Source organism: Bombina bombina, chromosome 2 (genome assembly GCF_027579735.1).
Source record: "Bombina bombina isolate aBomBom1 chromosome 2, aBomBom1.pri, whole genome shotgun sequence".
In the NCBI taxonomy this organism is placed as follows: Eukaryota; Metazoa; Chordata; class Amphibia; order Anura; family Bombinatoridae; genus Bombina; species Bombina bombina.
In genome coordinates this window covers 1,109,953,232-1,110,025,320 of record NC_069500.1, presented here as the reverse complement: position 1 = coordinate 1,110,025,320, position 72,089 = coordinate 1,109,953,232, and the positions used below count along the sequence as shown (strand labels likewise).

At 36.0% G+C, this 72,089-nt stretch overlaps 1 protein-coding gene across 1 annotated transcript; it reads left to right on the top strand.

Annotated features, from left to right (window-relative positions):
- Positions 1 to 48,404: 48,404 nt before the first annotated feature.
- Positions 48,405 to 69,415, top strand: LOC128647437 (lecithin retinol acyltransferase-like). The gene is made up of 3 exons (XM_053700225.1): positions 48,405 to 48,938; positions 58,935 to 59,100; positions 69,306 to 69,415. Exons 1-3 carry the CDS (start codon positions 48,405 to 48,407, stop codon positions 69,413 to 69,415), a joined length of 810 nt encoding a protein of 269 aa, XP_053556200.1.
- The last annotated feature ends 2,674 nt before the right edge of the window (positions 69,416 to 72,089 follow it).

Below are 72,089 nucleotides of genomic sequence, written 5' to 3'. Positions count from 1 at the left end.
GATTAGGGGTTAATAAGGTGTCTGCAATAGCGGGGGCGGCAGATTAGGGGTTAATAAGTGTAAGGTTAGAGGTGTTTAGACTCGGGGTACATGTTAGAGTGTTAGGTGCAGACTTAGGAAGTGTTTCCCCATAGAAAACAATGGGGCTGCGTTAGGAGTTGAACGCTGCTTTTTTGCAGGTGTTAGGTTTTCTTTCAGCTCAAACTGCCCCATTGTTTTCTATGGGGGAATCGTGTACGAGCACGTTTTTGAAGCTGGCCGCGTCCGTAAGCACCGCTGGTATCGAGAGTTGCAGTGGCGTTAAATTATGCTCTATGCTCCCTTTTTGGAGCCTAACGCACTGAAAACCCAGCCATTCTGTGAACTTTAAATACCAGCGGTATTTAAAAGGTGCGGGGGGGGAAATCACGCGTAGCTAACGCACCCCTTTGGCCGCAGAACTCTAAATCTAGCCGTTCAGCTTTTGGCAGTCATGCTCTGTAAGTTTGTGTGGTTTACCACTTTGTGGCTGGGCTGTTGTTGCCATTTCAGAAATATTAGCACATACAGTTGAAGGGAAACATCCTGTTGGGCAGTAATTTCAAAAACTAACTTGTGGCAAAGGTGAGAAATGCATGGGCAAGAGTGAGGCAATTAATGGAAAAAGGGATTACAAATAGGAATATCATGCTATGAGTGATCAATATATTAGATTTGTATTTGCTGTTAACAGTAATAGGCCAAAGGACAAAAAGACAAACACAACATATTAGCAAAAGAAAAAAGAAAACCAACTCAGATTGTCAGCCAAATAGTATATAAAAGATCTTAGGCACCATACATTACAATATTACAATATATGAGAGCAAAATTGGTATTTCTGGCATTGTATATAAGTTATCATCAAACAGTACTGATAAAATAATGAATTAGTGGTTGTTAAAAAACATTTGTCCCATATCTTGATACTGTAGCTGAGTTTTTCAGCTGTGAACTTTTGATCACTTCTTAAAGGGACACTGTACCCAAAATTTTTCTTTCGTGATTCAGATTCAGCATGAAATTTTAAGCCACTTTCTAATTTACTCCTATTATCAAATTTTCTTCATTCTCTTTGTATCTTTATTTGAAATGCAAGAATGTAAGTTTAGATGCCGTCCCATTTCTGGTGAACAACCTGGGTTGTCCTTGCTCATTGGTGGATAAATTCATCCACCAATAAAAAAAAGTGCTGTCCAGAGTACTGAAACAAAAAAAAGCTTAGATGCCTTCTTTTTCAAATAATGATAGCAAGAGAACGAAGAAAAAATGATAATAGGAGTAAATTAGAAATTTGCTTAAAATTGCATGCTCTTTCCGAATTACAAAAGAAAAAATTTGGGTTCAGTGTCCCTTTAAATAAGCTTTTTTGAATCAAGGTGTAGTGTTGGTTCTGGCTTGATTGAAGAGAATATTAAAAACAGGAGCCCGCCTTACCATATAACTGACCCTAAATTGTAATATGAATATCACCAGATCATGTTTATGTAAGTCTGCTGTATAATAAGACTTATAGGGGCCCATTTATCAAGCTCCGAATGGAGCTTGAAGGGCCGTGTTTCTAAAGACCGCTGCTTCATAACCCTGTCCGCCTGCTCTGAGCAGGCAGACAGGAATCGCCGGAATTCAACCCGATCGAGTATGATCGGGTTGATTGACACCCCCTGCTGGCGGCCGATTGACTGAAAGTCTGCAGGGGGCGGCGTTGCACCAGCAGCTCTTGTGAGCTGCTGGTGCAATGCTTAAAGGGACAGTCTACCATAGAATTGTTATTGTTTTAAAAGATAGCTAATCCCTTTATTACCCATTCCCCAGTTTTGCATAACCAACACAGTTATATTATTACACTTTTTACCTCTGTGATTACCTTGTATCTAGGAACCTTCTTCCAGCCCCCTGATCACATGACTGTGACTGTTTATTATCTATGGTCCTAAATTTAGCATTGTATTGTGCTTGATCTTAAATAACCCCCTGTGCCTGAACACAGTGTTATCTATATGGCCCACGTGTACTTTCTGTCTCTTTGTGTTAAAAAGAGATTTAAAAAGCATGTGATAAGAGGCAGCCCTCAAAGGCTTAGAAATTAGCATATGAACCTACCTATGTTTAGTTTAAACTAAGAACACCAAGTGAAAAAAGGAAATTTGATGATAAAAGTAAATTGGAAAGTTGATTAAAATTAAAAGTCCTATCTGAATAAAGAAAGTTTAATTTATACTAGACTGTCCCTTTAATACGGAGAGCGTATTGCTCTCCGCATTCAGTGATGTCTGTCGGACCTGATTCGCACTGTCGGATCAGGTCCGGCAGACATTTGATAAATGGGCCCCATAGAGTTGAAATAATATGCCAGCTCAGTTCACTTGTCTATGGGCATTGATGCACAATAAATACAGTCTGGAATTATGTGACGTTCCTCAATACTCTGTTTTTAAGAACTTTATGTTTAACAAGTTATCTCCAAAAGCAGTTTAAGAAGCTTTCCAAAAGTATTTGATATTTTTCCAGATATATTTTATTAATTGTGTTTAAAAGCGTCTTTTCATTCATGTAAATCCATTTAGAAATTCAAAAAGGAATATATTCTGTTTTGAAGTTTTCAATAAATAGGAACAATTGCTACATAATTTCACTTCTAAATAAAACCCAATAAAGATCTTAAATGAAAATCAAAGACTCCTTTCATAAAGATTTAGGTTTTTAATGAAGAAGAAGAAGATTTTCTAACTGGAACAATAGTGCTAGTGTTACATTTGAAACAAATTGGGAATTGCATAATTTTCCCAAAAAGCAGCTTACATGGTTAGGAATTCACTTAAAAAAACAACAATGAATAAACTGTTTGAATTAAGAATACTCACAGCACATGATTGGGTATTGAAATTGTAGCCATTCTTACAAATCTGTTTTTATTTTTTAGACAGACTTTATTGATATTAGTTTAGTTCTACTCTCAGATAATTAAAAAAAAATCTAGTATAATTCTACTTACTGCAAAAATAACCTGCTGAGCTACATTTATGTTCTCTGCTTTTTGGGCTTGCCGCTGAAGATAAGGTTAAAACATTACAAGAACTCATTTATTTCTTCTTCTCTGTGGTTATCTTCTCCTTTCTCATCTCACCAGTGCATTAGTCTGAAACCTCTATTTCTTATTAAACTCTGTAATAATGTAACTGAATTCTCAGATTCTATGGCTTTCATTTTCATATGATTTGCTAGTCATATTTAGATTTAACTCATATTTCTGTATCAATATATGTTAAAGGGACACTGAACCCAATTTGTTTCTTTTTCTTTCATGATTCAGATAGTGCAGGCAATTTTAAGCAACTTTCTTATTTACTCCTATTATCAAATTTTCTTCATTCTCTTGCTATCTTTATTTGAAAAGCAAGAATGTAAGTTTAGAAGCCGGCCCATTTTTTATTCACAACCTGGGTTGTGCTTGATGATTGGTGGCTAAATGCACCCACCAATAAACAAGTGCTGTCCAGGGTCCTGAACTAAAAATTGTCTGGCTCCTTAGCTTAGATGCCTTCTTTTTCAAATAAAGATAGCAAGAGAATGAAGTAAATTTGATAATAGGAGTAAATTAGAAAGTTGACTAAAATTGCATGCTCTATCTGAATCATGAAAGAAATAAATGTGGGTTTAGTATCCCTTTAAAGGGACATTACACAATGTATTGTAAAATGTTCTACTCACTCATGTTTTCCTAATGAACCAATTTATCATCTGGAGGGTATTACATTGTTTACAAATGCCTTTAACTTTACTTTGTCATTTAAAATAGTTGATTTTGCCTGTTAACACCGCCAACTATTCTGAAAAGTTTGGTACTGCAGTATTGACTTTAGGAAAGCTATGTAAATAAGAGACAGAAGCAGAAATCAGCCTTCCAGTGGGAGTGAGAAAGAAACACTATCTCAGTTTAAACATGTTCCTGCTCCTGCAAGCTTTGAGTACAATGAAACCTTATCAGCTGGTTGACTGAGTATATTGCCTCTTTGGAACCTTAGAATAAATAAAACTTTTATTTGCCTTCAAATGATTCAATGCTACAAGTTTCAATAAATACCTTTAAACAATATTTTATGTTAGGAATCTTTACTTTTGGGAGATGGCTAGGTCAGTCACCAGTAGCTTTATAGTGTGATTGGCACTTATTGCATCCAAGTTTAAACTGGTTTTTGTTTTGTCATTGTGTGATTTTTGATAATCAGGCCCACAACTTCCCCCTGTCAGGGCAAATGTCCTTGTTTCTAGGGACTATCTCAGCTCCACCATGGACTTCTGGAACTCCCTCATTAATCTCAAAGCAGCATGGATGGCAATTATATAGAAGCTACACCAAAGAACTACACCTAATCCTTTAACAACTTGAAATGTCCATTCATGGCTTCATTATGAGTAATATGTGCCCCTCAGCTTCTAAGGGGTTGGTTTAAGTAAACATGGCTTGAAGTAGAAGGACAGGCTCCTATTATGGTAGCAAATAGTCTACATTTTGCCCAACTGTCCGAATTAAACACCAGCAGTCTGATATTTCAGCTAACATGGGATGATGACACAAAGTCCCTGGGCTCAGAGGCCAGGAACAAACATCAGCATCACTAATTCTTGGTCAATGTCAAAAGGCAAACCAAGACATGAACTATCTTAATCCTCATCAGCCCCATTTTTTTTCCTGTCAGTACCAGAATTATCAGAACTTGATTTATAACTAACAGCAAAATCAGATGATATACGTCCTATTGTCCTGGTTTTCCTACAGACCTAAACTTCAGTAGGTTAGCATCCTACTTATATTCTGTTGAGTGATGAAATCAGCTATCTGTTGCTACTTTTGCTTACAGGCAGCACTGTCAGGAACCATCACAGTGTACAACCACAACTTTAGTAAATCTTCCTATTAAAGTCAGTGAGCTTAATACCCAAGTTGATCTAATTGATTGTATTGATGTGGCTATCCTTTACCCACTTGTACCAAACTTACCTTGATCTACTAGGAGTTTCACAGGCAACTAAGATGCATGTTATGTATTAAAACTTATTCAATCACTCTTTATGGCAATAAAGTATTTAATCTGGTAATAGTGGACATTACTAAACCTTTACCAGCAAAGTCACATATAAGAAGAAAAACCTTGTCATGGTGGATGCTGTTGCCCTTTTTACCATTACCACCCCATTCGTAGCTGATTAATTTTTGCAAATCTTTACTATGTAGTTTCCTCAGCAAGGTCCTATTAAATAATTTAGCCCAGTTAATATTGAAGATTATGCAGTAGAAAAGTGGTATACAGTCCACCAAGGCAGCCCCCCTTAAAGGGACAGTCTACACCAGAATTATTGTTTTAAAAGATAGATAACCCCTTTATTACCCATTCCCTAGTTCTGCATAACCAACACAGTTATATTAATACACTTTTTACCTCTGTGATTATCTTGTATCTAAGCCTCAGTGCTGGCTCCTAGGTAACTCCATGTGCGTGTGCACAGTGTTATCGATATGACACACATGAACTAATGCCCTCTAGTGGTGAAATCTGTCAAAATGCATTTAGAAAAAAGGTGTCCTTCAAGGTCTAAGAAATTAGCATATGAACCTCCTAAATTTAGCTTTTAACTAAGAATACCAAGTGAACAAAGCAAAATTGGTGATATAAGTAAATTGGGAAAATTGTTTAAAATGACATGCCCTGGCTGAATCATCAAAGTTCATTTTGGACTAGACTGTCCCTTTAACATAATATAAACATTTTAGTTGGATACTTTAATTCTTGTCTGATGTCTTTAAAGGGACATGAATCCCAATTTTTTTCTTTCATTTTTCAGATAGAGGATACAATTTACTTCTATTTACAAATGTTCTTTGTTCTTATGTTATTATTTGTTGAAGAGATATCTGGATAAGTAGCATGCGCATTTCTTGAGCTCTACATGACAGGAAACAGTGCTGCCATCTAGTACTCATGCTAATCTATAACATTGTTGCACAATTTCTGCCATATAATACTGCAGACACGTGCACACTCATGAAATTATCTTCCTGCTTTACAACAAAGGATAACAATAAGACAAAGAAAATGTGATAATAGAAGTACATTGGAAAGTTGTTTAAAATTGTATGTTCTATCTGAATCGTGAAAGAAATCAAAAATTGGGATTTATGTCCCTTTAACCCCTTAATGACCACAGCACTTTTCCATTTTCTCTGCGTTTGGGACCAAGGCTATTTTTACATTTCTGTGGTGTTTGTGTTTAGCTGTAATTTTCTTCTTACTCTTTTACTGTACCCACACATATTATATACCGTTGTTCTCGCCATTAAATGGACTTTCTAAAGATACCATTATTTTCATCATATCTTATAATTTACTATAAAAAATTGGATCTTTTCCAGATAAGCCCCGCCAAAAGGTTAAGCCCCCCACTGGTGCCTTCTTACTTCCTGTTCCACATTTTATATTACAATCTCTCACAGGTTTTTATCTCCCTTTAAGTTATTTTAAGTGGGATTTTTTTGCCTTTAAATGCAGATAAATTAAGTGATATAAAGGCACATCTAAAAGAATGAAATACATTTGTATCTCAAATACATTAGCATTCATTAATACCATTACTACAGTTCCACACACAGTTGGGTAGTTAAAAAGTGTGAAAAAGGAAGTGTCAGATAATACAGTTTGCTGTTGCAAAACAATTAACATCTAAATTGGTTGCAGCTGAGTTTCTATCTAAAAGAAAAACAATTAGTGGAGGGCATTTGCACGTTAAAGTTTTTCCTTAAAGCAAAGATGTGACTTAAACGGATCCATTACCAGATTGATTACTGTTTGTTTACTAAATTCTAATCTGTTATGCCAATGTATTAATCCAAAAAAACAAAACTCATTAAAGACCCTGTTAAATGAACAGACCTTTGATGGGAGATGATAATTGTCAGTAGCCAACTACAGCTATTAAGGGATTTACTTTCCTAAAGCAGTGTAAATACTTTGCACATTGTAGTAAAGTCCTATTCAAGCAGGTAAATGACACATTCATATGATATTGCAGGTCAGGGGTCAGAAACCTTTCACTGACCCAGCGTACCAGCCACAATTTTAAATTCAGGTTTTGTAAAGAATAACACTTTAAGAAAGTTAATATTTATTTTATTGCTTATAATTAAACATATGAAGAAATTAAAGGGACATGAAACACAAGATAATTAAGCAAATTACATAATAGAACTAAAATGGAAAGTTGTAGAAAATTATATTCTTGTTTGAATCATGAAAATGTTTGGGTTTCATGTCCCTTTAAGGAAATTTTGTCTTTAAATATCAGACCTCTGGCCCTACTGCCTTTCTGTCTACCTCATACCTACAGCAAATCAGCATCCTGGCTTTTCATTAACTCTGTTACCCATATCAGACCTCAGATCTAACCCTGGCGCTCGAGCCCCTTTGTCAGCCTCATATGCACATAAAGTCCCTTGGACTAGCCCAGCTGCTGCTGTTGCTTTGGTTTCTTCTATGAACAGGGTACTGTCTCTCAAACACTGAGTGCAGAGTCTGTGCAACAGAAGAGGACACTGCTGGGCCTGGCCACCACACTGCCTGACAGCTAGGCATAGGTTTTTCTAATGCATAAGATGTGGCATAAACTAATTACCATTACACTATTACTGCTGTCCTCTCTCCCACCTCACTTAGGATGACTTTAAAAGAAAGATAGATATTAACAGCAGATTTTCAGTGGTAGATGGCGCAGATCTTTAGTGTTAAACTCAGGCTGGATGTATAATAATCCTTCTGCTGACAAAGAGAGAAGGGCTTGGTGTGTATGTAAAAGCCAATTAATAAGAGTGCAATATACTCACTCCATAAGTTGCATGATATCCGCTTGTCTGGAGTATGTCACACAAGGTCCAGTAGCAGTGATCCACAGATGTCTTGTAACAATAGTGGTTTAACAAACTAAGAGCAAGAAAAAACTCCAGTGAAAATTATGTCGAGCTAATAAATAATTTTTTATCTATATTGGAATATTATTTTGTTCCTTTGCTGTGGCATCGCCGGACGTCCATTTTTGATGAAGTAAGTTACTATTTATTCAATTTATAACAGATTCTACATCATTTTCACTGGAGTTTTTACTTGATTGAGAGTAACTTTAATGTCCTTTTAAACATTTCATAAGCTTTTAATTAATTAAAAGGTATTTTCCCATCAATGTAAAATGAGCTTTTCTAAAATGCTGAGCGTTTTTGTTTTGGTGCAGCTGCACAGTGCTATGTACTAAACTATAGTGATGTTTAACTGGACCCTAAGATCACTCCCAGATGCATCTGGTAGTTTAACACTGTTTGTGGTTATTTATTCTAACATTAACACCTTATCTAAGTAGAGTTAAATGTCACTCAATATCAATGCATTTTGGAGTCTCCAATAACTATAACCTTTACCTTTCATGGTCCTTTTAGTTACATCTTCTATAAAAAAGAGTCATCCTTCCCCTATACTTGACACTTGTATATAAACCTTTTTCTAAACACACAATCTCCTACAGTCTTTACAGGTACCCGAATACTTTCTACACTCTCATTGGTTTCAATATTGTTATCCACCTTTACATTTTTTTTAATCTATACAGAAACTCCTCTATTTTAGTTTCCTTTGTTAACATAATGTAAACGGATATGAGTATGTCTTAATTATGAGAACCACAATAACATTACTCTGTTACTTGCAGCTACCGAATCCAAATTGTTTCTAGAGATTACAAAGATCAGATTATGGGGCCGATTTATTAAGATGTGGGCAGACAAGATCGGCTGTAGTGGATCATGTCCGCCCAACATCGCTGAATGCAGACAGCATATGCTGTCGACATTTAACATTGCACAAGCATTTCCAGTGAAGTGCTTGTGCAATGCCACCCCCTGTAGATTTGCAGCGAATCGGCCGCTAGCAGGGGGTGTCAATCATCCCGATCATATCTGATCGGGATGAATGCTGTCCACCATCTCAGAGGTTGCGGATAAATTAAGGAGCAGCGGTTTTAAGATTAACGGCTTACGTGGAAACTACTGCATTTGCAGCATGTTAAATCTGCCCTAATGTATTCCCTGAGATGCACAGGTATGCCTTGCATAGATATTATTGTTTCTTGTATTTCTAGACTTTTGAGAGGTTTATACAATGATATATCAGATATGTCAAAAAAATTTTTAAAAATATAAAGTTTATTTGTGTTTTGGTTTGTAATGGTAAAACAATTAAACCAATTCAATCTAGAACAAAACTATGCTTAAAAAAAAATGTATTATTTGAGCAGATTAACACAGATAGGAAAACTATTATTTTCTTGTAGTACAAGTTGTTTGAGAATTTCAGGCACAAAGAAGAACCATAAATCTTGTAGCTACACGGCCCAGGTTGACGTGATAGATTTCATCATAATCTGCAATAACCAAATCTGAAAGAAACTAAACAACACCCAGATACTGGGAGAATATTCCCCCAGGGTTAGTTTATTAAGTACTTTATAATGTCATTGTAGCTGCACCCTAAGGTTAAACAGATGATAAAGAAACATCCAGTGTTTCTCCTAAAAGAAAAGTGGATCCACTGGTTCATCAAAACCAAGAATCCTGAATGAGCCAACTGAGAAGGAATACCCCAAATAAACCTATAGATTGTGGAATCATCTACCCAACTACCTGACCATAGAATCTAAATAACATCACAGTATTACATTTGAAAATGTTCATCAATTTTCATCATGCATGGCATCAAAAGACAGGGCAATCTCTACCATCCAAAATAGGGGTCAATCACAATTTCTACAAAATTCACCATTAAAGTCAATGGTGATTTTTGTTGATAAGTAATTTGATAGGCTTTTCTACAGGATTGTAGTCAACCCCACAATGCTTCAGTAAGAAAAGGATGGTTGAGGGTACTGACTATTAGAAAACAGTTACTTACTATTAAATTTTTTGTCTTATTTTGGATTTTTGAGCTTACTTGAAGTTCTAAACACTTTGAGGGGTAGCGTGCTGTCTTTCAACCCTTCACCCTCTGACTCATTTTCAGTAATTACATAATATCTTTCTTAGGCTCCAGGACTCTTACAAAATAAAAGCTCTTATTTTATAGAGCATATAATTTTTGCATTAGTGTCCTTTCTAAGTAAGGGCCAGATTACAAGTGGAGTACAAAATTGCGCTTATGTGAGCACTCTCCACTCAGTAATACCAGCGCACGCAAATGTTTGCTGGTATTACAAGTTAGGTACAATGCGAACGCGTCCTCCTGTTCGCATTGCAGAGAAGCTTTGCGCTCACAATAGAGCAATTCCATAGGCTCCAGTGGGAACCTCATTCTCATGCCGTCAGACATGGCGCAGCGAAGGGGGTAAGTCCTGCAGCACTGGGCAGCAAAGTGCTAATGTGTATGTATATATGTATATTAATATACATATATATTTATGTGTTAATATGTGTATATACAGATATTAACATATGAATATATGCATATATATTTATATGTTAATATTTGTATTTTACTTTCCTTTCATTGCACCTTTCAACACATACAACCCATCTCTTCTCTCACATTTTCCTCATTCGAAAACCCACATGATTCGCTTATTCTCTCCCCTTTCTATACGTGTTGCAGTCATATACCGACCCCCTGGCTCCCCAGCTCAATTTCTATATTACTTGGCTCCCGTACCGCTGAGAGGCCCTGGAAAAAATCTCGGAGTTCAGCTGATTTTCTTCATTACGAATTCATCTTGAACTCCTACTATTCTGCCCTCAATCTCTATAAGCAACATTACTTATCTACTCTTATCTCTAATCTTTCTTCAAACCCAAAATATCTGTCCTCCACTTTCAATACTCTTCTCCGCCCACCCCCACCTCCTAATACAACTTCTCTGTCAGCTCAAGACTTTGTCAGCCACTTCAATAACAAAATTGACTCCATCAGAAACGAAATCAGCTCTCAACATAATTCTATTCTCTCACCCCCTCAAACGCTCGCAACCAACCACAACCCACAAAGCCATAAACTTAGCTCTTTCTCCCCTGTTACTGAGGAAGAGGTTTCGGCACTTATACTGCGCTCTCACCTCACTACCTGTCCCCTTGATGCTATCCCCTCACAGCTACTCTCTTCCCTCTCTTCTACCCTTACCCCTATACTCACACACATGTTCAACCTCTCCCTCAGCACCGGTATATTTCCCTCATCTCTGAAACATGCACTGGTCACACCTGTCCTTAAAAAACCTTCCCTTGGTCCAACCGCCCCATCCAACTACCGCCCTATTTCCCTCCTCCCTCTTGCCTCAAAGTTTCTCGAAAAACTAGTATATGCATGTCTATTTCCTTACATTAAACTCCCTCCTTGACCCACTGCAATCTGTATTTCATCCCCATCACTCTACAGAGACAGCAGTCGTTAAGGTTACCAACGACCTACTTACAGCAAAATCAAAAGGCCACTTCTCTCTGCTTATCCTCCTTGATCTGTCCGCAGCCTTTGATACTGTTGACCACCCTCTTTTGCTCCAAACCCTCCAATCCTTCGGCATCTGTGACACAGCCCTCTCGTGGTTCTCTTCCTACCTGTCAAACTGTACCTTTAGTGTAGCCTTCTCTGGGGCCTCCTCTGCCCCATCACCACGCAAGACTCTGTCCTCTGTCCCCTACTCTTCTCAATCTACACGTCACCATTAGGTTCCCTAATAAATTCCCACGGTTTCCAATATAATTTGTATGCCGACGACACCCAAATCTACTTCTCTGCACCAGACCTATCTCCTTCCTTGCTAACCCGTGTCACTAACTGTCTTGCTCACATCTCTTCCTGGATGTCCTCTCACTACCGCAAGCTATATCTCTCCAAAACGGAGCTCCTTATTTTCCCCCTTCTTCCAAAATCTCCACCCCCAATCTCTCTATATCTGTCGACAACTCCATCATTACCCCTACCCCACATGCCCAGTGTCTCGGGGTCACATTTGACGCAGATCTTTCTTTCACTCCTCACATTCAGTCCTTGGCTAAAACCTGTCACTTCCACCTTAAAAACATCTCTAAAATTATGCATTTCCTTACACAAGACACAACTAAGATTTTAATCCACTCTCTCATCCTTTCCCGCCTCGACTACTGCAACTCTGTCCTCTCTGGTCTCCCCAGCTGCCACCTATCTCCTTTACAATCCATAATGAATGCCTCTGCCAGGCTCATCTTCCTTACACGTCACTCTTCATCTGCTGCACCTCTCTGCCAATCCCTTCACTGGCTTCCTCTTGCCTCTAGGATTAAAAACAAAATTCTCACTCTGACATAGAAAGCCCTCAACTGCACTGCTCCCCCCTATATCTCAGACCTTGTCTCCAGATACTCTCCCTCCTGTCCCCTTTGTTCTGCTCATGACCTCCTACTCTTCTCCTCTCTTGCTACCTCATCACACTCCCATTTACAGGACTTTTCCAGACTGGCTCCCATCTTGTGGAACTCTCTGCCTCGCTCCACAAGACTCTCCCTTAGTTTTGAAAGTTTCAAGCGCTCCCTAAAGACTCTATTGTTCAGGGATGCACACAACCTACACTAACCTTTCTTTATACCAGTTTCTCTCCTCCATCGCTATCCCCTGAACCCCCTTAGCATGTAAGCCTATGAGCCCAGCTGTTAGCAGATCACCTTCATAAGAGCTGACTACAACAGTGCAACTCTTGGCAGGGCCCTCTACCCATTTGATCCCTATAATTGTTTTGTTGTACTCTTCCTTTGTTTATAGTGCTGTGGAATCTGTTGGTACTCTACAAATAACTGATAATAATAATAATGTGTATATACACATATTAACACTTAAATAAATATATATGTATATAAGCATATATATTTACAGGGAACATACAGTCCCCATAGACCGCTATGTAAAGGCACTTTTCAGTGCAGATTTTTTTCTAACACACCACAACTGTACACTTAGTGCAGTTTAAAAAATAAATAAATAAAAAAGATGCTACCATTTTTTTTTAACAAAAAGGGACCTCACACTTTATTTGGTGGGCAATTGGGGGATATTTTAAAAATTAACCAGAGGTCTGATCTCTGGTTAACTTTTGGAGTGCTAATTGCTACCGCAAGCTTGCTTTAGCATTAACCAGCTACTTGTAATGGCTGGTTATTTATCATGCGCCTGTTAATGGGCCAATTTGCCCATTTACAGGTGTGCAATAAATTAGTGCTCCACTTGTAATCCAGCCCTAAATATTTAACCCTTTACAAAAGCTATCACCATCAGACATTCTAATTTTTTATCGGAAGCACAACAGGTTAAATGCACACATGTTGCCTATTAGCAACACTTACATCAGTCAATATAAAGGCCCCTCAACCTGTGATCGCTAAATCCACAAAATAAGGCATTTTGTGATTGTGGTCACTGGAAAACACACGGACAATATTGGCCAACTTTCAGATATTGTTATTAGATGAAAAGAAGCACACATTGGCAATGACGGTGGCATTAAACTATAATGCTCTAATTGTTGTTTTTTTTTTTTCATTAGAATGCCCCCTTAAACTGTAAGCATCACTTAAATTCCCCTTTAATATTGTACATATCTATTAACTTTACTCTGACCATCATGAGTATCTACAATTCTGAAATATTATTTAACCTGATTATTAAAATGTATAGTTCTTCTAAAGCATGCACAGTTTTACTTTTTAATGCAGAATGTAAAAAAAAATGTATTACAGAGAGCCTAAGGTGTTTGTATCATCTGGTAATGACTCAATTTGTTAATTGCTGACATGATACAAGCCCTACTGGTGCTCTGAGCAGCAGCAGTATTTCAAATGCTAGTGCACTCAGAGGGGCCTATTTATCAAAGCGTCAACTGAAAATACGCTTGTATTCTGCGTTGTATTTGTCGCGAAATTGATCTGCCATAGTTATCAAAGCATCAAGATCGGCAAATGTTGAAATTTGTGACGTAATATACAATCCCGCGATCTCAATCTGACGCAGATCGATGCTTGCGCTATTACAAATATTTTGAATTCAGATTAGACTCTATTTGACCCTTTTCCCAATTTATCAAACATTTAACAGGTACGCTTCCGTGTATTCCGACGCAGCGCACCTAGTTTTCAATCTGCCATCCTTGAGGTTGCGGATGCCATAGAACTCAATGGGAGACTGAAAACACAGAAAGCTTATGTTCGATGGTGCAAGATAATGAAGTCTATTACATAATAAAAGTAAATTAGAAACTCTATTAAAATGATATACCCTTTCTAAATCAAACAATATTATTGCTCCACATTTGGTGCACTAGTAGATATAGGGATAAAAATGAAAAATACATTACTACTTATGGATTATGCTACAAATTTGTCTCTCATTACAAAGCAATGGGACAATATTATTTCTACAAATTTGTTGAAAAGTTTTGCCCCAAACTTGTCGCACTAATAGATATAGAGATAAAAATGAAATAAATGCACAACATAATATAGCTAACTTCCTTTTTATTTTTTGTGAAAAATCTATGTGCACCATGTTTAAGCCATATAATACAAGTCACACTCTCCACTTCGCACCAAATTTGACGCTACTCTTTTCGTACCAATTATAACGCAAACTCTGAAACAACCCACACACTAGTGAATTTTTCAACCACTTTTGATTGGAATATGCATAATCACATGATTTATGACATCAGCCAATCTGATTCAAATATATATTTTAAACTATCACTAACAAATCAAATTGCTCGATACTTGTGCCATTGATCACTCATCAGAACTTCTGAAGTGCCATTAGTTACATTGTGTATTATACTTTGAAAGTATGCATATGTGAAATTAGAATTAAATATAAACATTGATGCTGACATTAGGACACACAGTGTAATATTTTAGACAATGATTTTAAAATTCAAATTGATGTTTGATTCAATATAATCTTAAGCTTATAGCTCAAATGGATAGCCCAACTAACATTAAACTGTCATGATTCAGATACAGCAGATATGAAAATCACCTCTTTACTGTCATGCTATTTTCAGTGTATTTCTTCTTTCTCTTGAATTTCTTTTTCAGTAAGAAATGTCTTATTATATGCCAGCCCATTGTATAACACCTGTGAAGGTGTGGTTTTTAAAACTAGATTGCAATCAGGAGGGGTTACACAGGTACAGAGAGAAAACTGTCCCAGCTCTTAAAATCTAAATTGTTTGCAAATTAATACATATGATATTCTGATGACATGTTATATTCACAATTATTCCTGCTCAGAATAATAATACATTTACAATATATACTGTACATATAGTGGTATAAAGAAACACAGAGATATGAAAGACAACATTGTTTAGAACAAAAAAAGGAATTTAAGGATATGTAAATATGTTTGCAAAAGATTTCTGACATAATGCACACACACACACACACATATATATATATATATATATATATATATATATATATATATATATATATATATATATATATATATATATATATATATGTATACAAGTATGTGCAAATATATATGTACAAATTCCAGCATTAATAATCATTTATAAAAAAAAAAACATGAGAAAAAAGCATATCATGACTTCTAGAAATACAAACACACATTAATTTATGTGAAAGTATCAAATAATAGATTTTTTTTGTATAACAAAAATAAAAATACCTTTCTAAGAGACATTGTTTGTTGAGGTATAAATGTAGCTATTTCTTGGACATTAACAGATGAAAAATAAAAGATTAGCTTTAGAGAAATGTGCTTGTTCATGGACAGTAATGAAATGGTATAAATAAAGTTGGGAAAAACATGAATAACCACAACATCGATGACTGTTAGTTAACAACATTCAGATGCTCATTGTACCGTACTTGACACGCATGTTTTTGATGTTTTATTTTATAAATAAGGGTATCGTATTCAGATCCGTGTCAGCGATGTCTGGCGAACGTATTGATGCTTTGATAATTATGCCCCAGAATATCTATTTATGCTTCACATGCACGTGCAGAGAAAATTTGTAACATTAATACAGTGATAACTTTAATAAGAAGCCTTTTTGCCAATACATGTATATTGCAAATATGTTTCTATTCAAAGATGTAATTCATCTATGTGCATTTAAATTTTGACCGGAATGTCCCTTAAATTCAAGTCTTATGAATAAAGTACTAGTTCAGAAAATGCTACAGGTTTTATTTACCATTTAAACAGCAGAGGTCTTTGTTGGTTCAACTTGGTTGGAAATCTCATTGTTTCTCCTAGAATTCCAATTGCATGACCACTAATTCCCTTAAACCACCACAGTTTGATAAGGTTATTGATATTTAAACTTAACTCTAGACTCTTGACCTAATTGCATTATCCAAATGACCACAGATTTAAGCACCGGCTCTTCATTTAACAAATAATCAATATGTAAAGCTATACTATTAGAAATCTCCTAGGTTTTTATTATAAAAAAGTATATGTGTATGTGTGTAGAGTTTGTAGAGTGTGTTTGTGTAGCGCTTATGATACTTGTGTTTCGCGCTTATGATGCTTGCGTGTAGTGTTTCTGTATGGTGTGTTTAGTGTTTGTGTGATGTGTGTATAAGTGTTTGCATGGCATGTGTGTGTAGCATTTGTGTAGTGTGTGTAGAGTTTTCTGGTATATGAGTGCACTGTTTGTACTAGTGAAGCATTTGTGTAGTGTATATGTAATGTTTGTATGGTGTTTGCAGAGATTTCTTTAGTGTGTGTGGCATGTGGAGTTGTATAGTGTGTGTAGTTTTTGTAAAGCGTATGTGTGAAGAATTTAAAAGAAATTCACACAAAACTAAATTTATAATAAATTTTAAAACGTATTAAAGGGCTACTAAAGTTTCATCATTCAGATAAAGCATGCAATTTAAAAAAAAAAAAAAAAAAAAAAACTTTACAATATACTTCCATTATAAAGCCATGCTTATTCTTTTATATGCACACTTTCTGATGCTCAGGCTCCTACTGAGCATGTGCAAAAGTGCACAGGATATAAATATATACATTTTTCTTTCTTTATTCAGATAAAGCATACTATTTTAAACAACTTCCCAATTTACTTCTATTATTTAACTTGCTTCATTCTTCTGGTATCCTTTGTTTAAAGCATAACTATTTAGGCTCAGTAGCTGGGAGAAAGCTGCTGATTGGTGGCTGAACATAAATGCCTGCCTGTTGTTATTGGCTTACTGATGTGCTCAGCTAGCTCCCAGTAGTGCACTACTTCTCCTTCAATAAAGGATAGCAAGAGAATGAAGCAAAATTGATGATAGAAGTAAATTGGAAAATTGTTTAAAATTGTATGCTCTATCTGAGTCATATACAAAAAAAATTGGGTTTCATGTCCCTTTAAACTATGTGCTGGAGAAGAAAAGAGAAAAGTTCTGCAGCATCTACTATATAACTTAGTGTGTAGAGGACTAATAATGCTCACTAATATTGCTCCTCTTTCAGCAAACTTTCCTCCACGAACACCAAGTTTGATGACCTGCTACCAGGGGGCGTGTCCATCGACCAACTGCTCCAATCATGAGTCTAGGCTCAGTGGGATAGACGTATCCCTCCACTGTGTATGATCCATGCTCTACTTGGAAATCCTCGGATAATAGAATGACAAAGAGCAACAGGAGCACCGCTGATTGATAAACTTATTTTATTGTAGTAAAAATCAATGTTCACAATGAAACAGCAAACAGTAAGGAAGAACATGTGTTAGTGGGTAGCTCCGTTACCTGCTGATGCGTTTCGGCATTCTGTCTTAATCGTAGCATGGGTTACACCTGTGGTTCATACCTTTTAAACATAAGACTGCCATATAATTGACTAAAAACAAATCACATGACTAATACCTCCCCAACACACCTGTAAGTTAAATATACTTGCTTATTAACATATAGAAATAATTAGTAATGGCAATATTAACTCACATAATTTAAAGAGCAGTGTCTTACGTCCAGAAATAACTACATATTAAATATTAAACATTTTCGTAAAGGGATTAAATTTCGGTACTACATTACTATATTTGTGAAAAAATTCTAAAGCTAGGCTTTAAGTTATACTGAAAACATATGTACCAGTTATGCCAAACACTTACATAGGTATCAACTGTCCTTAGTTTGGATGTGTCACTTTCATTCACAATTATTAAAATTGATATGCTCAATGCTCACAGATACATAAATAGACCCTTTACCTATTCATATGTAATTAGGGGAATAAAGACTAGCACCAAAAATATATCAGATCAAATTCTGAATTAAGGCCACACGGGACTCTGGTATTCAATTTGTGAATCCAGAAGACCTCCTGTCCCCACCTTTCATATCAGTCTTTACCACCTCTATTATAGACCACGTAAGAGCACTTGTCTCCTTATTATGCTTGGCCTTTAATTGCTGAACAAGAGGTGTTGACAGTTCACCCTGTTTGAAATTACACAGGTGCTCCCTTATTCTAGATTTCACCTCCTTAGTGATGAGACCAACTGTACATACTGAATCTCACAAAGGTTACAATATTATTTGTCCCTGACATCGCCGACATTAAATATAATTATTAACCCCTATTCCACCACTCCCCGACATCGCAGACACTAATAAAAGTTATTAACCCCTAATCTGCCGCCCCCGACATCGCTGACACCTACATAAATCTATTAACCCCTAAACCTGCCGCCCCCCCCACATCGCCAACACTATAATAAAGTATTAATCCCTAAACCTCCAGCCACCCACATCGTAACTACTAAACCTATTAAAAGCTAAACCGCCGCCCCCCCCATCGCAAAACAATAAATTAAACTATTAACCCCTAAACCTAACACCCCCTAACTTTAAATTAAAATATAACTATCTTAAAATAAATAAAAACTTACCTGTGAAATAAAAAAAACTAAGTTTAAACTATAAATGAACCTAACATAACTATTCTAATAAAATTTAAAAAAAATACCAATTAAAAAATATAAATTACAAATTTAAAAAAACCTAACACTACGAAAAAATTTAAAAAAATCTAAAATTACAAAAAATAATAAACACTAAATTACGAAAAATAAAAAACTCTAAACTTACAAAAAATAATAAACGAAATTATCAAAAATAAAAACAATTACACCTAATCTAATAGCCCTATAAAAATAAAAAGCCCCCCCCAAATAAAAACACCCCCTAACCTACAATAAACTACCAATAGCCCTTAAAAGGGCTTTGTATGGCATTGCTCTAAGTTAAACAACTCTTTTACCTTAAAAAAATTACTAAGTCCCCTCTAAAAGTAAACCCCCCACCCAACCAACCTCCTAAAATAAAAAACCTAACTCTAAACAAAACTAAACTACCCATTGCCCCTAAAGGGGCATTTGTATGGGCATTGCCCTTAAAAGGGCATTCAGTTCTTAAAGGGCATTCAGCTCTTTTACAAGTGCCCAAAGCCCTAATCTAAAAAAAGAAATCCATCTTCATCCAGGCAGCGAGAAGTCTTCATCCAGGCGGCGACACCTTTATCCATCTCGGGGACGTCTTCTATCTTCTGCGGAGCAGAGCTATCCTGGATGGCGAAGACATCCTGCGTGGAGCGTCCTCTTCATACAGTCACAGCCGTACACTGAAGTTGAATGCAAGGTAGCCGTTTCAAAATGGAGTATCTTGCATTCCTATTGGCTGATTTGATTCTTCAAGTTCAAATCAGCCAATAGGATAAAAGCTTCTAAAATCCAATTGGCTGTTCAAAACAGTCAATAGGATGAGAGCTACTGAAATTCTATTGGCTGTTCAAATCGGGGTTGGTTGAGTGGGGGGGCGCTTACTTTTAGGTGGGACTTAGTATTTTATTTAAGGTAAAAGAGCTATTTAACTTAGGGCAATGCCCTACAAAAGGCCCTTTTTAGGGCTATTGGTAGTTTATTGTAGGTTAAGGGGTGTTTTTATTTTGGGGGGCTTTTTTATTTTTATAGGGCTATTAGATTAGATGTAATTGTTTTTATTTTTGATAATTGCATTTATTATTTTTGTAAGCTTAGAGTTTCTTTATTTTTCACAATTTAGTGTTTATTATTTTTTTGTAATTTTAGATTTATTTTTTTTCGTAGTGTTGTTTTTTTTAAATTTGTAATTTATATTTTTTAATTGGTAGTTTTTTAAATTTTATTTGTTAGGTTAATTTATAGTTTAAACTTTTTTTTATTTCACAGGTATTTTTTTTTAATTTAAATATAGTTATATTGTAATTTTAATTTAAAGTTAGGGGGGTGTTAGGTTTAGGGGTTAAGATGCCTATGGGGTGCACAAGCACGTCAAATCAGCCCTTGGCTTTTTTGCGGCATGGAGCTTAACGCACCATAATGCACAACACAAGGAGGCTTTTCAGTAACTCGTAAGGGCAGCGCTATGGAGAGCGTAATAACGAAAAAATTTAGGTGTTATTTTCGCACCCTGTTTAGCACAAAACTTGTAATCTAGGTGAATGTTTTTTACAATTGACAAACAAAATTCTAGCTTTGATTTGCTTGGAATGGGGAAAGGTTCACAGAGGTTCATGATGTTGCTGAATGGCAACATAGTAAGGGTGAGATAATTGAGCATTGCTTCACCAATACTTTCCCCAGTTGTGTTAGTGGGTGTTACCGCCATAAATATCCATAGCTGCATGACTTGTTCAATATTAAAGGCTAGCTTAAAAGTGTTTACTGAATGTATAAGTAATGAGACATTGCAGTTCATTCTCTTTTGTCTTATTTTGCTGAAAGTTATGCTGCAATTGGTAATCTTCTTCCCAAACAGATATCCTTGACACTTGCTGGCTTTATAGAGTCTCAAACTCGAGAACCCTGTAGATTCCTATGTTTACTCAAAGTATATGAAAAGAATAATGAACAGGTGCAGTTCCCAGCAGAGATTAATTAACCCCTTAGTGTCCAGAGCACTTTTCCATTTTCTGACCATTTGGGACCAAGGCTATTTTTACATTTCTGCGGTGTTTGTGTTTAGCTGTAATTTTCCTCTTACTCATTTACTGTAACCACACATATTATATACCATTTTTCTCGCCATTAAATGGACTTTCTAAAGATACCATTATTTTCATGATATCATATAATTTACTATGAAAAAAATATAAAATATGATGAAAAAAAATACTTTTTCTTTCTTTGACCCCCAAAATCTGTTACACGTATACAGCCACCAAAAAACAACCATGCTAAATAGTTTCTAAATTTTGTCCTGAGTTTAGAAATACCCAATGTTAACATGTTCTTTGCTTTTTTGCAAGTTATAGGGCAATAAGTACAAGTAGCACTTTGCTATTTCCAAACCATTTTTTGCCCAAAATTAACGATAGTTACATTGGAACACTGATATCTGTCAGGAATCCCTGAATAACCCTTCACATTTATATATATATTTTTTTTAGTAGACAACCCAAAGTATTGATATAGGCCCATTTTGGTATATTTCAATTCCACCATTTCACCGCCAAATTTCGCAATTTTAGGTTTCTCACTGAAAATATTTACAAACAGCGTGAATGAGTTAATAAGGGGGCTTGTAGGGAGTTTGTAGGGTTAATTTTAGATTTAGTGTAGTGTAGTAGACAACCCAAAGTATTGATCTAGGCCCATTTTGGTATATATCATGCCACCATTTCACTGCCAAGTGCGATCAAATAAAAAAAATTGTTTACTTTTTCACAATTTTAGGTTTCTCACTGAAATTATTTACAAACAGCTTGTGCAATTATGGCACAAATGGTTGTAAATGCTTCTCTGAAATAGCAGACATATATGGCTTTGGCATTGCTTTTTGGTAATTAGAAGGCCGCTAAATGCTGCTGCGCACCACACTTGTATTATTCCCAGCAGTTAAGGGGTTAATGATGTAGCTTGTGGGGGTTAATTTTAGCTGTAGTGTAGAGATCAGCCTCCCATCTGACACATCCCACCCCCTGATCCCTCCCTGACCCCTTCAAACAGCTCTCTATCCTCCCCCACCTCACAATTGTTACCGCCATCTTAAGTACTGGCAGAAAGTCTGCCAGTACTAAAATAAAATGCTTTGGATCCCCCTTAGTCCCCAACCTCCCTGATTCCACCCCCCCAACAGCTCTCTAACCCTCCCCCCTCTACCTAGTTGCCGCCATATTGGGTACTGGCAGCTGTCTGCCAGTATCCAGTTTGTTAAAAAAATATGCCTTTTTTAAAAATAAATAAATAAAATCCCCAATTTTCTGTAGTGCAGCTGCCCCCCCTCAAAACCCCACCCCTCCCTGATCCCTTGCTCAACTATGGATTCCCCCCTCCCACTCCGTCCTTCTCATGCACCCAATTGAATTTCCATTGAATTTAATCCTGTGCCCCCCCTGCACGCTCCTGCCCCACTGCGAGCACTCAGAGCTGACAGGAAAAGGAAATACACCACAGATGGGCCGCCCACCTGCCTTCCTGCTGCTGCTCCCACCCACCAACAGTCGGCACCATCAATGGCCGATGCAGAGAGGGTCATAGAGTGGTCCTCTCTGCATTGGTGGGTAAAAAAGGGTATTGCCATGATGCCTCAATATTTAGACATCACTGCAATACCCTGAAAGTGTTTGGAAGTGATCACGATCGCTTCCAGCGCTGCAAAGATGTGGGACTGCGATGGGGGCAAAGTTTGCCCCCTCCTATGCCAACCCTCCTATGCCAACCTCTTTATGGGGTGGTGGGAGCTGTCCCACATCTTTGCAGAGGAAAATCCCTTTTTGCACCATATAGTTATGTACAAATGTTTTATTGATGATTTGATCTTTATTTGGACCGGCACTGAACAAGAAGCTATTACATTTGTTGATTATCTCAACTCTAATAACTTTGGCCTGAAATTCACCTTTTTGTTTGAGAAAAAGGATATGCCATATCTGGACTTTTTGCTTAGTGGTGATGTAGTGAAAATGGGACTATTATTGCATCATTATATAGAAAACCAATTGCAGCCAATTCTCTCCTACATGCTAAAAGCTCACACCCCAAGCATTGCAGATTTGGCATAGCTAAAGGCCAGTTTATGCGCATTAGATGCAATTGTACAGAGGACTCTACCTTTCTTAAGGAGAGTGAAGACCTTAAACAACGTTTAGTACAACGTGGTTATCCTGACTACATTATTGATAAAGCATTTAATCAGGTTATCCAGATGGATAGGATGAGTCTCCTTGAGGATTGTTCTAAATCTAAAAAACAGACAACTAAACCTATGTTTATTACCACATATTCTTCTCAATTTCAACAAATTTGTGACATTGTAAAAAAACGATTCTCCGTTTTACTGGGAGATAAAGTACTACATGATGTAGCTAAAAGTGGTTGTGTATTTGACAGTAGGAAAAATAAATCTCTGGGGAATATCCTTGCCCCTAGTAGGATCAAGGATTAAAAATTCAGTCCTTCAAATGTATCTAGTTGGATTACCTGTAAGGGCCACTATAAATGTGGGGGGCGTACTTGTAAGGCGTGTGAACACACTGCTGTGAGCCGTACCTTCCAGTCTACAGTGACACAGAGGGTATATCAAATGGACACATTTACTAACTGTAGATCAACATTTATTATATATCTAGTATGGTGCCAGGAATGTCATCAACAATATGTAGGGTGCACTACACGACAAGCACGTGAAAGAATTAGAGAACATCTTAATGATATTGACAACTCAATTCACTGTTCAGCACTTGCATCACATTTTATTCTTTATCATCTCTGTGATACATGCTCTTTCAAATGGTGTATACTGGAACAAGTCAAACGTCCTCCTAGAGGTGGCCTTACTTAGGAAGCAAGAAGCTTTTTACTTTACACACTAGAGTACCACAGGGCTTTAACATTGATGGAGATATAATAAACTTTTTGGCAATAAGGCTTTATACTGAGTTTGTTACAGGGTCTTTAATAATAATGTTTATGCTTCCTCTTTTTGCATTGCCTGCATTTGTGATAATTTGATGATTATGTGACTATTTACCAATGAGCTTGTAATTGCTACAGTTTTACTGATATTGTATGCATATTATTGCCTTTATACTTATCTTTCAGATATATTTTTTGTTTATTATGTGACTTTATATCTATAACATACTTATCCATTATGATGGCTTGTTATGCTGTATTGGTATCAGATAATTTATAGGCTATATGTCCCTTTAAGTGGGTTGTTAGCTTTGACACTGTGTATGGGGGAGAAGACACTCTAATTAAAGCCTATAAATATGCACATGTGTGAGTGGAGGACTAAGGTCTATGAGTAAGGCACAGCCGAAACGCGTAAGACCTAGTTCCTCCACTCTATTTTACTTCTATGGATGTCTTCTGACTTTATTAAATTAATTTGCATTTATCTTTGGGATCCGTGCCTGCTTTCTTTGTAATAGCAAAGTGTTACTTGTATTTATTGCCCTATAACTTGCAAAAAAGCAAAGAACATGTAAACATTGAGTATTTCTAAACTCAGGATGAAATTTAGAAACTATTTAGCATTGGTGTTTTTTTGGTAGTTGTAGATGTGTAACAGATTTTGGGGGTCAAAGTTAGAAAAAGTGTGGGTTTTCAATTTTTTCCTCATATTTTATAAAATTATTGGATCTTTTCCAGATAAGCCCCGCCACTAATGCAAAACATGCACGCGCGAAAAGTTAAGCCCCGCCACTGGTGCCTTCTTACTTCCTGTTCCCTCTTAACGCACAAATTTGCTCTGTCAGAAGCCAGGACTGTGGGTTTCCTGATGTTTTGCAACACGAAATATGAATGATTTTTTTTTTATCTTTTCGTGGTCTGCACAGACAAGTGCGTTGTATATGTTATTAATCCCAAAGTCATTGTGTGGTTTAGGAGACAGCAATTCATTCTGTAACATCTCTGGTAGTCGGATGGTTAATATTTCCACTGACAGTAAGGGGTTGATATCTACCAGTCAGACGCTCAAATGTGCAAGTGTTCCTGACAAGTTTGCCCCGTATCTGCGAAGTTGCGAACAGGGTTTGTAATTTATGGCATAAGGAGTAAAGTTTGAATTTGAACACAAACGTTTTGCTTATTGTAAGTGACATATGAAATTGATATACAGATGTTCTCTTTCCAATGTGTTTACAAGTATTACATAATGTGTTATGATATATATGTTATATTCTAAGTTGAAGTAGAAAATATAATTTTATTTTTTTTTGGACAGCTGCAATATGCTGGATCTTTTCCGGACAGCTAATAAGTATAGAAACTATGTACGCTTTAAAAATAAACCAATCTAGGCATTTGCAAATTAAATTCTGTTTTAGGAACCACTCAGAATTTCAAGCAACCAGACATACAATTTTATAGGTTTCAATGAGTAAGAAGTCTAAATGAACCCATTTTTTGGGTGGCGGGGCTTAACTTTTTGGCGGGGCTTATCTGGAAAAGATCCTAAAATGTTTAATAATATAAATAAAAAATATAATATACTTTCATGATTTATTTTTGTAATTTAATTCTAAAAAATTCAGTTTACCAATTTATATAAAAAGTGGAAGTGCAGACATTGCTATATTTCAGTCGTTGGTTGCACATTATAGCAACTGTTTAAAACTGTCCTCAGCAGGAAAGGAAACATAGGTTAAAATAATGTCAGCTCCTGTTGCTTTAGGACAATTTTTTAAATATTTAAACTATTAATATATATTTAAAAATACATATGCATATTTTTCTCAGGTCGAGTGCAACTGATATCATATTACGTGTTATTTTTCGCTCAGCCTTGTGGAAACAATAACACACAATCAGATATTTAACCTTTTAACGCTGTTACAGCGTTGTTTTCCTTCCAAATTTTTCTCGGCTTTAATGCCGATGGACGGAATACAACGTCCTAACCGTGTGGCTTTCCTGAAGCCACTGGCGCTTCCCTGATGGGATCAGGTCTGGAGGGCGTGCCTAGTATCATAGGGATGCCCCCCTGACACGATCCCATCATTTAAATCTCATGATCACTTGCACTATCGCAAGATTTCAAATTGTTTACATCGGAACAGTTGTTCCAATGTAGACAATGTTGACACTTTAACCCCCGGCAGTAAAGGGTTAATGTTGTTGGCTAAATTGCATTTTAACTGAAGCAAAATGTTTAACTCTATGCTTTAAATGGGAAGCCGTAAAAGAACATTCTTTGTGATTGTATTACAAGTCATCGGTTAACGCTTTTGCGTTTAGTGCTTCAAAAAAACTAGCTAGTAACTGATTTTGCTTGCTATTGCGCATTGACAGGCATTGAGTTGTTTACAGATGTGCAGCAACTCTCCTTCAGAAACCTGCATTGTAACCTAAGTTCCATAATGGCAGCATCCATAACTGGATGGAGGTGCATGAAATGTATTTAGTATAAAGTGTCCCTTTAAGCATGAACTCCACTAATTGAGCAGAATTTTTGCTCTTCATAGGCTAAACACTGGAGCGTTTTCTGACATAAACGTTAGTGTGGACCATTATACAAATGTATTTCCTGAACAAAAGAAATGATGTGCGCTATCTGACATTATGACACACACAGGACTTCACCATCCTCGACAAATATGACATTGCTGGGTTGCTTCCTACAATCTCACAACCTGGACCCCAGACCTCATCTTTACAGGGACATGAAACTCACATTTTTTATTTCATGATTTAGGTAAAGCATGCAATGTTTAAGGGACATTCTACATTAAAATTGTTATTGTTTGAAAAGATAGATAATGCCTTTCCTACCCATTCCCTAGCTTTGCACAACCACCATTGATATATTAATATTCTTTATAACATTTAAACCTCTAAATGTCTGCCTGTTTCAAAGGCTCTATTGACAGCCTCTTAAAAAGGACAGTGAACACCAGAATTTTTGTTGTTTTAAAAGATAGATAATCGCTTAATTACCCATTCCCCAGTTTTGCATAACCAACACAGTTATAATAATACACGTTTTACCTCTGTAATTACCTTGTATCTAAGCCTTTGCAGACTGCCCCCTTATTTCAGTTAACTGTGTTGGTTATGCAAAACTGGGGAATGGGTAATAAAGGGATTATGTATCTTTTAAAGCAATAAAAAATCTATTGTAGACTGTCCCTTTAAACAGATTAGTGTAGAGTCCTAAGGAGGTGCGCTGGTGCAAGCTGAAATAGATAACTGGAAAGGCAGGCCACACTATTGATAGAGAGGGTGGTAATCAGAAAGTTCCTAGTCGGGGAACAGAAAGAGGCGCCACATAGGGTAATATTGACAAAACTAGTCAATACAAAACACAGTGTATCAGAAAAACCCTTCAGGGTGGCTACTCACAAGTGTAGCGGCACAACCGGAGTGCCGGACAGACTGGTACAGGACCAACAGAGTAGCCTGTAAGACTCATACAGGATGCCGGAGTTTCATGCGTCAGGTAGCATAGCGGGTCAAACCAATCACAGAGGCAAACACCCAGGCGATGATGGAAGACGTCACAGTGAATATTGGAATTCAAATGACCAGATAGCTATCATCCAGTAAATATGGAAATAAAGATCCGAGCAAGTAGAGTATAAAAGTGTGTAAACTTTATTGTATGCAACACTAGCACAGCAAAGTATGTAAACTTTATTGTATACAACACTAGCACAGCAACGCGTTTCTCAGCAACACATATGCCGTTTCATCAGGCTGTATGGAAACAAACAACTACTTGCTCTATACATAGAAAAAAGCTGACCAATCAAAGGCCAATAACGGACCACACCTTCCTACGCTAAGGTAATCGGCTATACTTTTATAGGATAAAGATTGCAATAGTCAGTATGTGGTTCGGCAGTGCCCTGATAAGGCAGCAGTATACATATAGTTAAAATATTCTCTGATAATGGTTAAAATAAACTCTAAAACAGTAGATACATAATAAAAACAGACTAGAATTGTAGTAATATAATATTCATAAATTAATTCAATGTCAGTCATACAATAAAAAACACATATCGTGTATGATATAATATACAGTTAAAAATAGGAAATAATGAATTAAATATACCGATCACATCCTTTATGAACTATATACTAATTATATATAACCTATCTTGTTGAAATATATAGAGTAAAAGGGGTACAACTCGCCAAACAGAAACCTATGGCATATAATATAAAGCTGTGACATCATTACATACTATAGCGATCCGACTAGATAGGAAGGATGTAAAACTGTCTAGTGGTAAGTGACCCAAATACTAAAACAAAATAAAAAATAATAAATAAATATACATCGTCTCTATCCAGTGAAGGAAAACATAACTTATCCACTACTATATACTTACAAGGAGTGTTCAGCTATTAAGTATAAGAGACCACCCAATGATGGGAAGGATCACATTGCATAGACGCAGTGAAAGATCTATACATATAAGAAGTGGCCATTGATAATGAGGGGGGCTACTGCATATCATCGATAAATGGCATAAGAAAATAGTATTAGTAATCACATATAGATATTTAAGGTGACAGAATATTCATATATATATTATGGTGAATATATGAATTGGGCTAAGTGTGGTAGAAAATATCAAGTGGTCAGCAATAGGTAAAATAGTTGATATTAAGGAGTCAATGAGAGACCCACATGGATCCAAGAGTGCCAATCACAATCAATTATTGAAAGACTGCCAGGTCGATATTAAGATTGAGACCTGCCGGATGCATACTCTTTAACACATGGATCCAGTAGGTCTCCCTCTGTCTCAACCTGAGATTGCAATGTCTGGGTACACTGTGGTTTTTATGGTTATTCCTCATATTACGTTGGTGTTCAGACCATCTAATGCTAAGTCTTCTACAGGTGCGACCAATATATTGTATCCCACAAATACAAGATAGAAGATACACAACATATTGAGAAGCACAAGATATGCGACCTATAATGGAATAATTATAACCCGTGACATTTGACTTAAACGTTTTTTGATTATGTGTAATGTGATCGCATAATTTACATCTCCTAACACTACATCTAAAACTCCCAAAGGTAGGCAGAAAAGGTTTAGATTTTGCACAGGTCAGATTCCTTTTATTCCTAACGATCTTACTGGGAGCTAAAATGGTCTTGAGGTTGGGAGCTCTTTTGTAGACAATGTTTGGTTTGGTACGTATTATATTACCTAAAATATGGTCTTTAGTAAGGATACCCCAATGCTTTGTGATAATATTTTTTATTAATTAATGATTACTATTATACTGGGTGATAAAAATAGGACATTTATCTAACTCATTGGGTTCAATTTTTTCTTTTTTATTATTATTTTTAGAATGTATAAAATAATTGTCCCTGTCATCAGATTTGCTCTAAAATAGAATCAGGCTTTGTATTTACGTATTTTATTACATATACGTCTGAATTGACCATATGGGACGTTTAATTTCCAAGGAAGATGATGACTGCTAGTAAAATCAAGGTAACTATTACAATCTACCGATTTAAAGTGTGTCGTTCTAATAACTCTTCCATCTTTAAAAGCAAGATTAAGATCAAGGAAAGTTATGGTCCTAGAATCTATAGTACTTGTGAAAATTAAACCCCTATCATTGTGGATCAAATGCTCAACAAAAAGGTTGTCTGAGTGACTGTCTCCCTTCCAAACAAAAATCAAATCATCAATATAATGGCCGTAGAGTACCAGGTTCACCCCATAAGCTGGGTCATATATATATATTTTTCTTCAAATGACCCCATAAATAGATTTGCATAGCTAGGGGCAAACCTGGTAGTGATTCCCTTTGTTTGCAGGTAGAATTCATCCTGAAACAAAAAATAATTGTGTCTCAAAATAAAAGAGATGAGAGACAACAAAAAAATCACATTGTTTGGTGGGTAGATAAGGATCCTGTTCAAGATAGTGTGCAATTGCTAGAAGACCCAGATTATACGGAATGTTGGAATATAAAGCTTGTACATTGCAAGTGATCCAAAGAAGATCAGATGTAATAGACAGATGTTCAAGTTTAGTTAGTAAATCTGATGAATCACAAATGTAAGATTCTAGTCCGAAAATGTATTTTTGCAAGAAATGATCGACATAAGAGGATATATTATCTGTAAGACTACCAATGCCAGCTATAATCGGTCGACCAGGAGGGCATATAGGATTTTTATGAAGCTTAGGTATGTGATAATAGAATGCCACATTAGGTTCACTTGGGACTAGAAATTATTAATTTTTTTTTAAGGATTATACCTTCCTTAAAGGCATCATCAATTAGGTCTTTAAGTACAATCTTAAATTGCGCGGTGGGATCGGATTTTAGGCGAGTATCATAGGATACATCTAATAGTATCTTTTTGGCCTCTAATATATAATCATCCAGATTTTGTAGTACGATCCCACCGCCCTTATCAGCTTGTCTGATGACAAGAGATTTATCGTTTTTAAGGGTAGTTAGAGCTCTCATCTCATTAGGATATAAATTATTTTTAGCAAGTTTATTATTTTTAGGGATACGTTTAAGTTCCTCACTAACTAACTGCGAAAAATTTCAATATGTGCATTATTGGTCAGTTGCGGTATAAAATTAGATTTATTCCGGAACTTACTTGTATCATCAAATTTGCTATGTTTAACCCCTTAGTACATAGTAACAATAAATAAATAAATAATAACCTGTTGCAATTGAATAGATTAGTTATTTTATTTAATATGTCTCTTTAAACTTTAGCATAAACAGCATTTACCTTTGAATATATGTATACTGTAGATACGGTGTGTGCGTGCATACTAACCTGTGAGATAAACATCATTCCCCTTTTATGCTACAGAAGCTATCTATACTCATTAAAGAACATTATATAGATAATAAGATATTGTGTTGTTTATTGCAGTACAAACTGTCGGCAGCAGTCTCCAGTCCAAAGCAATACATTTATTTTGCTGTTTCTCTATCTAGATAGCATCTTAAACTCAATATATCTATCTTAATTTGTAGGAATTTGTAATCAGCTGTAATTTTCATGTTATCTAATTTTCCAATTACCTAATGATAACAGAGAACAGTATAATATCACCTGATTGTACCTGGTTTAAAGTATAACGGGCCTTTTTATACAACAAACTTAAAAGGACACTGTACTATAAAATTGGTTTCCCCTTAATGTGTTCCCAAAAGGCCTGCCCTTTATGTATTTTTTTAGTGAATAACTATCAATTGTAGTATCAATCAGCCTAATGATTGCAGTTTGAGCTGTGTGATTCTTGTTTCTGCATCACAATCCTTATTGGAACATATTGATGTTCTGAACTCATACAATACATAGTTTTTGTGTAATAAAGGATTTGGTTCATAGATAAAAATAGAAAAATACGGCATTGTCCAACTGAAGAATGAAGTTTCAGACTAGAGTGTCTTGCCCAAAATTTGTTAATGAGCTTAAAGTGAATTTAAGAAATGTCAGCAACCACCTCTTTCTCCATGATATCTTTCAAAAGTCCTTATGAGTTAGCATGAATGCATTTGTCTAGTCCTATTCGCTTTCTTCTTTTAAAAGCAATGTATAATACTTCTTTTTTACTTTTTAAATTGAAACTGTACTTTTATAAGGGGGTATATTACCTTAAAAATAAGATATGTTAAACAAATTGAATAATTTAATCAGGATTTACTAAAATTGAAATTATTATTTTGTAACAAAAGCAGATACTGGTGTCTTCAATAAGATTATTATATGTAGCAACTGTAAAGTCAAAATTAAACTTTCATGATTCAGATAGAGCATACAATTATAAACAACATTCAAATTTTCTTCTATTATCAAATTTGCTTTGTTCTCTCTGTATCTTTTGCTGATGAGTAAAGGTGGGTAGACTGAGAGGAGCTCGGGAGTGTGCACGTGTCTTTGGCAGTCTATGGCAGCAGTGTTTGAAACTATGTATAACATTGCTATAAACATTGTTGCAGACACTGATACCAGATGGCTAAACACACTTGCATTGTGGTGGTCATCATCAGTTAAAGTAAAAAAATCATAGCAAACTGTTGGTAGCTGTGTCAAAGGACCTGCCTTGGAGGTGTATTTTTAGGGTTTGTGCCTACCTAGTCCAGTAAATCTGCTGCTGCCTCTCCTGCTCATACTGAGAAGACAAAGCAAAATTAATTATAGAAGTAAATTAGAAAGTTTTTTTTTTTTTTTAAATGTATGCTGTATCCAGCCCACTAAAGTTTAATTTTGACTTTACTGTCCCTTTAACATATTTGGCTTTATTATAGTCCAGACAGTAAAAGTTACCTGTCTGGTCTTGCAACGCCACCTTCTGCTCTTGTGAAACCAATCATACAAGAGCACAGGCTGTCAATCACCTGATCAAATCGGTCATGGCTGATTTATATCTGAGAGGTTAAGAAAATGAGGCCTTAAGACCACTTCTACTTAAAGGGGCAGTCTACACCAAAATTGTTATTGTTTAAAAAAGATTAATAATCAGTTTATTAAACATTCCCTAGTTTTGTATAACCAACAAACAAAACCAATACACATGTTACCGCTCTGATTACCTTGTATCTAAGTCTCTGCAGACTGCCCTCTTATTTCAGTTATTTTGACAGACTTGAATTTTAGCCAATCAGTGATAACTCCACGCAAGTGAGTACAATGTTTTCCATGTGCCACACATGCACTAGTGATAAGAGGCAGCCTTCAAGGGCTTAGAAATTAGCATATGAGCCTGCCTATGTTTAGCTTTCAATAAATAATACCAAGAGAACAAAGCAAATTTGATGATAAACATAAATTGGAAAGTTGTTTAAAATTACATGTCCTATCTGAATCATGAAAGTTTAATTTTGACTTGACTGTCCCTTTAACTATCAGCTTCAGGCTGCATCCGAGCTTCATAAATGGAGCCTACTGTCCATATCTTGGTAATATCTACTGATTTTTAAACTATGTAGCTAAAGCTATATAGCACTCTAAACCCCAAAATGTTTTATCTTTATTGAAATGTAGTTATTTATAAATAGGTGTGTGCTAAGCTCACTAAAAGGTGTGTCTCTTTAAAATGGCATAATTGACAATTCCACTTAGAAAAGGCAGCTAATCATAATATGATCTGAACCAGATTAGTGAGATATTTATGCTGTGCTTATATTCAGACACATCTCTGTTGTCTGCTGATTTGGCATTGTTAATAGATTAAGTTAATATTTATAGGAAAGTCGTTTGTAAGCCTTTTTAAGTGACTGATTTATTACATCATATCATAAAAATGGCATTTTTACATCTGTTGGATTGTTACTATTATGAAGTTTTGTGTACAAAGGCATCTTTGTACAAATAAAAAGGCTTGAATGGATATACATTTCCGTCTATTATGTTATAATATCTCACTTTCATAAAGACTATACATATAACTAACAATATGTGCTGGTCTTGTCTTGAAGAGTAGATTTAAAGTGAATTAAATGGTTCACTCGGAATTAAGGCAGATGCTGTATGAAAGACAATGATTTTTAGATGTTTTGTCTGGTTCATTGTTTTCAGAAATAGTTGAATATGTTGTTAAATGAAATGAAATTTCCCTTTACTACAGCACATTCACCCTTTATTAAGTAAATTAACTGTTCACTTTTCATTTCAGATAAACAGAAACAGAAAGGGGTGGGCTGAGCAGTCGGGCAGTAGGACCTGGACAGAGAGCCAGGCACGTAAGGGGGCACACCAGTGGTGTTGCCAATAGAGCCCTCAGGGGGGCTCCTGGTATGCTGCTCATGCTATCACTATTATTACAGCCAGTAAAATAAGCTAGGGCAGCAGTGACAGCCCTTCCCCAGTTTAAAGAATAGCTGTAGCGCTGACAGCTGCACTAGTGGTTGCGAGCTGGCGTGGACAGCGGATGATTGGGAGCTAGTGCAGCACTGACAGCAGTAGCTAAGCCTGGGCGGAATGGCTGCCCTGTACTTGGATAGAAGATCTGTTGCTCTTGGGTCCCGGGAGGGTGGGAACCCTGGTGAGAGGGTCTGTGGCTGCTGGGCCCTGGAGTGTGGGGTCCCTGGCCCTTGATGTTGGGGGCCCTGTCCCTGGAGTTTGGGGGCCCTGGTGGGGGCAAGGCAGAGGGTGGGATAAGTGAGAGTCATAGTGTGAGAGGGGCTCTTCCGTAATTTTTGCCCAAAGGTACGGTTTGGTCTCGGTCCACCCCTGGAGACAGATAGTTTCCAGACATGTGCATCCTATCTAGATATGCTCTTCAACAAACAATACAACGAGAACTAAGCAAATTTAATATTAGAAGTAAACTGTAAACCTTTTTAAAATTGTATCTTCTATCTAAGTTATGGAAAGAAAAAAATGGATTTCATGTTCTTTTAATACACTATGGGGCACACTATGGGGCATAATGTTTTAAAGTGACAGATGGTTTATACTTTAGAGGGACATAAATATGCAATAAAAAAATACTCTAAAGCACTAGACCATTTTCTTATTGCAATGTTGCTTGCATATACCTATGTGCTTGATCCCCACAAAGGGATTAAACACATAGTTGATGTCAGCTCCAGATAAACAATAAACTGATAATTCTGAGCTGGAAGTGGCCTGATTATACACATATACTGCTCCTGATTTGCTAATCAATCAAGTTCAGCTCCAGACCAGTAATGCAGTGCCAGTCTAGAACTGCCTTTTACTGTGTGTTTAACCCCTTTGCTGGTTTTAGGAACACATATGGTTGTTGCCTCTCAAAAAAGTGAATGCCGTATATAGTAAGAATAAACATATCAGTACTTTCTGAAAAGAAGAATGAAAACAACTCAGATTACAAATCATCATCAAGTCAAAAAGCAACCTAAACCCTTTTAAAGATCTAGCACTACATGTATACCATATCAACAGAATTGTTCTCATTTAAAATGACAGGTGTAGTTTTTGAAACATGTATCTCGTGCTGATTGCAATGATTTCTATAAGATATGAACACAATATTTTCTGAATACCTACAAATTAAACAAACACAAAAATATGTACTGATGAATTAAGATATTAGTGCAGTTTTTTAACTGCTTGAATCACTCTGGTACATAAAGGGTGAATTGTTTGAAGTTTACAATTAGTCATAACAGCAGATGTCATCTTCAACCAGTTATTCAGCAGCCATAATATAATACAACCCTTAGCATGATCTTTATTGGATCAACCAAAGTACAAGAAATTGCATTGCAAAATATGAATAATTTCCACTAGATAAATTGGGTTACTAGAACAGTTCAGGATTTAAAGGTACATTAAAAAACAACAAACATACAAACAAAAAACATACAAACACAATATAAATATGTATTTTAGATCACATCTAACAACCTTTTTTATTGTTGTTTGCTTTTAGCATATTTTTTGCATGACAATAACCACTGCAGCAGAGGCACATGGGAGTACATCCTCCTTTAACCTCTTCACTACTTTCAGAAATTAACTTGCCCAAAATACTATATATATATATATATATATATATATATATATATATATATATATATATATATATATATATATATTTTTTTTTTTTAAGTAGACAACCCAAAGTATTGATCTTGGCCAATTTTGGTATATTTCATGCCACGATTTCACCGCCAAATGTGATCAAATAAAAAATTTGTTCATTTTTTCACAAACTTTGGGTTTCTCACTGAAATTTTTTACATACCGCTTGTGCAATCATGGCACAATTGATTGTAAAATCTTCTCTGGGATCCCCTTTGTTTAAAAATAGCATACATATATGGCTTTGCAGCTGCTTTTTGGTAATTAGAAGGCCGCTTATTGCAGATGTACACCACAGTTTTATTATTCCTGACAGTGAAAGGGTTAATCAGATAGTTTGAAAGGTTAATTTTAGCTTTAGTGTAGAAATTACCCTCCCATCTGACACTTCCTACCCCCTGATCCCTCCCAAACAGCTCTCTTTCCTCCCTTACCCTCACTGGTCACCACCATCTTAAGTACTGGCAGAAAGTTTGCCAGTATGAAGATTTAAGGCAATTTTTGTTTTAATTAAACATTTTTTATATGTTTTAATATTTTCTGCAGTGTAGGATCCCCCCTTACCCTCTAACCTACCTGATCTCTCCCAAACAGCTCTCTAACCCTCCTCCCTCAAACTAGTGTCCGCTATCTTATTTACTGGCAGCTGTCTGTCAGTACCTATAAAACACTTTTGGCATCTGTAACAATCTGGCATCTGTCCTCATATGGAACCGGAGCGCCTATTGTGCTCCAGCTCCATATGCAGGCAGATGCCAGGAACTACAGCTCTTGGCTGTAACTTAACAGCTGAGACTGCTGGGATTTCCTGAAGCTCAGACATATATATATAACAACAATTAAAATTTTGGGGAGGCGAAAAGTGAGTTTAAAATCCTCCACTAAATACAAAATATAGAGAAAATAACTCATTGTGTAAACCATTTACAAATCTAAACAAGTCAAAAGACTTGCTTTAAACTTAGAAACTCTCTGACTACACTGTTTCCAATGCAGCAAAGGAATCTGGGTAAGATATGCAAATGAGGTTCACAATGACTCACCTTTTTACTTTTAGCCTGCTTTGTAAAACAGACTTCCCTTTATGCCATAGCACTGCTGCATTACACAGCTTTTATGCTTAGCTAGGGTTAGTACAGTGACTCAGACCAATCCCAGGACAGCTGTTTCATGGTTATTGCCACTCATCAGCTGGGAGTTCATTTCCCCCAGAAATGAACTTTACCAAGCAGTGACTCAACCTACTCCCAGCTGATGAGTGGCAATAACCACGAAACAGCTGTCCTGGGATTGGTCTGAGTCACTGTACTAACCCTAGCTAAGCATAAAAGCTGTGTAATGCAGCAGTGCTATGGCATAAAGGGAAGTCTGTTTTACAAAGCAGGCTAAAAGTAAAAAGGTGAGTCATTGTGAACCTCATTTGTATATCTTACCCAGATTCCTTTGCTGCATTGGAAACAGTGTAGTCAGAGAGTTTCTAGGTTTAAAGCAAGTCTTCTGACTTGTTTAGATTTGTAAATGGTTTACACAATGAGTTATTTTCTCTATATTTTATATATATATAAATATACGTTGTGAGATACATTAGCCAAAGTACCGCACATTGTGTATATATACACGTCTCTTTGGGTGAAGGGGTTAAATCTACAGCACAGGCGATATGCCTCATGGATGGCTATACTACCTGGCACATCACTTGCAAAATGAAATCTATGGACCTAGGGGAAGTTTATTAAAAAAGGACCCACAGCACACTAAAACACATCTCTAAATTATCTTTTGTTAAAGAGATATTAAACAGTAAAGCTTGATATTATGATGTATTCAAAGCAATGATTAGCCTGAGAATGATCTATAGATGTATTTTGTTTAAATTGTATTAGTTGTTTAAATAATGAAGATATAAGTGTAAAGGTTAGTTACTATAAAGTATTTTAGTTTTTCAAAAGTAATGGGCGCCGCCATGTTGGAACCACGGTTTTCCCCTTAGGTATCTATTCTGCTGAGGACAACTGGAGACATAAACAGGCCATAAAAGTGAGCATGCAAACAGGGCTGTTGCCAACAAGGAAAGGAAATATTCAGGAGTGCTACAAATATGCTGCCTTTTTATTACGGTAATATTTTTATGTCTAAGAATGAATCTTAACTACAAATTGTAAAATTTTATTTTTATGTAAGCATCACTTTTCACGGCTTATATTTATGCTTATAGATCATGGGATATTTATATACAAGATACAAGTCTTTTCAGTTTGTAAATAAATAATATTTCTGTAAGATGACTTCCTTAGTTATTTATTATTATATTATTATTATTATTTACCAAGGAAGTGTGTATGCGAGGCTAGAGAAATTGTGAGTTTAATATAAAAAAAACACATTTTTTTCTTTCATAATTCAGATAGAGCATGCAATTTTAAGCAACTTTCTAATTTACTCCTATTATCAATTTGTATTTGTTCTCTTGGTATCTTTATTTGAAAAGTCAGGAATGTAAGCTTAGGAGCCATTCCATATTTTGTTCAGCACCCTGGGTAGCGCTTGCTTATTAGTGGCTATATTTAATCACCAATCAGCAAGTGCTACCCAGGTGCTTAAAGGGACAGTCAAGTCCAAAAAAAACCATTCAGGATTCAAATAGGGCATGTAATTTTAAACAACTTTCCAATTTTCTTTTATCACCAAATTTGCTTTGTTTTCATTGTATTCTTAGTTGAAAGCTAAACCTAGGAGGTTCATATGCTAATTTCTTAGATCTTGAAGGCCGCCTCTAAGATGAATGCATTTTGACCACTAGAGGGCGTTAGTTCATGTGTTTCATATAGATAACATTGAGCTCATGCACGTGAATTTACTGAGGTGTGAGCACTGATTGGCTAAAATGTCAAAATAACTGAAATAAGGGGGCAGTCTAGTTATGCAAAACTGTGGAATGGGTAATTAAGGGATTATCTATATTTTAAAACAACAAAAATTCTGGTGTTGACTGTCCCTTTAACCAAAAATGGGCCTGGCTCCTAAGTTTACATTCCTGCTTTTTCAAATAAAGATACCAAGAGAACAAATAAAAATTGATAGGAGTAAATTAGAAAGTTGCTTAAAGGGATAGTAAACCCCAACATTTTCTTTCATGATTCAAGTAGAGAATACAATTTTAAACATCATTCCAATTTACTTCTATTATCTAATTTGCTTCATGTTTTAGATATCAACTAGATAATTGAAGTAAAATAGAAAGTTGTTTAAAATTGCATGCTCTTTCTAAATCATGAGATAAAAGATTGGGTTTCCTTTCCCTTTAACATTGCATGCTCTATCTGAATCAAGAAAGAAAAAAAATAGGTTTTATATCCCTTTAAATAATTTCTCATTTACGTATATTTAACCCTTAGGGGACTATTAACGGTTTCTGTTCCAATGTTTCTCTAGCAGTCGATTCACCTGCACACAGAATAATGTGAGGCACTACTTATGGGGAGAGGGAATAAAATAATTGACAAGAGGAGAAGCGCATAAATTAGGCAAGCATATGCATACGCACTTCAAATAGAGAGAATGAGGACACCCAAGAAGAGGCCTGTACCTTGTTCCCCCTCACAAGCAGGGCCGGACTGGAAATAAAAAGCAGCCCAGGGAAAAACTGAAGACCAGCCCTATTCAGTTGGGTCAGAATGCACATGCCCCATTTTTCTAAGTGGGATTACTGGGATAGTACTTCCCCTGGTTCATTTTTTTTTATTTAGAATTAAATGATGTTAGTTTTTAATGTAAAAATTCCAGATTGCTATTTCATAGACACCATAAACCCAATTGCACCCATTAATCCCTTTAACAGTGTGAAAAGGATTATCCATACTGTGATTTTTAGAAGGCACTCAAAACGGTGTGTCACTCTGTCTCATAGTGTGACTGGACTAGACACTAGAAACTAGAAACCATTCAAAGGAGGGCTAGTAAAATGGTACATGGTCTAGGAAATAAAAATTTACAAGAAAATACTTTGTGACCTTCATTTTTATAGCTCAGAGGAGAAAAGAAGAGAGATAATACAACAACACCACCCCCTTAAAGGGACAGTCAAGTCAAAATTAACCTTTAATGGTTTAGAAAGAGCATGCAATTTTGAAAAACTTTCCAATTTACTTCCATTAACAAAATGTGCACAGTCTTTTTATATTTACACTTTTTGAGTCAATAGCTCCTACTGAACATAGTGCAAGATTTCACAGAATATACGTATATGCATTTGTGATTGGCTGATAGCTGTCACATTATACAGGGGAGTGGAAATAAACATAACTTCAAAATTTGTCAAAAACAAAATTCACTACTCATTTGAATTCAGACTAAGTGCTATTGCATTGTCTTATTACCATGCATTTGTTGATTATGCAAATCTACTGTATTTACTGGTCTTTTAGATTGTAGCTGGCCAACCCCAGCTACTGCGACCCACTGAGAAATCTCTTGGTACCCTGGTAGGCCAACCCAGCCTGTAACAGCATGTACGTTAGATTTAATTGCAAGATTTCACAGAATATACGTATATGCATTTGTGATTGGCTGATAGCTGTCACATGATACAGGGGAGTGGAAATAAACATAACTTCAAAATTTGTCAAAAACAAAATTCACTACTCATTTGAAGTTCAGACTAAGTGCTATTGCATTGTCTTATTACCATGCATTTGTTGATTATGCAAATCTACTGTATTTACTGGTCTTTTAGATTGTAGCTGGCCAACCCCAGCTACTGCGACCCACTGAGAAATCTCTTGGTTCCCTGGTAGGCCAACCCAGCCTGTAACAGCATTTAAGTTAGTTTTAATTTCACAAGAACATTTGCAAACATAGAACTGTTGCTGAAAACTCTATAAATGCCCGATGTCTCTGGGTCACATTTTATTCAGATCTTTCTTTCACTCCTCACATTTAGTCATTGGCTAAAGTCTGCCGCTTCCACCTTAAAAACATCTCTAAAATTAGACACTTCCTTAAACAAGACAAAACTAAGATCTTAATCCACTCTCTCATTCTCTCCCGCATAGATTACTGCAACTCTGTCCTCTCTGGTCTCCCCACCTACCGCCTAGCTCCTTTACAATCCATAATGAATGCCTCTGCCAGACTCATCTTCCTTACACGTCACTCTTCATCTGCTGCACCTCTCTGCCAATCTCTTCACTGGCTTCCTCTTGCCTTTAGGATCAAACACAAAATTCTCATTCTGACATACAAATCCCTCAACTGCACTGCTCCCCCCAATATCTCAGACCTTGTCTCCAGATACTCTCCCTCCCTTCCCCTTCGCTCTGCTCACGACCTCATACTCTCCTCCTCTCTTGTCACCTCATCACACTCCCATTTACAGGACTTCTCCAGACTGGCTCCCATCTTGTGGAACTCCCTGCCTCGCTCCACAAGACTCTCTTCTAGTTTTAAAAGCTTCAAGTGCTCCCTAAAGACTCTACTGTTCAGGGATGCATACAACCTATGCTAATCTTTCTTTATACCAGTTCCTCTCCTCCATTGCTATCCCCTGAACCCCCTTAGCATGTAAGCCTAAGAGTCCAGCTGTTTGTTGATCACCTTCTCAAGAGCTGACTACAACAGTGCAACTCTTGGTAGGGCCCTCTACCCATTTGATCCCTATAATTGTTTTGTTGTACTCCGTCTTTGTTAATAGCGCTGCGGAATCTGTTGGCACTCTACAAATAACCGATAATAATATATATATATTTCTGAAAAATGCAATACCTTGTTTCCTCTCAGAAGCCAGTGCTAGTAATGGCACCACAGGTTCGAGGCTAATGATACTATAACTAATGTATCTATACCAGTTTCAATGCGGGTGCATACTAATTTAAGTTACTATTTAACAATGGTGATAGAGTCATATGAAAAAGAAAGTACACCCTCTTTGAATTCTATGGTTTCACGTATCAGGACATCATAACATTCATCGGTTCTTTGAAGGTGTTAAAATTAGGTAAATACAACCTCAGATGAACAACAACACATGACATATTATGTTCAAGTTCATGACAGTTAGACTTGTGCACCGCTAAAAAATTTGTTTCGTTTTCAATTAGTTAAAAAATAATTTCATTTTGGCAAATTAGTTTAGTTAAGTTTTTTTTAAAAAAAAATTGTTTTTGCAAATTAGTTACGTTATTTTAAATCGGTTTCAGGTCCGCTCGTTTTTTCGGATCCGTTCATTTTTTAGAATTCATTATTATTTCATACGCATTATTCTATTCTGAAGTTATACAATAATGCATATGAATAAAGAATGGATCCAAAAAAACGAAAGGATCCAAAAAAACAATTTACTTTAACGTAACTAATATGCTGGCGAATGCCGAAACAAAACTATGTAAAACGGCCGCCCTAAACCACACCCCCCACATCGCCAACACTACCTAAACCTATTAACCCCTAAACCGCCGTTCCCAAACATCGCCAACACTAACTAAATCACTAAATAAAGTATTAACCCCTAAACCGCCATTTCCAGACACCGCCTACACTAACTAAACCTATTAACCCCTCAACCACACACCCCCATATCGCCAACACTACCTAAACCTATTAACCCCTAACCGCACATTGCAACAACCTAAATTAAACTATATTAACCCCTAAACCTAACCCTAAACCTAACACCCCCTATCTTTAACATAATTAAAATAGACCTAAATTAAAGTTACAATTATTAACTAAATAATACCTATTTAAAACTAAAAACAAACTTACCTGTGAAATAAAAATAAAACCTAACCTAGCTACAATATAACTAATAGTTATTTTGTAGCTAGTTTAGGTTTTTATTTCACAGGTAAGTTTGTATTTGTTTTAACTAGGTAGACTAGTTAATAAATAGTTACTAACTATTTAATAACTACCTAGTTAAAATAAATACAAACTTACCTGTGAAATAAAAACCTAAGCTGACTTACACTAAAACCTAACATGACAAAAATAAAAAGCCTACCATTCCAAAAATATAAAACACTAAAATTACAAAAAATAAAAAAACTACCATTACAAAAAATAACAAACGAAATTATACAAAATAATAAAAATTATTCCTTATCTAATACCCTTTTAAAAAAATAAAAAACCCACCCCAAAATAAAAAATAAAATAAATAAATAATTGTAATAATTAATTTATAATAATAATAATAATTTTATAATAAATAAAAATTTACTAACTACCTAGTTAAAATAAATACAAACTTACCTGTAAAATAAAAGTAAAACCTAAGGTGCCTTACACTAAAACCTAACATTAAAAAAAACTAACATTACAAAAATAAAAAACCTACCATTGCAAAAAATAAAAAAAATAAAATTACAAAAATAAAAAACTACCATTACAAAAAAACAAACAAAATTATACCCCGTTTAAAAAAAAAAACCCACTAATCTATAATAAACTTCCAAGGTCCCTTAAAAGGGCCTTTTGTATGGCATTTCCCTAAAGAAATCAGCTCTTTTGCTAAAAAAGAAAAACAAACACCCCCTAACAGTATACAAATCCCCACCACCCAAACCCACAAAATAAAAAACCTAACTAAAAAATACCTAATCTACCATTGCCCTGAAAAGGGCATTTGTATGGGCATTACCCTTAAAGGGCATTCAGCTCTTTTACTGCCCTTAAAAGGGTATTCAGCTCTTTTAAGATTGCTCGATAGCCCTAATCTAAAAAACAAAACCACCCCAGCACAATTGCTGAAGTCCGGCTTGAACTATCTTCATCCCAGTGGCCCCATCTTCATCCAGGCGGCTCCATCTTCATCCTTTGAGGGACCGGCATCTTCTTCATCCCTGCAGAGGGGGAGCAGTCGATGCACGAGGTGAAGGTCTAGGCGAAGGTCCAAGGCGTAGGTCCAGGCGGTGGTCCATCGATCTGATATGGAGGTCCACTTCATGCAATTGTCCGCCACACACTGAGTATTCAAATGCAAGGTACCCCTTTTATAGTGAGGGTACCATTGCATTCCTATTGGCTGAAAATTTTAAATCAGCTAATAGGAATTAGAGCTGCTAAAATCCTTTTGGCTGTTCCAATCAGCCAATAGGATTTGAGCAGCTCTCATTCCTATTGGCTGATTCAAATTGGTTTGAAAAGGTTTTTTTTATTTTGTGGATTTGGTGGGGGGGTGGGATTTATTTTGGGGTGGGATTTTTTATTTTTAAACGGGGGTATTATAATAGGGATAATTTTTATTGTTTAGGATTATTTTGTTTGTTATTTTTTGTAATGGTATTTTTTTTATTTTTTGTAATTGTAGGTTTTTTTATTTTTGTAATGTTAGGTTTTAGTGTAAGGCAGCTTAGGTTTTACTTTTATTTCACAGGTAAGTTTGTATTTATTTTAACTAGGTAGTTAGTAAAAAAATAGTTTATAACTATTTACTAACTAGTTAAAATAAATACAAACTTACCTGTGAAATAAAAACCTAAAAAGCTAGCTATAATATAACTTTAGTTATATTGAAGCTAGCTTAGGTTTTATTTTTATTTCATAGGTAAGTTTGTTTTTAGTTTTAAGGTATTATTTAGTTAATAATTTTAACTTTAGGTCTATTTTAATTATGTTAAAGTTAGGGGTGTTAGGTTTAGGTTTAGGGGTTAATATAGTTTAATTTAGGTTGTTGCGATGTGGGGGCAGGCGGTTTAGGGGTTAATAGGTTTAGATATAGTTTTGCGATATGTGGGGGGTGCGGTTTAGGGGTTAATAGGTTTAGTTAGTGTCGGCGATGTTGGGGTACGGTGGTTTAGGGGTTAATACTTTATTTAGTTATTTAGTTAGTTTTGGCAATGTTTGGGAATGGCAGTTTAGGGATTAATAGGTTTAGTTAGTGTTGGCAATGTGGGGGGGGGTGGTTTAGGGCTTAATAGGTTTAGTTTATGTCGGCGATGTTTTTCGGAACGGTGGTTTTGGGGTTAATAGGTTTAATTAATGTCGGTGATGTCAGGGAACGGTGGTTTAGGGGTTAATAGCTTTATTTAGTGATTTAGTTAGTGTCAGCGATGTCGGGGAACTGCGGTTTAGGGGTTAATAGGTTTAGTATGTGTCGGCGATGTTTTGGAACAGCAGTTTTAGGGGTTAATAGGTTTAGTTAGTGTCTGCGGTTTAGTGGTTAATAGCTTTATTTAATGATTTAGACTTAGAGTTAGTGTCGGCGATGTGCGGTTTACATTAGGGACAATGAAAAATTCCGAATATGAATAATGGATCTGAAAATTCTGAAACTAATTTATACATTTTTGGAATTTTTTGGAATGTGTCGATTCGGAAATTCGGATGCATCCAAATCTCAGAATTTACCAAAATTTGGCCGAAAAACGAATTCTGACTAAACGAAACGTACGTGTCTAATAACAGTACAATTAGAAAAAGACTGAACAAGTATAGTTTGTATGGAAGGATTGCCAGGAGAAAGTCTCTTCTCTCTAAAAGGAACATGGTGGCACGGCTTAGGTTTGCAAAGTTGCATCTTGACAAACCACAAGATTTCTGGAACAATGTCCTTTAGATAGACAAGATCAAACTGGAGATGTTTGGCCATAATGCACAGCACCACATTTGTCAAAAACCAAACGCAGCATATCAGCACAAACACCTCATACCAACTGTCAAGCACTGTGGTTGCAGGGTGATGATTTGGGCTTGTTTTGCAGCCACAGGACCTGGGTACCTTGCAGTCATTGAGTCGTCCATGAACTCCACTGTATACTAAAGTATTCCAGAGTCAAATGTGAGGCCTTCTGTCCGACAGCTAAAGCTTGGCCAAAATTGGGTCATGCAACAAGATAATGATCCCAAGCACAACAGAAAATCTTCAACAGAATGGCTGAAAAAGAAAAGAATTAAGGTGTTGCAATGGCCCAGTCAAAGTCCAGACCTCAACCCGATTGAAATGTTGTAGTGGGACCTTAAGAGAGCTGTGCACAAACTAATGCCCGCAAACTACAATGAACTGAAGCAACATTGTAAAGAAGAGTGGTCCAAAATTCCTCCACAACGATGTGAGAGACTGATAAAGTCTTAAAGAAAATTATTACTTCAAGTTATTGCTGCTAAAGGTTGTTCTACAAGCTATTGAATCATAAGGTGTACTTATTTTTTTACACATGGCTTCTCCATTTTTGCTTTATTTTTGATAAATAAATCACGACAGGGTGAAATATGTCATGTGTTGTTCATCTGAGGTTGTATTTACCTAATTTTAAGACCTGCTAAAGAACAGATGGTTGTTATTATGTTCTGATATATAAAACCAAAGAATTCAAAGAGGGTGTACAATCTTTTTCACATGACTTTGAAAATAATTAAAGGGACAGTCTACACCAGAATTGTTATTGTTTTAAAAGATAGATAATCCCTTGTTTACCCATTCCCTAGTTTTGCATAACCAACACAGTTATATTTATATATATTTTTACCTCTGTGATTATCTTGTATCTAAGCCTCTGCAGACTGCCCCTTTATTTCAGTTCTTTTGACAGACTTGCAGTTTAGCCAATCAGTGATGGCTCCCAGGTAACTTCACGTGCACGAGCACAGTGTTATCTATATGAAAAACATGAACTAACACCGTCTAGTGGTGAAAAAACTGTTAAAATGCATTCTTAAGAGGCGGCCTTCAAGGTCTAAGAAATTAGCATATGAACCTCCTAGGTTAAGCTTTCAACTAAGAATACCAAGAGAACAAAGAAAAATTGGTGATAAAAGTAAATTGGAAAATTGTTTAAAATTACATGCCCTATCTGAATCATGAAAGTTTTTTTTGGACTAGACTGTCCCTTTAATTAATTTAAATGCAATTCATGTTTTGAATATATATTTTAACAGATATTATGTAATGTTGCTAAATGTGTATTACAGGAAATATAGAATATCTTTAATTTCACATGAACACTTCCAAACTGTTGTTGAACATCCTATGAATGAACAAAGAATGTATTTGTTTTCTAAAAAAGTATAATACTGAAGCTAAAGGCTCCCGATGATCTAAACCTCACAAGTTCAGATGTGGTTTTTCACACAGATCCTCGCAGGGGCTGCCCTGGTGGAATTATCATAAAAAAGGGGCACTCCTTGTAAAAGTAATGGAGCTTTGCTCCATGGAGAGAAGTTAGCAGTGAGCAGGGGCGGACTTTAAAAATTAAATCCTGCAGCCAATATAAATCACATTATGCTGCTTTCTGCGTATATCATCTTACAATCGCCTATATTTTGTATGCGTGTGTTTTTATAGTAGGATTTTAAGTATTTTGATAAAAGCTTGCCACTTTTGCAGGAAAAAAATGTTAAATCTGTGTTGTGAAAATCTTTGCAAAATTACACTGGGATTTGACAGACAATTTCATTTATGCCCATGGTACGCCAATGTTCAGCCCATTTTACGGAAAAACAATAATTACACTTTGTACTTTGTACTTATAATTTTGCATCCAGTGTACCTAAATTACTATTTACGCTGTGCATATTTAATATGATTTATTATTTTGTAATTTAAATACAAATTTGAAATTTTTGATAAAATACAATTTTTAGTTAAGAATTCTGTTACAATTTTTTATAAACCTTTACAATAAAAATAAAAATCCTGCATATGTTTGTGTGCATGGTTCAATTATTTGTTTTGTAAGATTTTTAAAATATGAATTTTATTGTGCACTTTTGTAATGTTCGCATCTCCCCCTCATACGAAAATGCAGTATACGCCCCTTAGCAAGACAAGTGGTTTTAGATCATTCCACCAGGGAAAAATAAGTAGTGGCGAGCATTCTTTAATAATCTCGCCAGTCCAGAGTCCTTTAGATCATCGGCCCATGGTCGTGATTCAAGTTAAAATATCCAAGGGTAATGTTTATAAGTATTGCAGAAAAGTAGCTGTAGCATTGCTCAGGCTTCAAATAGTCAAATACTGTAAACAATTAAAAAATTATACTCTACTGATCAATATAAGTAGATGAAATGTGCACACTATATTAGATTACAGATTCCCTACCTGCTTTCATCTTTGTTTTGGGGTGATTGAGGATATCTGTAGTATTCTGGGGATACTACTCCCCAGCATAGGAATGTGCACTACCTGCTATAAAGCAGCAGCATTTTTAACTCTGATCTCTTCACTTACATGGGTGCTGATAGTTACAGTAAGTATGTACTACATACTGTGCTAATCATTTTTTCAACCACACTTTCTAAAGTGTCTTTAAATAGTAAATTGTGGCTGTAGAGAGCCAGTATACTACTGATTCCCATGCACCTTTAAATGATCCACTCTGTATTTACACTTTATCCCTCATGTGCATACTAATACTTTGCCTCTAACTTCTAACAATGCTCATGAAAATAGGTTGGGTGTAGAATAAAAAAACAAGTGTTATTGCACAGAAGTTGTTTTGCCCACATTCACAATCACAAGGCTGTAAAAAGTTTTAGAAATTGTACTGGCAGTACCTTATGCCATGCACTTTAGTTGCTTTGGCAGCAGAGAACATAAGCTGATTGCAGAAAACTTATTGAACTTATTGTAGAATAGTTAGTTTATGAACTAAATTATGAACTAAAGAGTTAACAGTGTGATAACTTTCTCTCACATGGGTGTATATGTATCCCTATTAATTTATGAGAACTGAAGCTAGCTTCTTAGCACCACCTACAATTTTACCCAATCCTCTTTAGCTCTTTAAGATACAGGTCCCAACCTACACACAGAGAAAATTCTGTGTACACTCATTAAAGCTACAACAAATTAGTGAAGATGAAAACCTCAGTGCTGGATATTTTATCTTATGTCCTGGATAAGATACTTGTTTTCGTGAACCTTAAAACAAATTGTAGACAAATAATAGATAATAAAAATACCAACATTTATGAGTTGTCTCTCTTCAAAAGAGGTGACCTTTTTGAAGTTCCAAGAACTCTCTTTGTTCATTTTGGAATTTATTTAGGAGACAATAAAGTGGCTCATTTAATGCCAGATATACTTCCTGCTTTTTCTTCAGATAAATCTCGAATTCAGAGAGTTGTGACCAACACAAGGCTGATATTGGGAGTTCTAACCAAGATGGCAAGTGTGAGGGTGGACACAGTGAAGGATTTTGCATATGGCGGTATCATATTGATCAATCACATGGACCACAGTGTGAAAAACAAACCTCTTCCTGCTGAAGAAGTCGTTCAGAGGGCTGAAAAACTGGTGGGAGCTACTGCTTACAGCTTACTGTGGGACAACTGTGAGCATTTTGTGACATACTGCAGATATGGTATTGCTCTCAGTTTTCAGACTGATAAGGTAAACTATTGTTTTTCTCTATATGTGGTAAAATGCTTAAAAATAGATTGTCTCTGTGATGTTATGACTGATATACTATAATGTATACCTAGAAATAACAATTAGCTTATGTCACAGACAGTGTGTGTATGCTGATTTATCCAAATGTGTCTGTACTTGTTTAACATCAATTTTCTTTCTATTTCTGGTTAACATTTTTTGTATCTTTAAAGGGACATTAAATTAATTATATATACAGTATATATATATATATATATATATATATATATATATATATATATATATATATATATATATATATATATATATATATATATATATATATATATATATATAATATTAAGCAATTAATCTTATTTCAAAAGATCTGCACAAAAATAAATGTTTTAAAGCATTGGATTTGTGGGGGGGGGTTTGCAGTCTATTGTCCTTGGAAAGTCTTGTGAGTATGTTTACCTTACCTTTTTGCAGCAGCCAGCAAAGAACATATATACATTATTTCCTGCACTGATCAATAATTTATTGTGTAGCATGTAGCAAGGTCAGGAATCTGATTTGCAAGATTCAGTTCCAGCCTCTCTTGGGGCAGTGTAAAAAACAATTTTCAGAAGTTCATTTCAGGAAAAGTGGGGAAAATAAATAATGAAGCGTAATAAAGTATTCTATAGGGGAAAAAAAGATTAATGTCCCTTTATTTACTAGGTTAGTTACCGTAACAAACTATCAATTGCATAGTTATCCTTTTGCTTAAAAAACATATTATACATTAAATCCAACTAACCATAATAAAACTCTAGATTATATAGCTACACCTACAAGCTTTTTTCACAAGAGATAAAGTATTATTAGTTGTGTATTATAGTGAAACATTCAGTCTTTTATAATGCATTGTTTTGCACCATAATACCTATTATTAAAGGGACAGTCTACTTGAAAATGTTTATTGTTTAAAAAGATAGATAATCCCGTTATTATCCATTCCACAGTTTTACATAACCAACACTGTTATATTAATATACTTTTTACCTCTGTGATTACCTTGTATCTAAGCCTCTGCAGACTGACCCTTTATCACAGTTTTTTGACAGACTTGTATTTAGACAATCAGTGCTGACTCATAAATAACTCCATGGGAGTGAGCACAATGTTATCAAAATATGGCACACATAAGCGCTGTCTAGTTATGAAAAACTGTCAAAATTTATTGAGATAAGAGGCAACATTCAAGGGCTTAGAAATTAGCATGTGAGCCTACCTAGGTTTAGCTTTCAACAAAGAATAAAAATGTGATGATAAAAGTAAATTGGAAAGTTGTTTAACATTGCATGACCTATCTGAATCAAGTTTAATTTTGACTAGGCTGTCCATTTAAGACTAAAAATATGAATGATGCATTTATAAGGTTCAAAAGTATTATTAAAATTGCAGAATATGTTGCACACTGTGGACCAGATTACAAGTGGAGCGCTAACAGTTACGTGCTAGCGATAATTGGTTTATAGTGGGTGTTTGTGCTCGTTGAGTTTACTGCTCGTATTACAAGATGAATGTAAACGCAATCGCTTGAGTGCAATCGCGATTTAAGCTACAATGATAAATGGCATCCTTAGTGCTCTGGTTAACTGTTTTGCGAAACAAAAAAGTTGCACAAAACACATCAAAAATACATTACAAAGTACAGTGTTTAGATGTGTGTACATAAGTATTTATGTATTTATATGTGTATATATGTCTTTACAGACATATATACACATATAAACACATAAATACATATATACACATATATATATAAGTGCATTGGAGCCCTTTGCAGTTAAGTAGATGAAAACATGTAAAATCATAATTATGTCATATTCATACTTAATAAAGCGTTATACTGTGTATTTACTGTAAATATTTCACATTCCAATGTTCTGCACATTGCAGAATATGTTCTAAGTATTTATAAATAGGTATTTCTATATATATAAATATATCATTTATATATATAGGTATAAATATATATTGTACCAAAATACCATCAGATATACTGTATGTAGAAACATGTATTTATGAATAAATAGAACATATTCTGCTATGTGATGAACATTGTAATGGGAAATATTCATATTTTCATGTCGGTTAGCACACATGAGAATATGCGATCGGGTATGCAAGAGAATTGGGTGTTATTTTTTTTCCACTTTTTTCCCCTTTCACTTTTATTGGGAATATGTGACTGTGCACGCAATATTCTATGTTCAGCTTTTTGCTCTCGTTGGGTTAGCGCTCAAGCGAAAACAGTTACTTTCAACTCATAATACAAACGCAACCTGACTAGAGCAAAAAGCTCAAGCGGCAGCGTTAAATACCGGCACAGTATCTCTTTTTGTTTTTCCATTAAAAGGACTATTTTAGTCCACTGTGATTGAAGATATAATTTTATGTTCTAATTTAAAAGATATAGATTACTTTTTTACTTCTTTGTTTTTGCAATTTATTTTAATTGTGCCCAATTAATGTATTAAAATCATGTTATTATATCTCATACAAACAAGTTGCAGTACCCGAAAGTTCATCATAGTGCTAATAAAGTTAATACTGCAAGCAATACAATGTTAGTAACTTGTTGCCAATAGAGAGAAAATAGCAGTGTATATATACAGTATATATATATATATATATATATATATATATATATATATATATATATATATATATATATATATATATATATAATTGTAGAAAATTAATTGTTGATTTTTCCTCAGGGAGAACGGCTTACAAGCGCATTAAGATAAAAACCTGTCTTGAAGAAGGCTCGAAGAAAGAGCCGAAACGTCAACTATGACTATTCATGTATAAAATTTGATGTTTTGGAATTGTTGGAATTAATAATTCCTGTGAGTGCCCTCCTTTTCTACAATTATCTACACATGACGTTTGAGGATTGCACCCAGGTTATCATTACACCACAGAGGTTGGGCCATCAGCTATTTGACATTATATATATATATATAAATACAGTACTGTGAAAAAGTCTTAGGCCACCATTGGATTTGTTGTTTAATCAAAGTTCTAATGACTATCCATATTTATTTATTTTCGGTCTCTTATTAAGATACAAACAGAAAATATAGGAATTATGTACACAAAATATAAAAAAAAATACAATTTTCAGGAAAAAATGACTTCATCTTGAACTCTTTTGGGGAAACTGTCCTCAAGTTTTCTGAAGTAATCTTCTGGCATATTATACCAGGATTTTTTTCAGCACTTCCCAGAGTTCTTCTTTTGATTTAGGCTGTCTTTTATTTATTTATCTGTCCAGGTGATCCCATACGGCCTCTATAATATTCAGGTCTGAACTCTGTTGAGATCAGTCCATGACTATCAGTGTTTTATCAGCTGTTTTGTTCTTTAAAAAATGATTTCACTGCATTAGCAATGTGCTTGGGATCGTTATCATGCTGAAAATAAACCCATTCCCAATCAGGCGTTTTCCAGAAGGAATAGCATGATGAATTAAAGCCTGTCTGTACTTTTCAGCATTCGTGATCCCATCAATTAGGACAATATCGCCAACACCACTGGCAGAAATGCAGCCCCAAACCAGGACAGACCCTCCACCATGTTTCACTGAAGGCAGCAAGCACTCATTCTTCCATCTCTCTCCAACTCTTCTTCTCACATATTGTTTATGATTGGACCCAAAAATTTCAGACTTGGATTTGTCTTTCCATTATACTCTTTGCCACTGAACTTAATTTGTCTTTGTGAGCTTTAGTATATCTTAGCCTTTTCACCTTGTTCCTCTTAAAAAAAAGTGGTTTCTTGGCTGCTACTCTTCCACAAAGACCATTCCTGATCAAGCTTCTTCGGACTGTAGATGGGTCAACTTGGCATCCCGATAAAGCTGCCAGATGCTAAGCCAGGTCATTGCTCAACTTCTCCGGTCTCTCAAAGAAGAAACTCAGAGAAACTTCTCATCAGATTTTGAAAGTTTTCTTGGTTTTTCAATCCTTTTTTGTCCTTGACCTCTACTGATTCATCAAATTTCTTTATAACAGCTTGAATACCACATCTTGAGTATCCAGCTTGTTTGCTGATTTCCCTTTGAGAGTGGCCTTGCTGATGCAAAAGTATGATTTTTATGTCTGTCAAATTCTGTGATCTTTGGCATTTTGAATGGAATGATGTACTTGAAAGTTGGTCTTATTAGCAAGCTTCCATTGAATTAAACTCATACCACATGTGTATGTAATGCTAAAGCATGTCTTGCACAAACCTGGTGTAATATACCTTTTTTCACAGCAGTCATTTTGACATGAAATAGTAGGACAAATACAGTTTTTAACAATGACATTAATTAGGGTTCCTTTTAATTTAGGTTTCTGAGAGCCAGGTAATGGTTCCTGTTATTGCTCAAATGTAAAGGGAGGTCACACTAAATACTTGCCACTTTAGCCTATAGAATCTGTTTTTTAATACTGCACACAAATATCCTGTATTTTCTGGTTGTATTTTAATAAAGAGACTGAGAAATAATTATCTATGGTAATTATACCACTGCTAAAACAACAAATCTAATGGTGACCTAAGATTTTTGCACAGTACTTTGAATAGATATATATAGATACAGTATATCTAAATACAGTATATATATATATATATATATATATATATATATATATATATATATATATATATATATATATATATATATGGCAAAAAAAGAAAGAAGTCTAGCATAATACCCACCACTGCAATAAATATAACACAATAATATAATAATATCAATAATATAATATAAAAAAATTAATAATATCAATAAAATGTAAGTGACCCAACTATAGAAGGATAAACATGGATCACAAGCAAAGTACAAAATGGAAATAAAACGACAGAGCATGAATGGGAGAACAAGTCTATAGATGTCCTAAAAATAAAACCCCAGGACAGTCTAATAATAGTGGAATGGGATTTTCAAAACACAGCCTGTGGAAGAACGATAAGCGATCCTACTACGAGATATTACCTCAATCCTATGAGGTAAGGGAACAGCAGTCAGAGAGGGGAATGAAGCCCACCCAGGAGCCATCCGTGCCCCAAACGATTCACTGGAAATAAACTTGAAAGCAGAATGTCACTCTTCTGTGATACTAGGAGGGTCACAATCCAATGCCCAGCTCCGGAAAAGACACCGAAGAAAACAATGCGGGCCGCATATAGTGTAAAAACTTTTAATAACTAGATAGAAGACACATCAACAGGCTAATTCCAATATGTTTACACTTCCAGCCCTCAATCGGTTATTAAGTAAGATGACAGCCCACATATCCACATAACGATGTAGCCAATCAATCGTAAGGATGGCAGAAGATAGTTCAATCAAAGAATGTGAGACTGGTAAGCCCACCACAAGCCTTAAACGCATTTCAAAGTTCAAACGACTTCTTTGAATTCCGTTTTAGATATAATTAATAAGCAAAGACATTTGAAATAACTTGACTTTATTTAAAATTAGAATTGAGTCCAGTATACATGTAATTTTTCTCATACCATAGGGATAGATTACCAATGGCACGTTAACTGTTGTGCACGAGCAATAGTGGGTTTATCGCTACTGTTTGCATGTGTTGGAAGTAGGGCACATATTACAGTTTGAAACATGTTTGCTTGAGCGCAATTGAATTTAATACGCAACGGGATAGTGTGATCGTAGAGCTCTGGTTATCTGTTACGCTCTACTACAAAGTGGCACAAAACACATCAAAATTACATTTATTAGTACAGTTACACCCATAATAACACTGTTTAGTAATAAAACAATCTTAAATAATATTCCATAAAAGTTATAAGGGCTCAAAGATATGAGGTCTCAGATTAAAAAGGGCATGCAAGGGCTTTAACATAGAGTTACGTACATACACATGTCTAACTCTAAATATCTATATGTATGTGTGTGTGTGTGTGTGTATGTATATAAATTACATTGTATATAAATTACATTTATTAGTACAGTTACACCCATAATAACACTGTTTAGTAATAAAACAATCTTAAATAATATTCCATAAAAGTTATAAGGGCTCAAAGATATGAGGTCTCAGATTAAAAAAGGGCATGCAAGGGCTTTAACATAGAGTTACGTACATACACATGTCTAACTCTAAATATCTATATGTATGTGTGTGTGTGTGTGTGTATGTATATAGATATATATATATATATTTATATATATATATATATATATATATATATATATATATATATATATATATATATATATATATATATATATATATATATATATATATATATATATATATATATATATATATATATATATATGTGTGTGTGTGTGTGTGTACATATGTATTTACATATTTATATGTATATATGTATGTACAGACATGTATACACACATAAATACATATGTATACATATACTGTATAGAAGTACTCTGTAAACATTGTTACAAATGCACCAGGGAACTCTGGGTACAATATGCTAACTCCACCCCATCCCAAGGTGGTTCCAGTTACAACGGCCAATGAGTGCTGTACATTAGCGGGAGTCATCTTCCTGAAATGTTTGATTGAATACTTAAATCTCTTCACTAAAGACAGACTGCCTACTGCAAATCCATGCCTGACCTAATGCTGGAGTGGGGACTGTTTCTCCTGCTCTGCAGTCAACATGAATATAATTGCACCATGGGAGACAGAGGTGAATCAGTTCCCCTGAGGCACTTGCATGAGCTCAAGCAGGAACTGAACGAGATGATGGGGACATTTTTTCACTTAGTCTTCTTCCCCCCTTTTCTCCCCAACAAATCCAGTCCTCTAAAGTGGAAGTCAGAGCCTTTCCAGTACCTTCTACCTACCTGAACAATATATATGATGAGCTTCAAGCATAGGAGCTTGTTAAAGCTGAGACATTGGTGCAAAAAGCGGAGATTAGTATTAATCCACACATGAGATACACTGGCAGCTACCTAAATTTTGATGAGCTAGCCTATAAAGCAGAGGATATTGTACCACCTGATAAGATAAGAAAGTTTTTACTTCAGCCCAGATTGTTCAGAGTACAAGAGCCCCTTCAGCAATAGACATGGTGACATATGTGCTATGTGATTAAGAAGCTGAACTAATTATGGTTTCATAAGCTGTGGGCAGTTAAACATCTCTGTTACTGACCATGCTCTTAACTTGCTTTACATTTTGTTATTACTCTTGTCTCTGCAACCCCTCATGGAGACTAGTAAACCTTAAATTTGGTTATCATAATAAGATTTATTTACAATATGGATGTCGGTTTATATAACAAGTGTACCATTTACATGCACTTGGAACATATGGGCAATGTTGACAATCTGTTGTTTGGGAATTCAGGGCCATTATGTACACTTGTGTATGCATAAGTGATCCTTCCTCTGAGATTTACCGTAGGTTTAGCTGTCTATTTTAAACACCACAAAATAAACTTGCTATGTCATATTTTGAAGTGAAAACCCCTACATATGTTATGCAGAGTAAACTGTTGTAGAGTTGTCTGTATGCTAAATAGCTGTGTGGGGCTAGTGTCTAATACGTTCTTCACTGAGAGGTTTCTGAGATGGGGGGGTTCCCTCCCTTGCTTGGTCCCTTTTTTAATCTGTTTGGCTGCCCTAGCCTCCAAAGATATGTAATCATGAAAAAACCTACTGCTCATATTTATAAGGTGGTCACATGGCAGGCTATTATGCTGTATGAACAATACATACAAAGTCTGCACTCAGCTTCTAGCTTAAACAGCATACACAGGTAGACCTACTTTTTATGTGTGTATGTGGGTTTTAAGATCAGCAAATAAAGAACTTTATAGAAGCAAGCTGGTGGGGCAGAATATTTTTCCATTTGCATAACCATAATAGGTTATTGCTATTCATTATTTGAATATAGGAAACAGACATTTATTCAGTCATTTATGTCCATTTGTTTTATAATTTAGCTACAGCATTGTAGACATCATATTAAAGATCCATTCATGATATTTTTTTAGATATAAACCACTGAATACAATAAAACTCCCAAGAAGTGAGCTAGACACACACACACTGGCCACTGACAAATTTGTTTTCTATTTTTACTATTGTTTACTAAGATGACTCCATTTTGAGCAAACTATGGTCCAGATTACAAGTGGAGTGCAATATCAGTTTTGCTGGACTGCACTAAAATTATTACACAAATTGATATTACAAGTCCATGGTTAAACAGATTTACCAGAGAAGGTTTAGTGTGGCTGACATCCTTTTAGCATGAATATATATATATATATATATATATATATATATATATATATATATATATATATATATATATATATATATATATATACAGTATATATATATATATATATATATATATATATATATATTATACAGATACAGTATACATGTCTAATATTTGCATTTGTTTATGTATACATGTCTATATATATCTATATATGTGTATTTATGTTTATATGTGTAAATATGCACACACATACACATATATATACAGTATATATATATTTCGAACAAAGTGCACTCCAGATTTTTCACTCAACAGCCCTGGGTGCAGCAAGAGGTAAAATACAAAGCTAGACAGAAACGCACTCCAAAGGTCTTGTATTAGTAGTCACTTTTAATGTGAACGCTTTTGAGTCTAACAGACTCGTCCTCAGACAAAACAGTGTACAGAGTACAAGAGCCCCTTCAGCAATAGACATGGTGACATATGTGCTATGTGATTAAATACTCAGGTAGGCCATGGGGTTTAAACGATGCTCAATTGGTACTAAGGGGCCCAAAGTGTGGCAAGAAAATATCCCCCACACCATTACACCACCACCACCAGCCTGAACCATTGATACAAGGCAGGGTGGATCCTTGCTTTCATGTTGTTTACACCAAATTCTGACCCTAATATCTGAATTTTGCAGCTGAAATCGAGACTCATCAGACCAGGCAACGTTTTACCAATCTTCTATTGTCCAATTTTGGTGAGCCTGTGCGAATTGTAGCCTCAGTTTTCTGTTCTTAGCTGACAGGAGTGGTACCCGTTGTGGTCTTCTGCTGCTGTAGCCCATCTGCTTCAAGGTTCGATGTGTGGTGCATTCAAAGATGGTATTCTGCATACCTTGGTTGTAACGAGTAGTTATTTGAGTTACTGTTGCCTTTTTATTATCTCGAACCAGTCTGCCCATTCTACTCTGACCTCTGACATCAACAAGGCATTTTTGTCCACACAACTGCCGCTCACTGGATATTTTCTCTTTTTCGGACCATTCTCTGTAAACCTTAGAGATGGTTGTGCGTGAAAATCCTTGTAGATCAGCAATTTTTTAAATACTCAGACTAGCCCGTCTGGCACCAACAACGATGCCCCCTTCAAAATCCCTTTCTTCCCCATTCTGATGCTTGATTTTATCTTCAGCAAGTCGTCTTCACCACGTCTAGATGCCTAAATGCATTGAGTTGCTGCCCTGGGATTGGCTGATTAGTAATTTGTGTTACCAAGCAATTGAACAGGTGTACCTAATAAAGTGGCCAGTGAGTGTATATATATACACTGTTGTGCCCTTCCCAGTCAAATACCCTAAAATTCCTATGTTCATCACATAGAATATAAAGTTTTTTTATGTTTAAATATATATTTCTATTTATACAGTATATATATCTATATATACCGTACGAGCAGCACGTAGGATGAAGGGGCCTAAGAGGAAGGAGTTTGGAAAGAATTTGGGAGGCAGTTTTTAAAGGGAGGGGGGGAGGGCTGAATGGAAGAGAGCCTGATCACTTTCAAAAGTTTTGGTGATAGCATCTTCTCTGCCTCTTATCAACTTCACATGCTGTCTCAGCATTGATGGACAAGTGGTCTACATGGCTGATGCAGCAGCTGTGAAGTGTCCTGTAGTCCTCCAGTGGCATTGAGGAGGAGACTCGGAGGCCAGGCCTCAACCCATGTAGTGCTCACGCCCGAACAGCTAAGCCCTGAAGGAAGCAGGGGATCACAGAGGAGGAGGAGTAGCCACAGGCACAGGGTTGAAGGTTCTGCGAGAATCAGGGTCCCTGTGGCAGCTGCAACCCAAGAGAAAGAGCATTTTGAGAAGGAGGACTGCATCGTGATGGACGAGCAGTGGCAGTTATCAGGTAAGAGCAGGGAACAGGAGTGGGCACAAGGTAGGTTAACTAAAGTTTGTGGTAGGATCTGTTTTGCTAAGCCTAAAAACAGGCCTGCAGCTTGTGAGGGTTTTAGAAGTGGGTCTCGGGGTATTAACTGGTGGGAAGAGGGATGTTTTATTGTCATCCTCTTCTTCTGATGGGGCTTTTGTTCCACCTACCCCTGGAAGGGGCAGTGCGGGTTTCTCTTTTGGGTTGCAGAGGGGCCATTCAGTTGGGTGTAAGCAGAATAGGGAAATTTGATAATAGAAATAAATTGGAAACTTTTTTTGTTAAATTGTATGCTCTGTCTGAATCACATAATAACATGTTAAGGTTTTATATCCCTTTAAGTAAAACACCATGCTTTTACAGTCAGTTATACTAGAATCCCTGAGGGGTTTAAAACTGGTTTCAATTAATATAAATTCTGAAAAGGGTGTAACTGTGCTTAACAGTAGCTACCGTCACATTTTCTTTGTACAAATTAACATTATAAGTGATACACACAATTTACCATGATATATAAACATTGATAATTCTTATAAGGTGCTTGTAGGGTAGACTGATCAATTAATAACTATTATCTTTTCTAGACAGCAAAAATGATTAATAATAGTTAAAATATTGTAATTATATTACAATATTTGTTTCCCCCCTTAATGTGTTTACAGTGACTTGTCATAACAGCTTCTGAGTAAAAAATGTATGAGAAATTGATCATTTAGGTTTATTTTTTTAAATTAAATATCTGATTTTGTTCTTTGAAAGTCATTCTTTATGTTATCTCTGTCTGTATACAAAAGCACAATACTTTAAATTTAAAATTAACATGTTATTACTTATCTCTCATAGCCCCCATTGGGAGTGTAATTGTTTCTGCTGGTTATATGTACATAGCTTTCTATAGCCAATCCATTTACTTATGTTATTCATTTTTCTTAATTCTCTTGTTATCCATACTTGAAAAAGCAGCAATGCACTACTGGGAGTTGGCTGAAAATATTGGTAAGCCAATCACAAGAGTCATATACATGCATCCACCAATCAGCAGTTAGCTCCAAGTTCCTGGCCCTACCTTGTATGCTTTTCAACAAAGGATACCAAGTGAACAAAGCAAATTAGATAACATAAGTAAATTGAAAAGCTGTTTAAAATTGGATGCTTTATCTGAATCATGAAAGAAAAAATGTGGGTTTCATGTCCACAGGCAAAATTAGCCATTTCAAATGCTGATGTAAATGTAAAGGAGCAATTTGCAAACAATTTAATACACTCCAGCAGGTAAAATGGATAATTGGGAACAAATTAAAGGGAAGAAAAATATATGGTACACTGTGCCCTTTAAACAGCATTTAAAACTGAAACAACCTTCAAAAAGCCTCTTGAATGTTGTTTACCTTAACTCCTTTGCAGTGGACAATCAGGGAGAGATATAAATGAGCTCCTGCACAAATCAACCAATCATTTTGTACCCCACATAGAAGGATGAGGTTTTGCATTCGATAGAATGCTTTCCAACCTCTCTGGGTGGGAATGAAAACACTATAATAAAAGTGTATTTTATTTTTTTATGTGCATAATTAAACATTTTGGCCTAGAATATAAGTGGAGCCCAAAAAATATTAGCGCTCAATAGTGCTCTCATTCTTGTGCTTAAATTACAAGTTGAAAGTAAAAAGTTATTGCTCGAGCAAAAGTCTCAGGTGCGCTAACATTTGGAGGTCAGGCAGGAAATAGTGCTGCCATTAAGTTCTCTTTTCAAATAAATAACAAAACTGCTGCCATATAATGGTCCAGACACGTGCACACTCTAAGTACTTGTTTTTCAACTAAAGATACCAAGATTTGATAATAAAACTTAACTAAACTAAACTTATTAAAAGTTTATTAAAGTTCCATGCATACACTGTCGGCATTTATCGATGTGCGGCAGACATGATACGCTACATCGTATTAAGTCCTCTTGCACTTTCATAAATCGGCCCCTAAGTGTGCTACAGAGATCACCCAGGCATAGCATCACCTTTTGTAATAATACATTTTAAGATTTAATTTATTCTAAATAAAATTTAAATTTGCAGCAGCATATTTTTTTCCTCGCGTCTATTATCCAATGCAAAACAAATGTATCTCTATAGCAGTTTAGAAAGCTAGTAAATAATTTTGTATAGAAAAGGTCAAAAATGACTGATGTAGATAGCTGACATCATGTATTTTTTGTAAGTCTGACTCTCTCACCTCAAACAACAGTGATTAGGCAAGCTGCTATGCCAGACAGGATGAACTTGATCTTTTGCGCCTGAGGTAATCTGTAACCACTCCCCTACATAATATTTGCATTTGAGAAACAATAAGTTTACATATTTCTGTCATTCATTCCCATAAGTTATTTTACTATTTAGTACCAGTAAAAATACTAAGTAGATTATACAGTAGCTGAAAATGTAAATACAGAATGTTCTCTTTTAATGCATACGCACCTTATTTCACACACAAAAAAATTGATTGCTACATTTTTGTCTCTTTGTAACATTTGTAATCCAAAGGAAAATGTAACTGTTACAATATTATGATAGGATATTGTGATTTAGAATTACTTTTAAATGTAACCCTTTCATAAAATGCAGGTATTTATTGAACAAATGAATGAATAAAAATGTTAGTTAAAGGGATATTAAACCCAATTTTTTTCTTTCTAGATTCAGATAGAGCATGCAAATTTAAGCAACTTTCTAATTTACTCCTATTTATCAATTTTTATCATTCTCTTGTTATCTTTATTTAAAAAGCAGGAATGTAAAGCTTAGGAGACGTTCCATTTTAGGTTCAGCACCCTGAATAGCGCTTGCTTATTGGTGGCTACATTTGACTAACCAATAAGCAAGCCTAACCCAGGTTCTAAACAAAAACTTGTCCGGCTCCTATGCTTTACATTCTAGCTTTTTAAATAAAGTTAGCAAGAGAACAAATAAAAATTGATATTAGGAGTAAATTAGAAAGTTGCTTAAAATTGCACGTTTTATCTGAATCATGAAAGAAAAAAATTGGGTTTAGTGTCCATTTAAAGGGACAGTAAAGTCATAAATAATTAGACATTCGTGATTTAGAGCATGCAATTTTAAACAACTTTCCAATTTACTTATATTATTTAATTTGCTTTCTTCTCTTGTTATCCTATGCTGAAAGGTTTATCTAGGTAAGCTCAAGAGCAGCAAAGAGCCTAGGTTCTAGCTGCTGATTGGTGGCTGCATATATATACCCGATTGTCATTGGTTCACCCATGTGTTCATTTATAAACCAGGGGCGCAATCCGATATACGGCATAGTTTTTGGCGCAAGCGAGGGAACCCGCGCCGCCCGTAGTTTCACCTCGCACATCGGGTATTACATATACCCCGCCGGCAGTTGCTAAAGTGCCGTAAGTTGGACAAACTAGCAATGTCCAGAAATAAGCGTAAGTACAAATTTCTGGAATCGCCAGTGACTTACGGCACTTTAGAAACTGCCTGCGCCTTCAAAAACTTACTAAAATATGAAATCTCCCGTAACTGTCTAACACGCCTCCCAAACATCATCCCGACACGTATACCCCTATATCCGCAATCCCCCCTCTCACTCCTAATAATAAATGTATTAACCCCTAGACCGACAACCCCCCACAACGCAATAACCGCCATAGCCCAAACCGCAATAAACCTATCCTAGTATTAACCACTAAACAGCCGCTCCCGGACCCCGCCGCCACCTACATTATATGTATTAACCCCTAAACCGCCAATCCCGGACACCGCCGCCACCTACATTAAATATATTAACCCCTAATCTGACCCCCCTACACCGCTGCCACCTACATTAAATATATTAACCCCTAATCTGACCCCCCTACACTGCCGCCACCTACATTAAATATATTAACCCCTAATCTGACCCCCCTACACTGCCGCCACCTACATTAAATTTATTACCCCCTAAACCTAAGTCTAACCCTAACACCCCCTAACTTAATTATTATTTAAATAAATCTAAATAATATTAATATTATTAACTAAATTATTCCTATTTAAAACTAAATACTTACCTATAAAATAAACCCTAAAATAGCTACAATATAATTAATAATTACATTGTAGCTATTTTAGGATTTATATTTATTTTACAGGTAACTTTGTATTTATTTTAGCTAGGTACAATAGCTATTAAATAGTTAATAACTATTTAATAGCTACCTAGTTAAAATAATTACAAAATTACCTGTAAAATAAATCCTAACCTAAGTTACAAATACACCTAACACTACACTATCAATAAATTAATTAAATAAATTAACTACAATTATCTAATATAAAATACAATTAAATAAACTAAACTATATTACAAAAAAAACAAACACTAAATTACAAAAAATAAAAAAATATTACAAGAAGTTTAATCTAATTACACCTAATCTAAGCCCCCTAATAAAATAAAAAAGCCCCCCAAAATAATTAATTTTCCCTACCCTAAACTAAATTACAAATAGCCCTTAAAAGGGCCTTTTGCGGGGCATTGCCCCAAAGTAACCAGCTCTTTTACCAGCCCTTAAAATGGCTTTTTGCGGGGCATTGCCCCAAAGTAATCAGCTCTTTTACCTGTAAAAAAAAAGAAATACAATCCCCCCCAACATTACAACCCACCACCCACACACCCCTACTCTAAAACCCACCCAATCCTCCCTTAAATAAACCTAACACTACCCCATTGAAGATCACCCTAACTTGAGCCGTCTTAACCCAGCTGGGCCGAACTCTTCATCTGATCCGGGCACAAGTGGTCCTCCAGCTGGGCAGAAGTCTTCATCCGATCGGGGCAGAAGAGGTCCACCATCCAGCAGAAGTCTTCCATCCAAGCGGCATCTTCTATCTTCATCCTTCCGGCGATGAGCGGCTCCATCTTGAAGACCTCCGGTGCGGAACATCCATCTCTACCGACGACTACCCGATGAATGACTGGTCCTTTAAATGACATCATCCAAGATGGCGTCCCTCGAATTCCGATTGGCTGATAGGATTCTATCAGCCAATCAGAATTAAGGTAGGAAAAATCCGATTGGCTGATTGGATCAGCCAATAGAATTGATGTTGCATTCTATTGGCTGATCCAATCAGCCAATCGGATTGAAGTTCAATCCAATTGGCTGATTAAATCAACCAATCAGATTTTTCCTACCTTAATTCCGATTGGCTGATAGAATCCTATCAGCCAATAGGAATTCGAGGGACGCCTTCTTGGATGACGTCATTTAAAGGACCAGTCATTCGTCGGGTATTCGTCGGCAGAGATGGATGTTCCACGCCGGAGGTCTTCAAGATGGAGCTGTTCATCGCTGGAAGGATGAAGATAGAAGATGCCGCTTGGATGAAGACTTCTGCTGGATGGAGGACCTCTTCTGCCCCGATCGGATGAAGACTTCTGCCCGGCTGGAGGACCACTTGTGCCTGGATCGGATGAAGAGTTCGGCCCGGCTGGGTGAAGACGGCTCAAGGTAGGGTGATCTTCAGTGGGGTAGTGTTAGGTTTATTTAAGGGGAGATCGGGTGGGTTTTAGAGTAGGGGTGTGTGGGTGGTGGGTTGTAATGTTGGGTGGGGTATTGTATTTCTTTTTTTTTATAGGTAAAAGAGCTGATTACTTTGAGGCAATGCCCCGCAAAAAGCCCTTTTAAGGGCTGGTAAAAGAGCTGGTTACTTTGGGGCAATGCCCCAAAAAAGGCCCTTTTAAGGGCTATTTGTAATTTAGTTTAGGGTAGGGAAATTTTATTATTTTGGGGGGCTTTTTTATTTTATTAGGGGGCTTAGATTAGGTGTAATTAGATTAAACTTCTTGTAATATTTTTTTAATTTAGTTTTTTTTTGTAATATAGTTTAGTTTATTTAATTGTATTTTATATTAGATAATTGTAGTTAATTTATTTAATTGATTTATTGATAGTGTAGTGTTAGGTGTATTTGTAACTAAGGTTAGGATTTATTTTACAGGTAATTTTGTAATTATTTTAACTAGGTAGCTATTAAATAGTTATTAACTATTTAATAGCTATTGTACCTAACTAAAATAAATACAAAGTTACCTGTAAAATAAATATAAATCCTAAAATAGCTACAATGTAATTATTAATTATATTGTAGCTATTTTAGGGTTTATTTTATAGGTAAGTATTTAGTTTTAAATAGAAATAATTTAGTTAATAATATTAATATTATTTAGATTTATTTAAATAATAATTAAGTTAGGGGGTGTTAGGGTTAGACTTAGGTTTAGGGGGTAATAAATTTAATGTAGGTGGCAGCGGTGTAGGGGGGTCAGATTAGAGGTTAATATATTTAATGTAGGTGGCGGCGGTGTAGGGGGGTCAGATTAGGGAGTAATAAATTTAATGTAGGTGGTGGCGGGGTCCGGGAGCGGCGGTTTAAGGGTTAAACACTTTATTTAGTGGCGGCGGGGTCCTGGTGCGGTGGTTTAGGGGTTAAACACTTTACTAGGTATTGCGGTGGGGGATTGCGGTTGACAGGTAGATAGACATTGCGCATGCATTAGGTGTTAGGTTTTTTTTTGTAGGCATTTTAGGGAGTTACGGTGCTCCCATACTCAGCGCAAGGCCTGCTACGGCTGCTTTTTATGGCGAGGTGAAAATGGAGTAAGTTTTCTCCATTTTCGCCACGTAAGGCCTTGCGCTGGATATTGGATACCAAATTGCGCGGGTTTTATATGTTAGTCTATGGGGGAAAAACTACGTCCGCCGGGTGAAATATATGTGCCTCATTTATATGCGGAGCTGTATATAGGATACGCAAAAAATGGCGTCGCCGGCTTTTGCGGGCGACGCTGAATATCGGATGGGGCCCCAGTAGTGCATTGCTGCTTCTTAAATAGTACGCTCCGTCCTAGAAAGACAAAGAAGAGGTGCTCTGGTGCATAAAATCCTAGGATATGAGCGGGATATAGGTGGAAAACAATGATTCGATACTCACAAGTGTGTTTGCACAAGCAGTGCAATATCTGGCAAGCCGAAGCTTCAGAGCCGCTCGGCTGACTCACTCAGGACCAAACATCTACGTGTGACGGAGGCGTCTCATAAGGTGAAGGAGTGTATTTGTAATGTAAGACAAGAGACGCCCTTGGTGCAGATTACCCAAAGCACAGTCTGACACACAACAGATAGCGGTAGACCTATACTCACATACGGGATTGCACAAACAGTGCAATATCAAACGAGCCGAAACTTTGTGAGACTTTTCGGCTGACTCTCTGTGATTAGATCAGCTGTTCCTCAGAAAGCTGGAAGATAGTTCCAAGAATGATGGCTATTACAATTTGAGGCAAGCCACTGTCGTTCTAAGCCAAGTGTCAAGCAGAGAACCGATAATTGTTAAACCCAATAGAAATAGGATGGAGAATAATTGTCTCAGAGCAAGGTAGGACAAATATAAAACTTTAATAAAACTTTAAAAAGTTGTTTTGCAACGCGTTTCTCAGCTGCAGTGCCGTTTCATCAGGCTACATAAATGTGTGAACTACCTTGCTACCTTGTAAAGGCTAAACAAACCAATCAAGAGTTAGCATACTCACACACCCACAAAACACAGATGTGTTAATCAAATCCTAAAGTTTGGCTAAGGGGTGCATGGTATAACCGTTAAAACACTGTTAAGTACATATATCAGCTCATACAATCTCTATGTAACAATCATTTGATGCAATACAATAGATGCAACATTCGTTATACATACTGTTTAAACCTCAGCACAATGAACAAAATGATGATACTTTTTCAAATCTAGCGCTAAACAAATTGTAGCAATAAATAGTATTGACGGCTCAATGGATCTTTGACTAAAATAATAATATATATACATATAGTTGAATCGTTTAGACGAGTAAGTCAAATAGCTAATCATATGGAGAAAAGACACGGACATATGAAATAGATATAGAATTAATGATGAATGAAAATTGTCCGATCATATAAAATGACACAAAATAATGATCCTAAAAGAAAAATGTGTATTGTCAGTGATACTAGAGTGGTGACGCTAATGTGTGGATGTGATATACTCAAAGAAAAGTGCACTAAAACTTATTGCATTTAGAGATTCTACATTTATAGGCTCCCCTACTCTTGGTTAAAGGATTGATATTTCTTCTATTATTTGATTTCTTAGAAATGTGATATATATTATTAGCTTTATGTTTGACTATTTTACTCGGTGCCAAAATATTTTTAAGGTTAGGGGCCTTCCTATACAGGGAGTGCAGAATTATTAGGCAAGTTGTATTTTTGAGGATTAATTTTATTATTGAACAACAACCATGTTCTCAATGAACCCAAAAAAACTCATTAATATCAAAGCTGAATAGTTTTGGAAGTAGTTTTTAGTTTGTTTTTAGTTATAGCTATTTTAGGGGGATATCTGTGTGTGCAGGTGACTATTACTGTGCATAATTATTAGGCAACTTAACAAAAAACAAATATATACCCATTTCAATTATTTATTTTTACCAGTGAAACCATTATAACATCTCAACATTCACAAATATACATTTCTGACATTCAAAAACAAATCAGTGACAAATATAGCCACCTTTCTTTGCAAGGACACTCAAAAGCCTGCCATCCATGGATTCTGTCAGTGTTTTGATCTGTTCACCATCAACATTGCGTGCAGCAGCAACCACAGCCTCCCAGACACTGTTCAGAGAGGTGTACTGTTTTCCCTCCTTGTAAATCTCACATTTGATGATGGACCACAGGTCCTCAATGGGGTTCAGATCAGGTGAACAAGGAGGCCATGTCATTAGATTTTCTTCTTTTATACCCTTTCTTGCCAGCCACGCTGTGGAGTACTTGGACACGTGTGATGGAGCATTGTCCTGCATGAAAATCATGTTTTTCTTGAAGGATGCAGACTTCTTCCTGTACCACTGCTTGAAGAAGGTGTCTTCCAGAAACTGGCAGTAGGACTGGGAGTTGAGCTTGACTCCATCCTCAACCCGAAAAGGCCCCACAAGCTCATCTTTGATGATACCAGCCCAAACCAGTACTCCACCTCCACCTTGCTGGCGGCTGAGTCGGACTGGAGCTCTCTGCCCTTTACCAATCCAGCCACGGGCCCATCCATCTGGCCCATCAAGACTCACTCTCATTTCATCAGTCCATAAAACCTTAGAAAAATCAGTCTTGAGATATTTCTTGGCCCAGTCTTGACGTTTCAGCTTGTGTGTCTTGTTCAGTGGTGGTCGTCTTTCAGCCTTTCTTACCTTGGCCATGTCTCTGAGTATTGCACACCTTGTGCTTTTGTGCACTCCAGTGATGTTGCAGCTCTGAAATATGGCCAAACTGGTGGCAAGTGGCATCTTGGCAGCTGCACGCTTGACTTTTCTCAGTTCATGGGCAGTTATTTTGCGCCTTGGTTTTTCCACACGCTTCTTGCGACCCTGTTGACTATTTTGAATGAAAAGCTTGATTGTTCGATGATCACGCTTCAGAAGCTTTGCAATTTTAAGAGTGCTGCATCCCTCTGCAAGATATCTCACTATTTTTGACTTTTCTGAGCCTGTCAAGTCCTTCTTTTGACCCATTTTGCCAAAGGAAAGGAAGTTGCCTAATAATTATGCACACCTGATATAGGGTGTTGATGTCATTAGACCACACCCCTTCTCATTACAGAGATGCACATCACCTAATATGCTTATTTGGTAGTAGGCTTTCGAGCCTATACAGCTTGGAGTAAGACAACATACATAAAGAGGATGATGTGGTCAAAATACTCATTTGCCTAATAATTCTGCACTCCCTGTATACAATAGAAGGACCATCACCAATCAGGTCAATTAGGATTGGATCTCTTTTAAGTATTCTCCAATGTTTTTGAAGAATATCACTTATATGTTTGTGACTGCAATTATACTGTATAATAAATCTTATCTCAACAGGTTTCTCTATTCCTGATCTTGTTAGTCGGGCATTTTGGTTTAGAGTAAAATAATTTTCTCTATTTTCATTTCTGGCTCTTTGAAAACTAGATTCTATGAGATCAACTGGATAATGTTTTTCTTTAAATCTCTCTTTAAGTATAAGGCTCTGTTCATCGTAGTCTGATAGTAAGCTACAATTATGCCTTATTCTCTTGAATTGTCCGTATGGGACATTCCTTTTACAGGGATAATAATGGTTACTGGAGAAGTCCAGATAGCTATTGCTATCAACAGCTTTAAAATGAGTACAGCTATCTATTCCACCATGTTCATTAAAGCGGAGACACAAATCTAGAAAAACCACACTTTCTTGATCAATACAGCTAGTGAATTTAAGTCCTTTATTATTTAAGTTGATCAAAAAAGAAAGAGAGGGGGCGCCCTAAGTGTAAGAGAAGAGATGTGACCAAATAATTCTATACTTATATAGCTAAATATTAAAGATTAATATTAACAAATCTAAATAATACTAAAGTGATAAATCAAAGTGATATGCTGTATAAACCAGTATCAATGTGGTTTAAGAGTGATAAATCATACAATGTGCAATGTTATGCAGTGTTAATCAATAACAATGTGATACAGAGTAATACAAATAATAAACAATCAAAACAAACACAGTTATAATAAAGTGAAAGTCTCTATTGAGATGGGAGGCAGCTATCTGTGATGATCTAGGCCAGGATCCAGGAGCGGCAATCTATGAAGAGAAAAGACAGAAGCGCCACATGGCCCAATATTGTTTGATCCGGAATTAATAGATCTTAAAGTAATGAGTAAACTCACGTTTAGTAGAGCACCTCAGTTAGTGCTATATATACGGTCTGGGATCTATTCGGTCACCCAGAAGACCAACTTCCTGCACAGGAGCTGATGTCTGTATAGGCAGAAGGGAAACACAGGTGCCAATATGGCCTAGTATTGCTGGTGCAAAGGTTTTAATACAAGCAAAGAGAAGAATAATACTCACAAAGTGTAAAGCACCTCTTGTGGTGCTATAGAGGCATGAAGGGATCAATTCAGTCACCCAACAGACTTGTGGCCAGACATCCAAGTGGATTCAGAGGTGCAAAAGGATCCCACAATTGGTCCAAAAAAGGAAATATTCCTCAGGAGAATGATAAAAGATATATATCTTTTATCAGCAACACTGATGGCGCTCTCTCTCCACCCCCAGTTTACTCATTATTTAAGTTGAGGTGCTTTACAAATTGTAGTGCCCTATCTTGGGTGCCATTCCACAAAAATATTAGATCATCTATAAATCTTCCATAGTACACCAGGTTTGCCCCAAATTCTGATTGGTAGATGTATTGGTTTTCAAAACTCCCAATATATAAATTTGCAAAACTGGGGGCGAACCTGGTGCCCATGGCAGTACCCTTCACCTGCAGGAAATATTCATCTTGAAATAAAAAATAATTGTGCTGTAAAACAAATAATATGAGTTGAAGAATAAATTGTTTCTGTATTGGAGGAATATACATGTCCTCTTCTATAAAGGATGATATTTCATTCACGCCCTGGTCGTGAGGAATATTGGAGTATAGAGCCTCCACATCACAAGTGATCCAGAGGTAATTTTTGGTAATTGGGATGTTTTTTAATTTATCTAATAAATGAGATGAATCTCTGATGTATGATTCAAGATTGACCACGTATTTCTGGAGAAAAAAGTCGATGTAAGCAGATACATTCTCAGTGAGACTACCTATGCCCGCTATTATCGGTCTGCCCGGAGGATTTACCGTGTCCTTATGAATTTTGGGCAGATGGTAATAGAAGGCACAGCTCGGCTCCCTGGGAATTAGAAAATCTTTTTTCTTTCTTGGACACTATACCTTCTTGGTGGGCAAAATTAATTAGACCCGTTAGGGTTTTTAAATATTTAGGGGTATTGTCTTCTTTTAAAGACAAATAATAAGATTTGTCCTGTAGAATTCTAGTCGCCTCTTTAATGTAATCTTTATAATTCTGAAGGAAAATACCGCCCCCTTTATCGGCTTGGCGGATTATCAATTCTGTGTTATTCTTTAAAGCCTCTAAAGCTTTAAATTCATTGGGGTATAAATTATGGTTAGAGATATTTTTCGGAAGCTGCTCCAGTTCTTCTAGAACCAACTCTTTAAAGATTTCAATATATGTATTGTTTGAAATCTGTGGGTTGAAATTGGACTCATTTTTGAAATTTGTCCGAATGTAACCCTCACTTAGTTGAGCCAGAAGTGTATGTGGTTCGTATGTAGGGAAACCTGAGGTTATTCTAGTCTCCATAGTGTCTGTAAGTATAGGTAACACATTAGATTCTTTGATGCTTTTCTCAGCAAAGTACTTTTGCATAGTAAGTTTCTGTGTGTATCTATTCAGGTCTACAAATAGGTCAAAGTTGTTATGGGAGTTTGAGGGGCTAAATGATAATACTTTTCCCAAAACTCTAATTTCATCATCTGTTAAATTCTGGGATGATAAGTTGAAAATGCCCTTTTTTAATCTTTGTAGTCTTGTTTTTTTGATGGTGGACCTACCCTGTCTATGTAAGGTCTTTTTCCTTTGTGCGACTGGGTGTGTGTGGTAATTGTTTCTAGATAACTGGCTATTTTCCTCTGTGACCATGATTGTGGTCTCTGTCGCTGTCACACGTAGCTGTTTGGTCCTGAGTGAGTCAGCCGAGCGGCTCTGAAGCTTCGGCTTGCCAGATATTGCACTGCTTGTGCAAACACACTTGTGAGTATCGAATCATTGTTTTCCATCTATATCCCTCTCATATCCTAGGACCCGTTAGGGTTTTTAAATATTTAGGGGTATTGTCTTCTTTTAAAGACAAATAATAAGATTTGTCCTGTAGAATTCTAGTCGCCTCTTTAATGTAATCTTTATAATTCTGAAGGAAAATACCGCCCCCTTTATCGGCTTGGTGGATTATCAATTCTGTGTTATTCTTTAAAGCCTCTAAAGCTTTAAATTCATTG

What these genes read in the sequence shown, in the direction of transcription:
- LOC128647437 (XM_053700225.1), top strand. Translation starts at nt 48,405, where the DNA reads ATGAAAACCTCAGTGCTGGATATTTTATCTTATGTCCTGGATAAGATA. An exon ending in TCAGTTTTCAGACTGATAAG is followed by an intron (nt 48,939 to 58,934) that starts GTAAACTATTGT and finishes ACGCCCGAACAG; the next exon opens with CTAAGCCCTGAAGGAAGCAG. An exon ending in CGAGCAGTGGCAGTTATCAG is followed by an intron (nt 59,101 to 69,305) that starts GTAAGAGCAGGG and finishes TTCCTTTTACAG; the next exon opens with GGATAATAATGGTTACTGGA.